General features: G+C 42.6%; 5 protein-coding genes across 8 annotated transcripts; 1 reads left to right on the forward strand and 4 right to left on the reverse strand.

Annotated features, from left to right (window-relative positions):
- On the reverse strand, positions 8691–12308 carry MAS1 (MAS1 proto-oncogene, G protein-coupled receptor). The gene is made up of 2 exons (XM_021393222.1): positions 11531–12308; positions 8691–9787 (listed from the first exon to the last, which is right to left on the reverse strand). The coding sequence occupies exon 2, from the start codon at positions 9748–9750 to the stop codon at positions 8761–8763; it is 990 nt and encodes a 329-aa protein (XP_021248897.1). The 5' UTR covers positions 9751–9787; positions 11531–12308; the 3' UTR covers positions 8691–8760.
- Positions 30538–41407, reverse strand: PNLDC1 (PARN like, ribonuclease domain containing 1). 4 transcript variants are annotated; one of them, XM_021390828.1, is made up of 19 exons: positions 41271–41407; positions 40629–40686; positions 40434–40507; positions 40046–40079; positions 39774–39897; positions 39029–39117; positions 38392–38492; positions 37534–37613; positions 36383–36520; positions 35579–35648; positions 35230–35315; positions 34971–35026; positions 33577–33644; positions 33082–33135; positions 32821–32863; positions 32170–32269; positions 31495–31670; positions 31229–31327; positions 30538–30737 (listed from the first exon to the last, which is right to left on the reverse strand). In XM_021390828.1, exons 1-19 carry the CDS (start codon positions 41344–41346, stop codon positions 30665–30667), a joined length of 1599 nt encoding a protein of 532 aa, XP_021246503.1. In that variant the 5' UTR covers positions 41347–41407; the 3' UTR covers positions 30538–30664. The 4 variants fall into 4 exon arrangements, with proteins under 4 accessions (XP_021246503.1, XP_021246500.1, XP_021246501.1 ...); XM_021390825.1 differs by having other exon boundaries at positions 33577–33641; positions 41271–41396; XM_021390826.1 differs by having other exon boundaries at positions 32153–32269; positions 41271–41396.
- MRPL18 (mitochondrial ribosomal protein L18) lies at positions 41728–44789 on the reverse strand. The gene is made up of 4 exons (XM_021390830.1): positions 44149–44789; positions 43352–43532; positions 42146–42380; positions 41728–41934 (listed from the first exon to the last, which is right to left on the reverse strand). The coding sequence occupies exons 1-4, from the start codon at positions 44210–44212 to the stop codon at positions 41863–41865; spliced, it is 552 nt and encodes a 183-aa protein (XP_021246505.1). The 5' UTR covers positions 44213–44789; the 3' UTR covers positions 41728–41862.
- TCP1 (t-complex 1) lies at positions 44936–52820 on the forward strand. Its single transcript, XM_021390824.1, has 12 exons — positions 44936–45123; positions 46128–46213; positions 46919–47047; positions 47542–47639; positions 47939–48049; positions 48667–48848; positions 49471–49597; positions 49927–50102; positions 50744–50867; positions 51652–51844; positions 52124–52287; positions 52523–52820. Exons 1-12 carry the CDS (start codon positions 45051–45053, stop codon positions 52734–52736), a joined length of 1677 nt encoding a protein of 558 aa, XP_021246499.1. The 5' UTR covers positions 44936–45050; the 3' UTR covers positions 52737–52820.
- ACAT2 (acetyl-CoA acetyltransferase 2) lies at positions 52913–60682 on the reverse strand. The gene is made up of 9 exons (XM_021390829.1): positions 60515–60682; positions 60262–60396; positions 59138–59319; positions 58096–58213; positions 57217–57360; positions 56102–56224; positions 55659–55813; positions 53702–53812; positions 52913–53164 (listed from the first exon to the last, which is right to left on the reverse strand). Exons 1-9 carry the CDS (start codon positions 60561–60563, stop codon positions 52997–52999), a joined length of 1185 nt encoding a protein of 394 aa, XP_021246504.1. The 5' UTR covers positions 60564–60682; the 3' UTR covers positions 52913–52996.

Below are 60948 nucleotides of genomic sequence, written 5' to 3' on the forward strand. Positions count from 1 at the left end.
TCACTCTCACAAATCTTTGTTATCAAAGGAGTTATGAGACGATTTCTTTGCTAATCCCCTTCCATCTGAAGCGCCTGCTAGATGTTTAAGGTAAATGATTTAACCTCAAAGCGCCTTACCAAGGCAATAAATATAGTGTGAAAGACTGTTCCATATTTTAAACATTATTGCCCAGTCTTGTGATGTAGTTTCAGGGCACTTTGACATTGGTGGGTTTCTTCACACTTTGGTCTGTTGTTCTCCCACAGGCTCTTGTCTCTGTAGTCTCCTGACAGATGTTTCTGAGCCAACCATCCTTTTGTTCTCTGAGCTATGCCGGTACTGAACAGGCTTGCAACACTAACCTGCTCTTGCTGAACTCGTTTCATTCTCAGAGCACATCATGTCAAATCTAAGTGTGGTGGGGTAGCAAACAGCCCCTATTTGCAAGGCATGCATGGGAATGAAAAATACCCCAAAATGCGTTTGTTATTTCTGAATTATTGTCCTCTATCCCCCTCCTGACTTAAATTTCTCAGCAATCCCTGAGGCTATTCTTCTTATCTGTTGTTATTAACCATGTACTCCAAATATATCACCAACTCTTTTCAAATATGATAATTTATCATGTTGTGCTCTCTAGTTACATGATTTTTCCCTTCACTTTTCAACTTCTGGAGATAAAGTGTTGCTCCTTCCTGCATGTGGGACCTGATCTATAATACAGTTATCTCAGTGTAAGTTGCAGCTCCGCACCCAAGGATCTAATGGGAAAAAGCAATCTCTTGCACCTTCTACTACAGTAGCTAAGAATTTCTTCTGAACTGCTGAAAACCTGTAGTGGTTCATCTGCTCTGAGTGATGGAAGCTAGTAGTAGACTTTGTCATGCCAAAATCTTACAGGTGTCTGTTGCGGAGCTGAAGTAAATAAATGAAACTTCTTACATCTGGAAGACATACTACCCCATGGTTTCGTACTTCTATCCTGAGGTAGCAGCAGAGATAATAAGTAACTTTTATTTTTCTAATTCAGTAGTTATGTTGCCTAATTCATTAGTACTACATTACAATAAGATGTCAGGTGTTCCATCTTGGTTGTCACAAAGTAGCTGATAAATTTCTGTTTTGCTTCATTTTTCCTGACTCCTTGTGTTGTGTCTTTTTCACCTGTAATAGAAGGAGACTAAAATGAAAATGCCATCTCCATCATAACACTGAAGAATGTACAGATTTTATACACAGCATAGAAATGACCAAATTGATTTTGTTTAAGCATCAAAAAGCAACCTACATTTTGTTTCTTCGTGTTTGTCCCAGGGGAAAGAAGCTATGCAAGGCATTTCTTGCATAACGTGCTATTTGTAGAGGACTAAAGTATGTTGTATAATTTGTTCAGTTGATTCTTCTATCACCCTGTCTTGCTAGGTTATATTTATATATTATGTCTATATACACATTTGTTTTCATAGCCACATTCATAAATATGCCCATGACTATGATAAATGACTTGTAGATGTGCACTTTATTTTCATTACATTTGTCAGTGTTGTAAAATGTCTGAAGGAGAAGAATAAGAAATAAGGCTACATCTAAACTCATTTAGAAGAAAAGTACTAATCCATTTTTTTAATCATCAGTACTACATTTCCCTGTATGTTTTATATTCACAAGTTGCTGAAGTAAAAGAGTAGAAAAAAGTAAATGTCAATAGCAATGTATATATGAAGACACAGTTAAGCCATTATATGATTAATGTCAAACAGCAATATTGTATAAACGATTCAATTAGAGACTCACTTTAGGTATAATAATAGATTACACATGTAGATCTCAAGACAAGAAAGACACATCCAAACTAAGTGCACTATTCTGAATCTGTAATATCTCCACCTAAGTCAGTGGAATTAATCTTTATTTTCCTTACCTTTTTTCTTCAGTCAGAACCTGATCCAAGAATAAAAGGAACAGAACATATGTCAATATTACAGTGAATATGCTAAGAAATATGCATCACCTCCATATGGAATGACAACAAGTGTTCAATGTTTTTTTTGGCCTTTTCTCAGTTACTGACATAAGTACTAAAGATATGACTATGGGGAAGGAAATCTTAATGTTCACTCCTACTGTACTGAATAAAAAACTGTAGGTGGAAAATTTACTAGTGCTAAATGCTGATGTTTCCAATTATTTCCTCAGCAGCTGAAATAAAGTAATATTAAGAAATACTGTGTATGTTCTCTGCCAAAATAGTATAGATGGTTTGTGCCACACAAAAGAGAAAATTGTTTTCTCTGTATATCTTCACATTGCTTTGATTTGCACTTGAGCTTTACAGCATGTACTATGAAACAAGCGTTGGAGGAGCTGCAGCTTTCTGACACTACTCTTTTGAAGCTTTCAGTAAAACTACTTGGAGGGATTCTCTGCATCTTTTCTTCTTAAGGCTCCACAAAAAGTAAAGAATGAGGAAACTGACTGTGTTTGGCAAAGAACAGCAGTATGGAAAGCTTGTTCAATCCTTCTGGAAGCGTTTTGTTATCCTAATGCTAAGGGAAATAATCTCATGAGTGTGGCCAAGATGAGGAAAGTAACAGCTGCAGTCTGTCTGAGTCAATGGGGTGAGGTGCATCCAACATCTGCAGAATTGTACAGTCTTACACTAAGCATTGAAGTGGGGGAAGTCTGAGTGGAGTACACAGTAGGAAACTGAGGATGGATAGAAAGCTGAGAGATGGACAGTACATGTTTTGATGTAACTACCCACAGACTTAAGAGCGCAGTGCTTTAGGTTTTCAGATTTCTGCTGTAGTGATTGAACTAAGGTAAACCTACAGGGTGGCATGCACAGCAGTTGAACGGTCCTTTGAGAAGTAGTGTCACATCCAGACTGGGAAAAGTGGAGATAAACATTTCTGAACACTACAGCATGCTAAGAAACACAGGCCAGTGTTGTGCTCAGAAAGATACGTGCTAATGGATAAATGAACCAAAAGAGAGCTCATAATAAAGAATACAGTTGGCAGGGCTGTGTTTACAGAGGACCTCATCCATGGCAAAGTTAGCAATAGAGACATTGTTCATTGCTCAGATGCTGGTCTGACTGGCTTAGCCTGTCTCCGGGCTACAGCACAGGTCCCTTCCCAACCAAGTGCAGGGAAAAAAAAATAATCAGACAAAACGAAAGTTGCTGGCTGTACATAGTTGCTTTCACGAAAATCATTTTCCTTTGCTGTAGTATGCAGTTGAGTGTCTTTAGTGAGCTTACAGTTTGTGTTCATTTGGAAATCTTCACTTGTAGTAGAGATCTTTTTTCCTAAAAACAATACAACAAGATGAGTTACATCTAACAAGCATATATTGTTGTTTCAGCCAAAAAAAAAAAAAAGAAAATCCAGATAGACTAAAGACTGCATGTGACAAAAAACATCCTCCTCTGATGGAAAAAAAAAGCACTTTTTTTCTTCTGAGATTAAAAAAATTACTTCAGTCCACCTTCTGCATTTTGTTTTTAGAATCTTTTCATCTCTTTATAGACACTTTATATATAAAAATTCTTGCTTCTATACATATTTTAATAAATTTATTATTTATTTCAACAATCTGTTACCATATATAATTAATATTTATTTGCTATAATATCCAATTATCAGGGTCCATATTTGGTGTAAAAACTTAATGGGGTAAAGAAAAACCTAATTTAAAATAATCTCTAGAGTAAATCACTTCTCTCTCTTCTCTCCCTGCTACCACTTTGTGGCAATACTGATAGTTCTCTAGTAGGTGAAATGGTCAAACTGAGTTCTGTGACTTCTCCAGGTGCTGTGATGACAGGAGTGACCTATTGATTCTGAGAAGAAAGAAGTTAATGAAAAAAAGTAACAGAAAAAGAGGGTGTGCAAAGCTTTTAACCAGTTTCAAAGCAGCTTTTATAAAAGAGTTCATGCAGGTTAGCAAGCTAAGGTGATGTGATTTATAAGTGACTTACTTAAGATCAGACAGTAAGCCAGTGACACAAGAGGAAAGTGAATAAAGTTTCCTTAGCTCTAGTGCAGTAACCCAACCTATTGAATTCAACTTCAAGCAGCTGGAGTTCACTTTATTACCATCATCTATATTTCGAAGTTCTGTTTGCTAGATTCTTTCAAGTTCCTTGAGGAAACAAAATTCCTTATGATAGACGTTAGAGCAGTGACAAGGCATTATGCCATCAGGTTATTTCATAGCACATCACTTCTGAAGTCAGTGAACCTCCTGGTTTGTTCTTTCTTTCCTCATTCCAGTGAATTCCAGACCATGCCTTCTGCTGACATGAGTGAAGGTAGTAGCCTCAGCGCTGTTTTCTCCCTGTTGGGAAGTAGTTTGTGTCAATTCACTATGGCAATATTCTTAAAGTTGCAAACTATCATATTGAAAAGTGAGACCATACTAGACTTTATGCATAATAATGTTTTTTTTTTAAGATAAAATCATCCTCACCCTGCCTTGCCTTGTTCTGCTTTGCTTTATTTTGCCTTCTGTGCCTGCTTCAGTGTATAAACATACAGTCACTTAAATCAGCACATTTACTTGTTTTCTACTGTTGCTCAAGGAGAGGTTCAACTCTTACTTATTGCATGCTATTCTTCATCATTTCTACATGGTCTCTTCATTGCAACTTATCGCTGACAACCAATCTGCCCAAGAAGACCTGCTCTGTCCTGCTTAGGAGGAGGGTGCTATTAGCACATTTTTATAGAGAGAAAGTTGCCTCAGATAAATTAAGCACATCAGTTGGGAATGCGTGGGATCTCCTCATCAAGATATTTATCGTTATGTAGCACTTCATCCATTCAGTGCACAGCTCTTGTTGATAGTAGTCAGAACTGTGCGCGCTCAAACTAAGGATTTCAGTCTGTGAACTGAGAACTCATTTTACCTTAATAAATAAAATGAAATAAAATGAAATTATGAAATAAAAGTTGCTGAGGATGATTTCTTGCTTGGTAGTGTTAGAACGATAGTGTCCAAGTAAAAATGTATTTCTCCTAGCCTTGAGGAAACTCCTGTAGTATGAATCATAGAGAAAAGGCAAGTACTCAGTGTTAGCAGTGGAACAGTTGTAACAAATTGAAGAAAGTTTAGGACAAAAACCTTTGTAACAAATTAACACGTTAGTTTATGTTCCAAGCCTGTAGACTAAAATTCCTGTTGAAATAAGAAAGGAACATTTTTCATATTTTCTCTATCGCCTGTTGCCCAGCCACAGCACTGAGGGAAATCAAAGAGGCTATGAAGGCAGAGCACCAGCTCACAGCACAAGGCTGGGTCTACACCTCTGCAGAAGGGTCTAACACTCATCTGAGAGTGGAGCCAAGCTGATTTTTTCAGACGGTTAGCAACTGTTCCATAAGCAATAGCTCAGGAACCCTGGAGGAGAAAAGCATCTTTAAATGTCATTGTTTTGATGACTGGACTAAATAGCATATAGGACCTCATTCAAAATGCCATTGTCAAAAGATTGCTGCACAGTAGCTACTGTAATACACTTGGATCCTTGCAGATGTAACAAAATGGGGGTATAACTGCATGCGGTGTCAAATATGGAGCATCATAAAAATGAGATTTTTTTTAAAAGGAAGGTGAACTAGCTGTTGGTAAGCACAGTAGAAATCTGCTAAATCACAAGTAACATGGGAAGGCTGCTTGGAGTAAATTGCTTATCAATTTTTCTGATGCAAGAACTACGGACATTAAAAGATCCAGGAAGTGGCAGCTCAAAACAACCAAAAGAAGGATATTTTTTCAGAAAGTGTTTAATTAAATTGCAAAACAGAATGTTGGAAATACTGAAAGCTTGTATGGACTCCACTGACTTCCAAGCAATACAGGAGTCCTCATGGTCCTGGGCATTACAAGAGAGAACCAAGTGATGGCGCCTGTCCTGAAATGTTTGCGGTGTAAATGTGAAAGCAGAAATAAAATTTTATAAACCTCATTTTACATGTACAAACATGAGGGACAGAAAGATTAGAAGCTGGGAATGCTTCTAATCAGAACCTACATATCTAGACTCCATGAGTAGGGCTACACTCCCTGGACAATCTTTCTTATTCTGCGTCAGTGCAAAGTGTTTATTAACACTGCCTGGCCAACAGGGTTTTTTTTTCACCCTGTCGCACAGATGCAAATCATTTTCAAAAAGTCAAGCTGATGGAGAATTACTTTCTTGTTGCGCAACAAATGAAATGTCACATTTTCCTTCTCGATTTTTTAATGGTGGAATAACATGCTTATCAGTTTTCCTTGTACTGCAGCCTGTCTGCACAGACAAGTCACCAGTCACAATGATAAAGAAGAAAGAACATCCCTAAGATATTTTTATCTGTGGGCTGGGAAACATTAATCATTTTTCAACTGCTAGCTGTTCAGTTTTATTCATACTTCTGGATGTTCCTCTCATGATGATCATTAATTTTGGCTGCTCTGTAAGATGATCTGTGGACAGTTGTCCAAATTCTGAAATGTTTGAGGGCATGGGCAGACACAGGCAAAACAAGGTAGTAGGTTAAACATCCGAGGGCACCACGTGCAACTCATGAGCACCCAAATTGCCCTTTTGTATATTGTCACCTTGTTATATATTATTGCCCTTTCAGATCTACTGAACTAGCTGCATGCATAGTGATCCTTCATCCAGACCTGCTGTAATTGAGTACGTGTAAGCACAGTGAATAATGTGTCTTATCTCACCTGAATCACTTTGAGAGAGCTGAGTTGCATGTGTGGCTACTGCAACTTTGCTCCTCTCTCTGGTTCTCCATTGTAAAGGTATTGAGGTAAGGATAGGAAACAGCTTTAGAGAAGAGTTGGGATTTTTTCTTAGCTAAGTCAACCCTAGTATTCTAGTTACAGCATTTATCCACATTGACAAATTCCCCAGGAGGCCTCAGCCCCCAGCTGGTACATGCACACACAAGCTACATGTATGTGGACATCACACACACTTATTCCCACTGCCCCTCAGTGTGTTCACAGGACTGTTTGCCGTATCTTGCTCTCACCACCAATAGGTGCTCTGCTGATTAGTTATTCCAGCAGTTCAGTAAATCAGTGCCCAGAGAGGGAAGCAGACTGTGCTCATCTGCTATCTGAATCAATAGAGATGGCAAGCATGGGACTAAAGTCTTAAGAAGTAAAATTTAGACAAGCAGAATGGCTTCCAGGGGGGGAGGGTTTTGATGAGACAGCTGGGAAGATGACAGAGGTAACCTTTTTCTTTTCCTGAGTCCTTTCTGCAGTGACACAGTGCAATGCTTTAACGTAAGGAAAAAGGGGAACATGCGTAGAAAAAAAAATACGTATCCTTCTGAGATCTCTTCTCTATGTTAATTCCCATCCAATCCTAGGCCTTAACCCACCATCTTCCTTATTCCAGGGCTGGCAATCTTTCAACAAAGTAAGGGTAGGTTGTATTTTTCTTTCCCCAGCCAGCTATTAAGTGAGCCAATGGAAACTTGGCGGGCAGCTGAAGATGTGCCTCTGTCTGTGGCAGGAGTTCTCAGTTCCTGCTGAATTTGGAGCCCCGTGGGGGCTAGAAGCAAGTGCATCTCTCAGACATCTCTTTGGAAGTGCCACAGTTCCCTGACTGCCTAGATCCCACTTCTTCTATGTCTGTGTGATAAACGTGACCTAGCCCCATTCTTTCCTGGCTGTTGTCTTCCTATGATCTCTGGAGGTTGGCTATAGTTGGGCAAACACCTCTCAGAATTAAATTCCACAGCATACCAGCCCTAGTACCTGCTGTACAGAGGGATGCAATCAGGTGGAACGGTGTTGCTGAGGTATAACCTCAGTCATGCATTGCTAGAGGCACTTTCCTGGTTGTTATAAAACAGAGACCACAGGGGGAATATATATTCTCTAGAGAACAGCTAAATACTGAAGACATGGATGGAACAGCAAGTGTTGGGATGACTTTCTCATAGACTCCTTGAATAACTAAACATACAGAAACACTGGCATCTGTGGGTTAAGCCAGCCCCACCCTTCACAATGAGGGCAAAAACCCTGTGTGAGTTGACAGCATCTGTAGGTTGCCACCTACTCCCATGTGTCAGGTACTAAACTGTCCAAGGAATGCTGATGTCTCTGGAAACCATGCAATACATGTTTTGAAAACAGATACTGAAGTAGCCCCTCAACCAAAGAGGAACTTGATAATTCAGTGTATACCTACACGTTCTGCTAGATCAAAGAAAGCTACACTGTATGTTTGTGGGTATATATGGGGACCATATATAGGTTTCTTCTTCTGCTCTCCCTGGGGAGCAGCTCTTTTGTGAACTTGTACAAGCTGGAAACAGCTGTAATAAATCCCAGTGTGTAATGTGAATCTCGTGCTTAGTGGGTTTGACTTTTAAAAATGTGAATACACACAGGCCCTGATGACTTCAATAGCATTTATGGGTGCTCAGTGCTTGTATAAATGTCACACTATTTATAACATATTTCTGTGTCCTTTTTTTATATTCTCTGTTGGCCTGTCTCTTTTCCACTGTGGTATCCTTGACTGACATAATCACATCAGGATGTAGCATGTGTTTGAATAATTAAGAAAATACAAATAAAAGTTATCTTTATTCTATTCCTTGTTTTTCCATTACTCAACCACCAAAGATAACAGTACCATTTTTCTACTGTTTTTTTACATTCTATGGAAGACAGATACCTTTAGTTTTGCAATAGTTTATTAAATCTTACAAGTCCAATCATTTGCCCCTGAATTTTCCCCTCTAAGCCTTAGAAAATTGTTTCTGCTATATCCAAACTCATGCCAACTTCTTGACTTCTTGGCCGCAATCCATCAGCAAGTGCTCTGCTAAGAACCACTTTGAGACTCTCCTTGAACCTCTTCTTCTTGCTGCTTCCTACAAAGAAGTAAACAAGAGGGTTGATGCTGCTGTTGACAGTGGAGAGAACAATGGTGACATGGTTCTGCTGGCTGAGCAAAGACGACCAATGGTGATAGTTCAGAAGATACAACAGCCTCATGGGCATGGCAAAGATGAGGAAGACGACGACGGTGGCCACAATGATGATGTAGAGCTTTGATGAATGAGGTCTCAGGGAGTTACGATGAATTCTGATGACCAAGATCAGGCTGGACAGAATCATTAGAGGAATGAAGATCAGGAAAGTCAGGATCCATATGAAGATGAGCATTGCTTGGCAATGGTTGGCATCATCAAATTGTTCCTTTGTTGAATCATCTTTGCATGTTAAGTATTCGGCTATTGTCATCAGAAAAGACAGAGTCCACAGAATTGCGCACACAATTGCTGATTGGTGCTGTGACCGGTGGCAGCGGTACCAGATGGGGTAAACAATAGACAGACACCTCTCAATACTGATGGCTGTCAGGAGATAGAGACCAGTATTATATCCGAGAAGAAAGACAATAGACAGTGTGGTGGTTATATAGTAGTAAAAGCCATACGCGAATCCAAAGCCAGCAATGTACTCAATTGACAGAATAAATATACAAAACAGTAAGGAGATGTCAGCAATGGACAGGTGTGTGATATACGCAGTGAATGGATTTCTTTTGATCTGGAAGCAGAGGCACCAGAGGACAATTCCATTTTCACAAAAACCCAGGAAGGAGATGATCATAATTACCCAAAGTGGGGTCAATATCTCCCAGACTCTTTCCTGTGTAGAAATGTTTCTGTGCATTGAGATGTTCTCTGTGCCTTCACTGGGATGAAACGTTATGTTTGACTCATCCATGGGGAAAGCTCAAGTTTGGATAGCACAGCTCTTCCTTCTGTAAATATGTATAAAAATATACTGTGAATATTGTGTGTTCCTCCCCTCTCCTTGTTCTTTCTACTTTGTGGACCCTGGTTTTCTGGTCAGATCTGAAAGCCTTAGCAAAGGAAAACCATCTCTGATATACTAATGGTAGCTGAAACCCAGCTGGAACTATTCTAAGCAAGTATTAAAGACTGCGAAGCTCATCATGCTAGCAAAAATACTGAGCTTTCCTCTCTGTGGGGTTCAGCGTATGGATGCTAAACCACAGCTACAGAGACGCACTCAAAGAGCTCCTGAATATGCAACCACTCCATCACATTGCAAAGTTCCATGATGCAGTGGTCACAGGTAGTATTGGTGGTTCTTACTAGAGCACTAGATTGTTCCCAGACAGGTCTGTTCAGCTCCCTTTGAAGCTAATGATGTTAATTTGAAGCCATACGTATGTCTTTCAAGTGAATCTGGCACAACACAAAATGTTGCATGTCAAAAACTTGATACCAAATACCTTTTCCAGGAAGGTTTTAATTTATTAAGTAAAATTAATATGTAATTGCTCAGCTCAGTATTTCTTCCAAGTGCAAAGTCGCTGGAATGGAAAATGACTTCGTTTTGAGACAGTCATATTTGACCAGCTTTAAATGTCATTTATCAATGTATACAATCATAGAATCATAGAATATTCTGAGTTGGAATGAACCCACAAGGATCATCGAGTCCAACTCCAGTAGAACATATTTTAACCATGTTTAAAGACAGTGAACCACTTAACAGAACTGTGAATACCCTGCAAACATTACAAACCCAACCCACCACAAGAAGCAGTTGTTCATGTTCCCTGCTATTGTTCTAATGGTTAGAACTGTTGCTTTGGAACAAGTTCTCCCTTTGAAAGTCTCCTTTAATCCCACAAGAGAGAATAAGTAGCACTGGCTTCCGCTGATTTTCATTGGTATGTAGGAATGTGTCATGCCCCCTTCCCTGCTAGCTTCCTACCTGCCTCAGTGATAATGTAAACTCAGAGCCCTTGCTGATTCACTGATGTTCCAAGGAATAACTACTGGCAATAAGCTTGCCCAGCTGCCTCAGTTCATCTATATAGGCTGCCCTGGCTGTTAACATGCCATAATGGGAATTTACCTACATCCTCAAGCAGTCAAGAACATCAAATGCAAGGGAAAGAAGTTTTACTGGGGATAAGTCTTGCAATGATTATTTAAACAGAACCGCTAACTCCAATCATAAAGTTTCCCTCATGAGCCCTGGGTTTCCCATGTTCACAATAGCTTCTTAAGACAGGACATTGCAGTCTAAAAAAGAGCAATAGTAAACAGCCTGGGAAGCCTCAGGGCTTGCTAACCTGCACAAAAATGGTAATGATGATCTCACCTGTATGTTGACTTTGCTACCGTCTGAGACTTAGTCGGAAGGAACAAACAACATAGCTGGAAATGTGGAAGACAAGTGAGCGTGAATGAAGCAGGTAAGTGCAGTGACTGGAACGAGTGGCAGAAGTCCCAAAAGCAGTGTTCTGGAAAAGCTATAGAGGGAAGGTGCTCAAACAGTGTGCTACTGGAAGTGTGGTAAAACTTCACAGGAGAAAAGGAGAGGAGAATCTATCTTCTTCAAGAGTTAAAAGAAATAGAAAAGAACAATATGGAAAGACTTGATAATGTATTTGATTCATATATCTGTATCAATACGCTATTTCTCTCTGGAGAGTAAAGTGAAGAACAAAAAGTTCTGGACTTACTACAGTCATTCCCACATGAAAGCATTCAGAGATGAGAATGGAAAGAATCTTCTCCTTCCAGATAGATCCATGGTCTGTTCAGATTTCCCTGACGCTGCTGAAGAACTTCCTTGAAGAAGCTGAAGGTCACCTTTTCCAACCATTTGTCTTTGGTAAGAGGGAGAGCAAATAATCACTCTGACCATGACTCCCTCAAAAATAAGCATGCAGTTGTCCCATTGCTCAAAATGACTGCCACACCAAGGAAAGAGCCTCGCATCTGAAACTGTGCTTCAGATGGCATCACTCAGAAGTTGGCAAGTCATCTGTCTGACAGCCTGGGAGTTAACTATTGTGGGAACTGAATGGCAGTATATGGAAAGTTGTCCTGAGCTGTCACAATACCAAGAGACATAGTTCAAACAAACAAACACAAAGTGAGCAGGAAATCTATTTGGGGAAGATAAAATCTGAAGGAAAAATCTGTTTAGAACTGTGCCACCAAATGCCATCTAAAACAATACAAGTTGATTTGTAAATGTGTCTGAAATTACTTTTTAATGTAAGAAAGCAAGAATAGAAAGAAAGTAAAAAAAGAGCGGGAGAGAGAGAGATAAAGGGGGAAGAATGAAATGAAGAGGGAAGGAAGAGAACAAGGAAGGAAGGAAGGAAGAAAAGAAAGAAAGAAGGAAGGGAAAACTAAACCACAGAACAAAGAAAATAGACAAGTCTTTTGAGTTAGTCTCATATATACATTTCTATTGGTAAAAATTATATCCCAAGATTAGTCTAAAAAAACCAAACAAGTAAACAAACAACAACAACAACAACAAAAACCCAACAACACAGAAATACAAAGCAAAAGTAATTTCTTGAGATTTAAACACTCTCCCCTGAAAAGTTCAAACAAATTTAGGAGCAGATGAATGTCCCCTGAGGGTGTCCCCTGCTTTTGCCCCAAGTATTAGGTTGTTTTTCTATTCAGATATTAGCAGAACAAACATTCTTATCCAAAAAAGGAGAGAATTTGCTTGGTCTTCTCCTTTAGATGTTTCACTAAAACTACCAAATCCCCAAACGGGAACAGCTACTAACTAACATGAGAAATAAATGACCCCAAAGGGAGGGTCAGAATAAAGTTAGGAAAGTAACAGAGAGAAGTGAAAACAACTTCTAATTGCCTTTTTGTTCATTTAAATTGTAATCTACCTTACATAGAACAACTATGGGACCAAAACTTTCAAGCTGCTCTGGAAAAGGAAAAAACCTGTTCCTTACCCATAAAATGAGACATGCATATGAGTAATGAGGATGATCATTGTAGGAATCCATTAGTATTTCAAGATTGACCAGCTACTCGTTTTTATAGCGCACTTTTGCTGCACAAAAGCGTTCTAAAATCAGGGATGCCCTTGCCTCTGTGCCTCTGGGTGGATAGGGGTTTCTGATAACTTATACACACACAGCATTTCCTTCATGACTGATCCCTAGGGCATCGTCAGTCATCATCAACATGGCCAAGGCAGCAGTGTGAAGCCTGGTCTATGGGGGAACAGATCACAAACCCAGCTTGTACCTGGTAACTTAAGGGGTGAAAGGAGGATTGAAAATGGCAGAGTGACCCAGTGCCTGCTGACTGTTGGAGTATTCATATCAGATGCTGCCAAGAGATGGAGTGGTTATTTCTGAATCAGTTTAACTATTCAGATGTTGAAATAGGGGACTACAATAGGAAAGCATGGAACCTCATCTCAGAATTAGAAATGAGTATCAACAATGAGCTCATGAATGCCAATATAGACGTTCTATTCTTTTCAACCTAAATTGATTGTGCAGCAAAATATGGTATGAATGATAATTTATCCTAAAACTTTTCTATGAGACATCAACTTGGTGGGAAAGCCTAGCAATAAACGTAGATTGAATGTAAAAAGCTGGCAGTGTTGCCTTTTTATCATTTTGCTTTGAGTCTTTGAATCATTTCACGTTCTTCTGTCTTCAGTTACTGGAAGCAGAAGACAAGCTAAAAAGAACTCACAGTTCATTCATTCATTAAATATATATATATATATGAATTATAAACCAAATTAGAGGGTTTAATGTGTTGGTATAAGTGCCAACATATAAAGGATTCTCTGGAAGTTGCGTCTCCTACTTATATATCTACACAAACCTTTTAAAAAAAAACCCTAGAGATTTGCTTTGGCAGCACCTGCAGGTGTCATTCAGTCAGTGGACATTGTCAGACAGCCTGGTCCAGCCTTCAGAGTGTGACACTGCTTGTGCAACCCCACAGAGCTGAAATCAGCCAGTTTGGATAGAGAAGCTGTATGGCTGCATTTCATGTGATATCAGGTGGAGGGTTTTATCAGCTTGGGTGCATCACATGTAGTGTTCCCGATTGGTATTTGTGCCTCTGCATCCTGACACAGCATTGGTGAGGAAGCAGACAGGAGGCAATTGCAGGGAGTTTCCCAAATCAAAGAAGGGTGGGAAATGCAGGAGAGTAGGGGGAAGTGAGGGGTTCTTAGTGGTGCTGTGAGATTGAAAGAAAATGAAGTAAATGAACATGGTTTCCTATTGCCCATCTTTCTGTGTTTTTTGGAGGGGAGGAAGGAAAAATATAACCTATAATTTTAAAAGTTATAAGAAATAAATGGAAAAGGTATTCTTGGTCAAATAATTGCTACCTCTACTAAAATGCTCAAGCATCAACCTGCCAGAGAGCTATTTCTGAGCTATTGGTTTAGAAGAGTTCTTTGTGAGTGGAAATGTGTTCCTGCTCTCCACCTGTACCCCATCAAGCCATAGAGAGAGGGAACCTGGGCATCCCTTCTGTTTTTCTCTCCAACCTTATTACAGTACAAAACAGCTGTCTCCTTTCTTCTCAAACCAGGTTTACTTCATTCTGCATTCTGATCTGCTGTTAGTTGCTCTTTGTCCATCTTTGGTCAACAATGTTTTGTCCCCATTTCCCTCTTCATGAGTAATCACCACGAACCTTTCACAAAACCTTGCTCATTTAGATGGCTTTGTCTTCAGCCATACTGAACGTGAGGGGTCATCTCTATCCTTGAAGGAGGCTTTCGTTTCCGAGGCTGCACAGGCCTGTCCATAGCCTACCTGTTAGTGTTAACACACGTAGAAGGGTAGCTATTGTCTGGGGACAGTGGAATTTGTCCACACCAGAAATCATACCGTTACTAAAGTCACAGAAAATCTTATTTCCTTCTTGGGACAGTCACTGGTGGCCCAAATGGTAGCACCAAACCCAGCATCGTGACACAGCAGAAAAGAAAATATGCTGCACCTGCCTGCTGACAGACCCAGCAGCTACCAAGTATTAGGGCAATCTGCTACACTGTGTTGGATATTACAGGAAACACGTTATGATAACCACTGGAGAGAGAATGCTATCAGAATGTAAGTAATAGCACGGCATATAAGAGTGACTAGTATAAGCAGTTTAGACCATTTCAGCTTTAGTCATGCAAAGCAGGAGTTACAGGGTTAGAAAATGTTTGAGATAAATGAGATACAAGTCAGAGCTTTCCATGATAAAAGGTTGGAATAAATAGTTTGAGTGCCAAGTAGCCAATAAACGTAGTTTTCATATTGCTTAGGTTGAGATAAGATGGTGTGGTCACACCCCGTTACCTTACATAGACTGGACGCTTTGTACTACTGGTCAAGACAATGAAAGAAGGGCCTGGTATGCTGGTGTTCTGTCCTTCAACCTGCCTTGTTTCTGGAGCTTCCCATCTACAGATGTCAAAGCATTCTTGAAACAGAGTTTCTGGTCAGACTTGTCAGACTGCCTGCACTAGTGAAAAAGAGTGCCCTGAAATAATTTTTACTCCTGATTGTACTAACCTGCTTCCTTTTTATTTATAAATGGCCTCACATAGTCACCACTTACATGCATTTCCAGCATATCACAGAAATTAGCCATTGCTCTTAATTTATTCTCTGCCTTGCAGGAATTGGTGGTGAAGTAAAACCCTTGTTACTTGTTACTGTGAAACCTTAGTCCCAGTGTTCACTGATTACTCATTATTTTTCAGCTGAAGTCTGGTGGTCCACTTACCTCCTTGCACTCTGCTCCTACACACATGAGAAATAGCTCTTATGCTGAAAAATGATAAAAAGGGATGGTAACTGCTGTATGGAAGCACCAGTACTTCAAAAAATCAAGGAAGATGAAATAGGAATTGTTGATAGACTTTCATGAATACTCTTGGGACTCAGACAAAGGTCTGTGATTCCTCAGGGCAACGCCTTCACAAGTCATCTAATGGCATGCTTGCAAAAGTTACTGCTGTGTATGGACATAATTACATGATAAGCAGTAAACAATGAGAGCTATGTAGTGATATAACTGGAAGAGCTATACGCTATACGATGCTGGGGTTTAATAAGGCAGTTTCTTTCTCACCTGTGAAAGTGGCCTAAAAGTCAATGGATTAATTCAAATCACAGTATTTTAAAATAAAAATTGCATTGTGAATATCGCATTGTGGGTTTGCAGGGAAACTATAGCCCAGTTTTCTTATGCCTCATTTCTTCTTTATTGAACTGAATCCCCTACAATGCACTGTGGAATTGGACTTTGTAATACAACCTACTGACAGAATTGAACTGGAGCATAATGCATCAAAACATCATTTCAGAAGTAAAATATTCCTACCTCGTTCAGAATTTTTCACCAAATGTCAAACTTTTAAAATGGAGCCAAACATTTTCACTTCAGTAAAATGTTTCTATTATTTTTAAATTGCTACTAATAATGATCTCTTTTCAAAGACAAATTATAGACTTGATTAGCATTTTCAAGGTGATCCAGTAAACTATGCTGATGTAGTAGGTTTATTGTATAAGGCTAGAAGGTTACTGAACAAAAACACTGAACTGTCTCACCCTTCTACCAAGGGTACGTACTTGGAGTGGATTTAGAATCTTAAAATATTAGGAAAAAAAAAAACAAATTTTCTGCAAAATTGTATTTTTAAAGCATAGTAAGAGTACAAAACAATGGTTAGAAGGGTAGACATTACGGGACCTGAATTTACACTGTATCAGAATTCCTCATCAAAATTTCTCCTCTACAAACTGGAAGTAACATGGGAGCACTGGGAAGATAACTTCAAATTTGTGAGATGTCTCACTAGCACAGAAACAGATATTAAAAAAACCAAGGAATTCACTTACTACTTCAGCCTCACTAATGCAATAAGAACAAAGTTTGATTCCATTATAATAATATCAATTGGTCTTGGCTTTTTTTCCCCCCACTTTTTCCAACTTTTTCCTGCAACAGAGATGGAACAAAACTCTCAGCTCTGATAACTCATCACAAATCCATGGAAATCAATGTCAGTAGCCAAGCCCATATACATGAACCAAGACTTCCCACAATGACACGGTGGCACATCTTGTCAAAGCTTCAGCAGGAGCTGCAATTGGCTGTGTCATCAGCTTGCTTCCAGAAACAGTATTGACTTGTCCTCTTCTACTCATAGATTGGTTTGGTAAGAGAATTTGCTCTGTAGAGTTGAGATAATACAAAATATGTTAGGTAAGGAACAACAACAAACTGAAGTTGGGTTTGTTTTGCCTGCGTTTTTTAGGAGCTTCTCTCCTTCCTGCATTAAAACCTCAGGTTTTGTGGTGGAGAGGCTAAAGAGGCCACAACAGTCTCGCCCCCTGTAACAGTGATTCCCAGCAACTAGAAAGTTTGGACTCACTTGAACTATTTTAAATTGGAGTCTTTGGTTAATAAAAATTATTTTATTTTCCTTGGAAGTATATTCTCTAAGTAGTGTTGTTGCCTCTATTTCCTGTTGCACACATTTCCTAGGAGTACGTCTTTATTCTCTGGCCTACTTTCCCTTTATCTTTCTGTGCCAAGGACATACAATTTTCTTGCCCTGTGGGCGACACCAGAGCCATGAAAAACATGCCACTGGCTGTGGTGGGGCTAACCACAGAAAGGGCTTCAGGGCATTTCCCAGGTGGGCAGCAATGTCTCCTTGTGCAGCCCATGGTGGCACAGAGCTGGACATGCAATTAGGAGCCAGAGTAGTACAGAAATACTCAGTTTGTCACCAGCCCCATCACCAACACTGCCCCAGTGAAAATTACAGGGTATAGCTCCAGAAAGGAAGCTGCATGTAGGTTAAAAAGCGAGAAGGTTGGCAGCTCTCTGTCACCTGTCCTGTTTATCTGCCTCACTGACCTATATTTTCTTCTTCCAATTCCTGGCCTAATCTCTTAATACTTGCTGTGTTTTATGTGCACCCACATTCCCACTGATAGGAATATACATTCTCGTTTAGGAGCAGAGTTCACAAGCATGACTCAGGGCACACTTAACACCCATAACAGGTTGGGTTTTCGCCACCTATGTTGTCATGCAGACTGTCTGCTGTGGTACACAGAAATCAGACTCTGATCTAAGATGCTTCCTTGGTCCACCTCCAAATATTGATTGATTGTAGGAGATAATGAGACATCAGTCACACAGGTAGGCAGGGCCTCCTCATCAGGGTGCGCGTACCTGTACTCCAGAATTCTATGTGGTATACTTTAAAATTCATATATCTTGCAAAAAAAAGCCTTGCTGCTCTCCTGACCAAAGAAAGGCCTAGTTTCTCATGGTGTTTTGGGGGGGACAGGTAAGGGGGAAAGAAGACACAATGGGAGACTAAAGCATAGTTGATGGCATAGACGCCATACTAGTGAGAGCCCCAAGAGCCACACAAAGCACAGTGCCAAGCAGTGGGATTCATCTCCTGTTGTGGGCAAGTCACTGCAACCTGCGTCCGCTGGATCACAACCACCAGTTTGATGGCTTCGTTGTGACAGATATGGGAGAACACAGGCCAGGGCGTGTAAACATGCATGGTTTTTTTCCTGACTCCTGTGATAGTCATGTGTGGTTCTGATGAAGTTAATAAACTGGAGTGCAGAATTTGCTAGCCCAACAACAGCTAGCAGCCCCAGGCAACTCAGTGCTTCCCCACCAGCTTGGCGATCCCAGCTAACTACTTTTACAGGGGGTTCTTGCATCTTCCCAGCTACTTAAGAAGCTGGTAAGCGTCCCTGAGTGTGCAATCTTGACAGAGCCTCTGGTATGGGGTACAAACTCTTCTGAAAGGCAAGCTCAGTGCAGCATGGCTTAAATCACATCATCTATGTTCGTACATGTGTTCAGGCCCTTTGTTCGATCAAGGCTTTAATGTTTCAGTCTTCACATGTTCATCTGCTGGAAAGAAACAGTTGAAAGAATGGCCCTGTCTGTCACATGCCTGCAAATGCAAATCTTCCTTGATGTTAAATTTCAGGTGCATGTTTCCTGAGGGTGTGTTGCGCCAGGCAAAATGAAGCCAGGCTTTTCAAGCATTCAGCCCATTGTGTCAGTGGTGAAACAGACTTCCCCAGTGGAAACACGTGATTAAGTGTAATTATACCTTCTGGCTTCAAAGAACAGGCCTTTATTTTAATGCATCAGGAGACACATGCTCTGCTCTAATTCACAGCCAAGAGCACTCTCAGCTACAGAAACCCACTCAATCTTTGAGTGACAGTACTCATATTTTTGCTTGTTCCTCACGTATCTCAAACACATTCCTGAGTGACAAGTAGATCAGCCATTTGTAACTCTCAGACATTCTTGTTGTAGTACCACCAGGCAAGTTATGTGTTTGTGCTTTGAAAAGCCTTTCTTTCCACAGAGAATGTTGCATAAATGTGCTCCTGGAATAGGCACAGGTGGCCCCGCCCTTCTAGGGTCATTTCTTTCTCATATGCCAAAGCCAAGCTGTTTGTCTCAGATGAGGAATTGGAAACACTTCTGGGGAAAAGGAGGGAAACCATTTCCTTTTTGAGCCTCTGCCCTGGACTATTCTACTCTTGGGTAATTTCCCAAATTGATGGATGTAGAAGCCAGAGATGCCCTCCTGGGGCTATGCAAAGGCCTGGGTTGCCAAGTCTTCTCTTTGACAGCTGATCTGAAAACAAACAGACTTTAAAATAGTATTTCTACCATTGCATTGGCTTCAAGTTTCCAGCCCTGAGTTGAACTGGACCAGGAAAAAGGGGCAGAATAAGCAGTATTAAAATGAGAGTTGTGCCTTCTTTGTCCTCCATTTTACCCTTTTGTGCACAGTTTCTATTTGTTTATTATTTCCTCTCTTCTTCCTTTTGCCTGTTTCTTGACTTTTTTGCTCTGCCCTTGCTCTCATCACATGCTTGGGCTGGAGCTCTCTCATGATGATGTTAACTTCCTTCTTGTGACCACTTGAATTGCCAGACAAGACTTGAGAGACTGGGAAAATAAAATGGGAAGAATGATGGAAAGTACAAAAATGATGTACAAAATTAATAGAGCATGCATTTTCAGTATCTCTCTGTGATCTCTCATCACTGCACTTCTACCCAGCAGGTTTCTGTACTCACAATCACACCCTTCTCCACCAGCAATAAAAGCTCTTCTCTTCCCACACATTCATTCCAAATATCACCCACCAACTCCAAGGGCTGTCCTCATGCTCTCTTCCACAGTGCTCCTTCTGTCTCAGCCAGATGACTTATTCTGTCTGATTATTTACGTAAAGTCTTTATTTGGTACAGGTCTTCCAGGACACCGGCATACATGCAAGCTCTCACTATGAGCATGGTAGCTGCTATTAAATGTGTAGTTCTTTAGATGTGCAATTAGTGTTTTCTTAAAAACAACAACAACAACAAAAAAAACATGCTGGCATTATTCAAGATAAAAGAAATTATTTTCAAGTGAGTCTGATAAAAGAGGAATCAGGCCCAGCTTGTTTTCCAAGTGTAGCAGGCAGGCTTCATGAATGTTTTCTGTCAGGTGCATTGGGTAGACTCTAGCGAGGAATAGCTTCTGAGGTGATTATGAGAGGATTTTCCTCAGTACCTGCCAAAATCAAGTGCTCACCTAGCAGTGGTCAAGGGGACCTCTTGGGATCCATGTCCTCACATATGTATGGACGGTTGTCTTTCTCTCTTCCCAAACAACTCTCTTCCCAGGCAACCTCAAGCAAAACTGTGAGAAGATGGCTTCTCTGATCCTACTCGCATTGAAGCCTCTAACAAAGCATCTCTCAGCTTGACTGGGAGTGGGACCAGCCTGAAACCTGCTTGGATCTTGACTTAAATTTTTGTTCTAGAAAATGGAGAAAAACTGCCTATGAAATACACTTTTTTGTTCCAGTTAGGAAATGACATGTCACTTACATCAGACAGAATCTAAAGTGTCAGAGCACCTTGCCCTGGCTGACAAGATGGTATCATCTCTCACACGATACTGTGCCTAGGCCGCTGTCAATGGTTTAAGGGCGTTTGGCCCGGTTCCGTGACAAAGGGGACGGGGGATCCACGGGTCCACGCCCCGGGAAAAGGGAAAAGGGGAAAAGGGTAAGGAGATGGCCCTGAGAGCAAAGAACAGCGGCAACAATCTGAGGAGAAACAAACTAATTTACTAAATAAGATATCAGAATGCAAAACAACACACTATAATACAATATAATTACAATTTAAGCTGATAAATCCAATACAGAGAGAGAGAAGGTCCCAAAATCAAGGTAGGCCTTACTCTACTACCGACGATAAGACGGCTGGAGAGCGAGGTGCTGCCAAGATGAGAGACGGGCGGAAAAAGGACGAGGTCTCGTGATCTGCAAGTTTTTATACTGCGAGCTTTTATCTTTTCCCTCCGGCTGGAAAATGGTAACAGAGGAGCAAAGTACCGTGGGGAATGTAGTAGTCCTTCTCTTCTGAGAACTAGGTACATCCACTACATGATGTTATGATGTGGAATACCAATAACCGAAAATCACAAAACCATGACAGCCGCAAACTGGGCTGACTGTCAGAGGAGCACTGTTTGGGGCAAGCTGGGAAAAGAATGGGAAGAAAATCCTGACCACCTTTAGTATGATGGGCTTGGACATAGGATTTTTTGATGTTATCTTAAGTTGGACTTTGGAAAGCAAGAGCTCCCTCCTGGCCCCATGTTCCCAGTTAGTGATCTCACTCCAGTTTAGTGAGGAAAAAAAAAAAAGAAAGAAAGAAATCAGTATATTTTCATTTTTGTCTGTTTCAGAGAGAACAGTTTCTGCTCTTGGGAATTCCAGATTTGAGTGCTGTGTCTGTGGCGCTGTTATTAATAAAGTCTGCTTATTTAATCTGTTCACGGGTATGTCTGGGACTTTCCATTCCTGTAAGACCGGTGAAGCCTTCAGTTTCCTATTTGTTTGATTTAGCACATCTTGTATGAGTTGTCTGAGGAAGAAAAGGGCCATCTCCTGCAACTCCCTGAGGACTGGAGCTGCCTTAAATATTTACAAAAGCAAATGTATGCCTTTGTGCCTGCAGCTACTTTTCATGGGAGCTGAAAGAGCACATGAGGCTTCCCAGGGCCCAACATCCCGCCCCTGCAGGGACAGCAGATACTCAGACTTTGCAGAGCCTCTCTTCCTGGGGGCCAGGGAGGACCGTGCCTTCCACTTGAGTGAATGAATTCATTTTTTCCCTCCACAGCCACAGCATGTGATGCTGGCACTGTACTTCAAGTGCATTATGCTTCCTATTTCTGCTGACTTGGTCTTGTCTGGTGTGGGACAGTTCCCCCAGTCCAAAACAACCACCAGCAAAGCACTCAGCACGGTGACACAGCCCTCAGGACCATGGCTTCCTACCACCTAACCCCCATGCTCCTGGACATGCACCACCAACACCACTTCTCAGAAGCTGATGCAAGGCCATGGCAGCACCTCTTGGACAGGCACCGGCAGCAGGCCAAGGCAGGTACGAAGCACAAACTTCATTTCCCTCACAGCTTTTGTCCTGTGAAGCTACCATTGTTTCCTGTTGCTGTAGCTATGTCTGACTGAAGTGTGTGCTCTCCAGGTCAAGTAAGCTAATCCTTCAGGAGAAAACAATGGGAGCGAGGGGCAGAGCCCAGGCTGATCTCATGCAGGCACTCTGCTGATGGAGGAAACCTGAGTTTCCCCTGCACTTCTTTCTCTCTGTCATCTGCAGAGAGGCCTGGATGAACGAGCCTCTTGACTTTGGAGCACCGAAGTAGCAAGTGTAAGTGAGATGTGCTGAAGTCTGTCTGACTTATTGAAGAGCAAATGATGGAAAGGTTTCCTTCTGAAAGGGAAGATGTGGGAGGATCACACAGCGTGCAGCCCTGTGTGTGTAAAGCAAAGTCCCACAAGGTAACAGAAGAGAAGTGGCCAGAGGGAGGATATTGCCTTTCTTGCTTCTCCAGTGCCTCGTGATGCTGTGTTTAGGTACACAAGATAGGCTTTTCAACAGGATGGCTCTGGCATTGAAAGGCATTTGCAAAGCAGAGCAGCATCATCAACAGAAATTTTCTTCATTCCCCACCAAGACTCAGTTCTGCTGACTTTTGTGAATCTTTTCAGTTGCTACAATTAGCACAAAAGTGGACCAATTCTTACAGAAATTTCCTTCTTTCAAGTAAATCTTTTCCTCTTTTCCTAAGGAAAAGAATTTTAGAGAGCACAAGCCAATAACACAGATGAACTCGCACAGATCTGCAAGCTTCCCTCTCCCATTTTCTGTTGGAAAATTGAGAATAACTGAAATCAGCTCACCAGAACTGAGGGAATCCATGCTGCACCCCCAGCTAGATTCTTGGAGACAAATTACAGCAATGAACCTCATAACTTTCATGAAAAATGTAGGTCCTAATCCTGCAAAGCACTGAATGGTATTGGCTGTTATTACCATAAAAGCAATAAGAGATGCTTGGTGCTTTGTAGAATGTTGGTTGTTTTTTTTTTGTTTGTTTGTTTTTGTTTTTTCAAAACCTGTATAAATATGAGCAAACTACACTAGATAGGAAAGAATGCAAGATCAAATGAGACTGTTACGTATTTATCCCCAAGTATATTTATATATTAAAACGATGCATTAACTGTCATTTTAACACTGGTGACAAATCATTTTGATTTATGACTTTGTGTGCTCTAGAAAAACAACAAACTTTTAGATTACATAAACATGGCTATAGAAAGCTGTTGTGAGTTTTCCTTTGATGGCAGTTATGATGTTATCAGACTGGTTTCCATGAAGAGAGTACTTAGTAGCTGACCAAACGTGTGGCAATACAGATAATTTGCTAACATTTTCACATTTGCTGGGTTCTTGTCACAGGAGAAGAAGTATTCTTTGTTGTTTCAGGGCTTTGGGTTATTAATATCTATCCACAGAATTAAGGTCAGTAGGTCCACATCATATGGTTGTTTTTCTTTCTAGTTATTTATTTGCAAGCACTGGTATTTAAATGAGAATATCTGCTGTGCCATCAGTTCAATACTGTCAGCCTGGACATTTACACAATTTGCAGAATTTTATTTCTAACCTTTGCAGCAGCCCTCTCTAATGAGTAGATTTCTCTCTGCAAGGAACTAATTTTACTTTCCCCCTTTCACGTTTGAGGTGAGATCTTTGTAACCCAGCTGCAGTGAGGAACTGGGAATCACTCAGTACAATATTTGTAACAGAATATGCAGAAGAAAATGCATATCAGCTTTAGTTCTGGGGTGCTCAATAAACCTGTCTCTCCTTTGGTGAAGTGATTTAATTAACATAATATTCATGGACTGTATCTATTCTCTTCCTAAGATGTGGGACTCAAGAAATTAATTTATTTACAGTCACTCTAAATTGTAATACCTAGGAACCTAAAAATTACTTGATAAGATGCTGATATGTTTCCACCAGCTACAGTAATGCAAACTGATGGCAGAACATTCATTCCCCTTCTGCTCACAGAAAAGACCTCACACTTCAAGGAATACCGCCACAGAGTCGTGCACCACATTGTCCCTCATTAGCAGATGATCAGCAAAGCCTAACAAGGTCAAATCCAATGGCTTAGAAGACAGCGCATTATTTCTGAAGGCATCTTTGCCATTTAGTGCTTCCCATGCCATGTTGGGATTAGGTGAGAATGGTATCATTCTCTGATTTCTTTGTTTCAAGATGAAGAGGAGGAGATCTACTGCTTATGTCTAAAACTCGTCCATCACTGAGTTTGTCATTCTCTCTAGCTGCGTTGTGCCACACAGGCTGACACTAGTCGACCTGCAGTCACCTGTTCAGAAGAATTCCTCAGCTATCACTGCTTCATCACTGGGCATAGTTTTGTCTGCTGGGAACTACACCATTCTCTTTCTTCTGATAGCCATCAGCACAGAGCAGTGTCCACACACCCCGCTCCCACGTGGAGCATCTCAGCCTGTGGGTGTGCAGCTTTCCTGATCACCAGTGGGATAGAGCACTTCACCAAGTGAAAGTCTCACAAGCTCTGCTCTCTGAGGGGTCTGGGATAAGCAGCGCAATAATTACCTCCTAATTACACCCCTTCCTCATGGTTCTCTCCAGTCTGATCTTGTTCACCGCTGCCCAAAAAGAACCTGTCGCAACAGAGGCCTCAGACGAGGCTTTACATCACAAATCGTCACGATGATGGCATTCCTCATCTTTGCCATGCCCGTCAGACTCAGGAGCATTTTGAAATGTGGGACTTCTAAATCAGTGCCACCCAGACTAGTTCACAGTTCTGCCTTGTCCAACCCCATTAGCAGCAGTGCAAATGCTTTGGTCTGCCTCTGTGTGAGGGATGGAGTAGGATGAGGTCTGGGAGCTGGTTCAGACAGCAGTGCAGAGAGCCCTGAAGGATGAGGCAGTGACTGTGATTTGAGAAGAGGAGCAGAGTCAGGACTGAGTGGGAAACCCAGGGGTTCAGGCACAAGGTGGGTGTGCATTTCTCACTTCTCAGGACTATAAAGATAGTGAGTCACTACGCAAGATTGCCTGGGAAGATTTCTGAGCCTTGAGAAGCGAAGTGAAGGCCTCACTCCAGGGGCTGGGCAGTGCGGTGTGAGGACTGCACCAGCTGCACCTCCCAGGAAGGAGGTGGGGGGCAGCAGGAGGAGGACAGATCCCCAGCTGAGCCTGTGGGCTTGGGGAGGCCGAAGTGCTGGAGCAAAGCCCATCTTGGGCTGCAGGGTCTCGGGGGGTAACCATGGAGAAAGCCACCCACATGCACTATCCAGAAAGATCTGTTCAAAAGCTGGACCACAGAAACTGAGCATGGTGCTGAAGGGTGGGAAGGACAGAGAGAGCATGAAAGAAGCACTGCTCCTGGCTGCAGGCTGCCCACCCCTCCTGGGGGCTGTGCCAGCCCTTGGGCCTGTCTGGTCAAAGGGGCTGCATGGCCTTGTGCTGGAGTGGCACCTTTTGTCTGGCACAGATCAGAGGGTGAGCAAGTAAAAGTTTTCTATAGTATTAGGGAAGAGCTCCAGCTACCTTTCTGTTCCCCATAAACATGCTTTTCAGCTGCACTAATCATAGAATCATAGTATCACAGAATGGCTTGGGTTGGAAGGGTCCCCAAGGGTCATCCAGTTCCAACCTCCACAGGCAGGGTTGCCAGCCGCTAGATCAAGCACTTGCTCATATTGCCCAGGGCCCCATCCAGCCTGGCCTTAAACACCTCCAGGGATGGGCATCCACAACCTCTCCAGGCACCTCACCACTCTCTCAGTAAAGCACTTCTCCCTGACGTCTAGTCTAAATCTCTCTTCCTTAGTTTAAAACCATTCTCCCTTGTCCTATCACTGACTACTCCTGTAAAAAGTAAAAAGCTGATTTCTCTCATGTTTATAAATGCCCTTTAAATAGTGGAAGCCTTCTCTTTTCTAGGCTGAACAAGCCCAGTTCCTTCAGCTTTTCTTCACAGGAGAGGTGCTCCAGCCCATGAATAATCTTTGTGGCCCTCCTCAGAACCCTCTCAAGAAGTTCCACATCTTTCCTGTGTTGGGGAAATACAGGGCGCCTTGGACACAGTACTCCAGATGGGGCTTCATGAGGGCAGAATAGAGGGGGACAATCACCTCCCTCACCCTGTTGGCCATCCCTCTTCTGATGGAACCCAGGATACCATTGGCCTTCCGGCCATGGTACACCCAGGATATTTATCTAATTATGAAGCATAAGCATCCCCCCTCCACCATGATGCCCCAAGCTGCAGACACCCCCCAGCACCCCTCACTGAGCCCACACATGTCCGGTGGCATCAGTTCCCATGACCCAGCAGCCCTATTGGAGCAATGACATCAAGCAGCTCCAGTCCTGCATCCCAGGGGAGGGGCAAGTCTCAAGCGCTGTGGTAGCTTGTGGGTTTGCAAATCCTCTTCTTTATGTAGGAACAATGTCTGCTGAAGGTGTTTCAGGCACTGAACGAATCAGTTCTGTGGGGTGAATGAATGTTGCATGTCGAGTTATGCTGGCTGTATTTTTTTAAACAATGGGAAATTATAGCCAGCATGACCTTTGGTAATCAAGAGCTGGAGGCAAAGCAGAAATTTCTAGCAGCATCTCTTAGAGCAAACTCAGAACATGCCACAGCTGCACCCGATCACTAGTGCCAAGTCTTATGAAACAAATAAAATATTCTGCATTAGTTCAAAGTACAGAATGAGGGGTTACTGATGATTCTTCCACGGATTTCAACACTTAGAAATTCAGATTAACCTCAGGGGTGTCAGTGGTATTACAATTTGGAATGGCCATAGAAGCCATGAGCAGTAAGAATGTTTTAAGAAGAAATTTGGGATAGTTTTGCTTCTTCAGTTTATGACAGAATTTTTTTTTTTTGCATAATTGAAGAATATTCGGGTGTTGGACTCTTTTTTTTCATAACCCGCACTATCAGTACACGCTTGGGGATGTAAGGACGGAGCACAGCCCCGCTGAAAAGGAACTGGAGATACTGGTGGATGGCCATGAGCCAGCAATGTGCTCTCACAGCACAGAAGGCCAGCTGTACCCTGGGCTGCATCAAAAGAAGCATGGCCAGCAGGGCAACAGAGGTGACCCAGCCCCTCAGCTCCACGCTGGAGAGGCCTCACCTGGAGTACCGCGTCCAGATTTGCAGCCCTCAGGACAGGAGAGACGTGGACCTGCTGGAGCACGTCCAGAGGAGGGCCACAAAAGTGATCCAAGGTTTGGAACACCACCCCTACAAGGACAGGCTGAGGGAGCTGGGGCTGCTCAGCCTGGAGAAGAGAAGGCTCTGGGGAGACCTGATAGCGGCCTGTCAGTATCTAAAGGGGAGCTATAAGAAAGAAGGGGACAGACCCTTTAACAGGGCCTGCTGTGATAGGAGATTTAGGTTAGATGTAAGGAAGAAGTTTTTTACAGTAAAAGTGGTGAGGCACTGGAACAGGTTGCCCAGAGAAGTGGTAGATGCCTGGAGACATCCAAGGTCAGGCTGGACAGGGCTCTGAGCAACCTGTTCAAGCTGTAGGTGTCCCCGTTCATTGCAGGGGAGTTGGACTAGATGGCCTTTAAATTCAATGACCTTCCAACTCAAATGACTGTTTGAATAAAATTTCTCAACAACAATCTTCTATTTTGTGGCACTTCTTTTAAGGTGAGAACACTGAGCTCCTCTGCTGCCAGACTTCCACTCTGGGAGTTCAGCAGGAGGAGATGCCCTGAGAGGATACCCAGTGGAATAGAGACATTAACTTAGGCAAAAAAAAATATGTATCTAATCATGAACATTTGACAAAAAAAAAAAAAAAAAAAAGCATATCAAAAATCAAATTGTTCTTAGATAAATTCTGACCCGCAATGCTCCATTTGCAGGGTTAGATATTTATGAGAGGTCTTTACAATTGTTTCACTGACTGTTGGAATTATTCTTTCCAGGCTTACAAGCTAAAACAAAACCTCCTAACGGTGCTGAGGTTCACAGTGACTGCTGTTAGAGACTTTGCTGTGATTCCAGCCCTGACTTCAGGAGGCAGCAGGTTTAATTTCTGAGCTGCCAGCCCTCAGAGCCACTCAGCGACTCTGAGGTGCACCTCTTCAGAGCTGGAGTGACAAAGCCGGTTGCACCACCTCAAGCTGGTTTCACAAGAACAAGAAATGCCCCCACTCCATGTAGAAGGCGTGTAGAAATGTGCACCACAAGAACTACTTCCGATACTTCCAACTTCAGTTAGTAACAAATCCCCAGTATGGAGAAAAAGCGACAGCTGAGGTCAGAACGGCCGTGTTAGCACGTCCAGGGAGATTCTGTCTTGATCTAAAGCTGCTCAGAAAAAACTTGAAAATCTGTTCCCACAGCTAAAATTTGCTGCTTTGATTTGTCAGACTGGCCCCCAGCTAAACCGCTTCATGGGAATTGTCTGCTAGTACATCTGACTGATGTCTTCAAAAGGCTCTGAGTGAGTGACCCTGGGTTATTACACCCTGGCAATTTATTTCTGAAAATCCTCCCCCGGGAGAGATCAGAATATACTCAACCTGCTCACATTTCTTCTTCATGTATATAAACTGATACATAGTAGGAGTATCTAGTGGATTTACAGTGTTTTAAGTTCTCCCAACTCTAATGCAGGAAAGGCAAGCCTTGATTCACTACAATATTTTACTTCACGAGGTATGTCTGTGCCTTGGAGGAGGGGAAAGCGTTGTCAGACCTAAGGGCTCTTTCTCAAAAAGAGCTGAGAGGATCTCTGCTTTACTCCAAAGTGAAGCTTGTTTCTGTAGAGGATGAACTGAGAGAGAAATCAGTATTGCTAGGAGCTAATTCACTACTTGTCTATGTGTCATTTGGAAAAGAAAACGGGAGAAAGGAACCCAAATTTAAAGGCAGCACAATCAATTTCTTTGTTCTTTAAATCAAAGTGCATGCTCTCTTAAAAACTGTGAAGCTTCTCAGAGGTAACAGCTTCTATAACCTCACAATCCCTAGACTGTAAAGATTAAATGCAGCAGGCTTTATCTCCACGTTTAAGTAGCTAGCTGAAAGTGAAAACTTTCCCAAACCACACAGTCCAGGGCCTGTGCTCTCCTTGATACAAGGGGGATCTATAGTGATGCTAAAAGACAAGAAGAATGACAGAACAAACAGGAGGATACTTGCACTGGTGTTTAAAGGAGCGCTGTCACAGAAAACCCCATTACTGAAGGGGTTAAAAAAAAAAGTCAGGTCCGTTACTTGCCTGGCTGGGAGCTATCTTATGAAACAAGAGCTGCAAACCACACACTGTGCTGAGGTCAGGAACCACATCTGAAGATACAGTGCCCTTTTCTCCAGCACATCAGCAGAGCAGCCAACCATTAGCAGCAAAGTGCACGTGACCTCCAAGCACACTGCAGTAGTGTCATTGCTCTAAGGTCCTCCACAGCAATAACCATTTTAGAGCAAACTGAAGGCAGATTCTATATATTATTCGACTAGGGGCACCATTAAATTAGGTGCTGACCAATGAAATCTAGAGACCGTTACTTGGACATCATGGATCAGCAGGTTGTTTTTAAGAAGGAAATTTGTTAAAAAAAGATTTCCTAAGCTTGCCGTCCCTGGGCTGACAAACACAGCAGCTGTATCAGAGAAACTGATCAACAACGCATACCTCGTGGTGTCTTTGGATAAAGGAGCGCTCACATGCTGCGCACTAGAAGCAAACAGAAATCAATGCCAACTCACCTGACCTGTGTATATTCTACAAATTGGAAGCCAATTAATTCCTTTTATCTGTGATTATCTTCAGCTCTATCACCAAAATGCACAACTCTCACAGTGCTGCAAATCATTTTATATTCCCCATAATCCTTCATGAGCCTCCAGAGTGGGATCTGCATCAACTCTGCCCATTTCCAATTGGTAAACAGTGACATTTCCCCCGCTTTACAACTGCCGTTAAAAATAGTCTCGTTCGTTTCATAACTTCCAGAACTTCAGCACAAATGTGTTCTAGGGAGCAGAGCAAGCACTGAGAGCAAACTGGCTTATGAATAGCTGCAAAGAACCAACAGAAGATCAAAGTAAATCAGTCATAAAAGAACAATCTGCACCTCCACGGGAGGGGGTGGTGCTTTGAACAGACTGCAAAGGAACACAAACTGGACTCAATACATCCTGTTCAAAAACACTTTTCCAAGAAAGCAATTAAAAACACTGTTCTTTTTGCTCATGCTTTATTGAATGAAATGAAAATGAAACACAACAAAACAAACAAACATTCAAAAAAAAAAAAAAAGAACTGTTCCTCAGGGCTCATCTGAGAGAGTCCTTTACGGTGAACAGGAAGGAGCTCCTCCGAGCACAAAGGCCAACAGAGACCACAGTGCCACAATACCGGAGACTCTAAAGGGCAAGAATGATAAAACACTGTTAATCTTGTTCAAAATGATTCTCTTCCAGACTCTGTCAGGCCATAAATGCACCCCTGTCACTGCCTCTCCAGAGAGACATACTTTGTATCTAGAATTTTCTCCTACTACTGAGTTTTCAGCTCTTCTGTAGAAAGACACACAGCCATCCCACACCTGGGGACTCTCCCTCTTCCCCCCAGGCTCAGAACTGGCACTTGCAGCTCATCAGGGTCTGTTACCATAGCACATGGTTTTGTGCTATCCATGGGGAAACCTTCCCAAGTTAATAAAGATCAATGTCCACCTGCGCAGGGGTAAAAGCTCACAAGCAGCAACCCACAGTCAGCACAGGAGCCTGCTTCTGAACCCCTTGTTCTCTGGGACACGGCCAGAGAGCAGCAGGCTGCCCCTATGACAGGACCCAGGCACTGACAGAAATGCCCTTCCCCCCTCCTCTCCATTCATGTGATTTCCGTAACTCACTGTAACAAGCAGTTCACATGCGGAGAGTGCCTCCAGTGGCGATAGACAGAGATCTGCAGCTTAGGGTGATGTTTGTAATCATGCAGAACACGAATGACACTGTAACAAGAACAGATGTCATTAACCATGACTCACAGGCTGCTTATGGCATCTCACATGTCAGGGCAGGAATCCCTCTGTCTAAATACAGTGATACAGGAGAGAGTGGGAGAGAACTTGGATGAGAGGATTTCAGTGCAGGAAGTTAGGATTTTCCGGTTACTTACTGCTTAAATCTATTGGAGAGCAAAATGAATTGGTTGTCTGAAAGTCGCCTAATATCAAAGCTACAAAGAGGCTGTAACTCCTGGTAGATCTGCCTTTCATCCAGCCGTGGCCAACCTCGGACATAGACAACCAAGGGAGCGGGGTATCGGCGGGAAATATCTTCCCCAGAAAAATTCTGGAAAATGTGCAATATTGAGACATATCTGAATCCCGAAATACTGCAGAAGCACTACGAACAGAATCAGAAAATGTGCAAAATGCAACACAAAAATAAGACAGTCCTCTCTACAATACAGCTGATGGTGTGAGGTTATGTTTCTTCTGCTCTAGGATTTTTTCTACATGTGAGTCATAAAAACAAACTCACAATTATCATGTAGGAAAAAAAAAAAAAAAAAAAAGAGAAACAGCAAGCTCTCTGCCAGAGCACAGCAAGTCAGGGCAACATAAAGGGACTAATGCCATCTTACAGGATAACAAGATTAACAAATTCCATAAGGCAGAAATTCAACTCATTGACGTTTTGAAAGACCATTTGTGTCACTTGCACAAAGACAACTTCTGCCAAGGTGGGCCCAGGCACAGGTGGATTGTTCTCCTCTATCGAACCCATTGGCTGGGCTACGGACCTATGTACCCCACCACCTGGTTACAGACCTGCAATTCATACGCACAATGCTTGAGACGCCACCTCGGATGAAATTCACCTTGTTCAAATACTCAGCTAACATGGTGAGATACTGAGAGAAAGAAGAATTGGCCTTCGCTGCGTCGCTACATCAGAAAACAAAATGAAACAATGGAACAAGGTTTTGTTTCTCCAGCAATTCATTGCCACACAAGGTCTCTGAAGCACAGAGCCCTAAATGAGTGAGAAAATGGGTACTTTGAACCTTAGCATCATCTACAGATGCCAAAAAGCTGCAAACAGAGGGAAGGGAATTGAACAGGAGCTTAACTGAAGTCACTGAATCACACAGATTTCAGAAGTGGAAACTAATGGAAAATGATTTGACCCTTAACCAAGTGAACTAACCCCGAGAGAGCTCATCCGAGGATAAAGGATTCACTGCGCCATTTCCCAACCTCTGAGCAATCTCATGTCCCCCAATTTCATTTTTTAAATGTCAGCTTTGACATAAAGCTACTACTTTCAGATTTATAAAATAACAATCTAATTAGAACAGTGACATTTTCGATAATGCTCTCTTTTATGCAAAAGGAAGGGCCTGACTACAAAACATCAGCCAGAGCCAACTCACTACTTGTTGTCTGTAAGACCCATCCATGTAACAATTCTTAATAAACCTTTAAGCTCCACTTACTCTGTCAATCTACACAGCAGCAAATGAGCTGATTTCAGAAGAACTAGAAGGAGGAACAATGAGGTGGCATTAGAACAAAACCGTAGAAACACAACTCATGAAAAGTTCTTTAGAAAGTACAAAACTCACTGAAGTGCTAAATTACTAAGAACATTATATAAGCAAATGCTACTTACCATTAAATAAACAGAGCTACGGAGCAGGAAAGGAATCGCTGTGTTCGAACAAAAATTTTTGAGAAGTGTTGAAGAAGCATTTTACCTGAACCACAGAGAAATGCATCATATGCTGCCTCATGAGGAGACTTCTTCTCAGCTGTAAGTGTCCAACAAAATAAAAAAGAAACAAACACCTCTGGCACTCTGTGGAAATTGCTTGGCCACAGAACCTTAATGTCTGTAAGATCCATTCTGCTGTTTATTCCCCCATGGCTCAGCTGTTCCCTCCCTCCCCTTAAAGCCCTTACACCCTACGGCACATCTGTGATTCTACTGGGCATTTTAAATTGACCCCAACAAAAAGGCAGCACTTATGGCAATGTCTGAAGAGCTTAGCGAGATGCACACAAAGAACAAAATTAACTTTCACGAAGACCTACACCAAATTGCATTCTATGCTACTGATGGCATGGGAACTGCACACCAGAAGCTCGATGTAAATTCATCAGTCCTACTCAAACTCATTGATGCTGTGCCTGTGGACATCCACAGATGAAAACAAAACCCCCAACGTAGAAGGTGTGCTTAGAAACCATACCGTATCGTGCAGAGTCACTTGCAAGAGCAATCACTGGACATGTTGGATCCATGGGATTTAGGTCGCTGCTGAACACAAATGGATGGGTAAGATTTTTGATAAGATTTTCGTCCTTCCTCACTATGTTAGAGACAAAGTTACATGCCTGTTCTGTAACCTGTGGCTTCATTTTAGAAAAAGCTACTGAACATTTTAGAAGGAACTTTTAAACCATCCCATGAGAGGAGTGAGATACTTTGCTGAATGCAATCTTCCAGTTTCCCTGAAAACTAACTCCTCAATACTACTTCAGCCTCTTCTCCCATTCAAACCTTCTAAGGAGCGTATTTGTTCTAACTACACACAAAAATGTGAATAAAACTAAAAGTCAATGGGACAGATTAAATTGATACCCATGAAATGGGTGAAATAAAAGAACAAAAAACACAAGACCTCTGAGAATCTGCAGTCTGAAAGCTGAAAACCGTAACACCACCACCTACCACAGAATAATACTTTTCTTATAAGCTCTAATTTTGTATCTGAATTTTGGGAGTGGGGGGATGAGGGTTAAGAGGGGAAATTTTCCTTTTCCTACCAAGTATTTACAAAACACACAAGCAATTTATCTACAGAACAAGTGTAAAAAAAGTAAGTCTTCTAACACGCTGTCAACAGTCACGGCTAAGCTGATGGAATACGGTATCTACTGATGTTCCACTATAGTACTTAGTCACTGCTTTCAGCTCAGTGCTAAGAGAAGCTCTTTCCTGAGAGCTGGTATTTGAAATCAGTGTTTTCACTGAGAACTTAAACTCACTCATTTCATAACACGTCATATGCAAGATCCAGCTGTACAGCTGTGTTATAAGGCCATATGCAAGCAAACCTTGAGACCAATTAAATAAAGGTGGAAAGCTATTACAAAGCTATGAAGTCCTGCTTGGTATTTTGGAACGTAGGCGTTTCTACAACCACAGAACTAGCACCATAGAGTATCCCAAGTTAGAAAGTGCCGACAAGGATCACCGAGTCCAAACCCTGGCTCCACACAGAACCACACAAAATTCAAACCCTCTGTCCGAGAGCGGTGTCCTTGAACTCCAGCTGTGACCACTGCCCTGGGCAGCTTGTTCCACGCCCACTGCCCTGATACTCTGCAGTTACACAATAGAAACTACAATATATCTTACAGACTCTAGTCCCATAATGCTATATGAGAACTGACTTTTAAAACAACAAAAAAATTATTCCATGATTACTTTATAACAAATAGGAGCAAATATTTTCCTCTTAAATTTAGGAAGGCAAGAAAGAAGCTTGAAAACTTCTGGGAGGAAGAAAATCATGAACATACAAAATATTTTTCCCATGAAAACAAAGGGACCACAGAAGCTTTATAGCCCACCACTGACCTGCACAAAACCTCATAGACCTCCAGAAGATTAGATACTCGAGGAAACTGGTAGTTCTGTAAAACAAAACTATGTTAGAAAACCAGCTGAGTTCATTCACTGGTCCTGCTGCCTCATTAAATGGGATCTGAAATCAGAGTGTTTCAAGGCAACATGTAGAACTGGTCATAGCTCTGTGACCATAGCATGCTCAGGAAAGGCATCTTCTTTTCTAGATGAAAGAGATTTAAGTCCACATAGAACAACTTTTGCATCTCACCTTCCAGATGGATTTTGTTACAGTCTTGGTGTCTATGAGGACAGGAAACAGGTGGTGAATATTCCTTTTAAATTCTTCATAGCTTTCTGAAAGCAAAGCAAACGGATACAGACATTTCGAAAATGAGGAGAAGCCAGCAGTATTTCAAACAATTAAGAAAAGGATGTGTACTCAGAGGAACGATGTCCTGTTCCAGCAGGGCACAGAAGAGATGACCAGCACTGCTGCTTGCTAAGCTCTGCGGGTGGTTGGGTGGCGAAGGGCCACTGCCTCCCACCCTCCCATCCCTGCTGCAAGGGCAGCTGCTGGGGGCACAGTCCCTGGGGACAGCAGATACACACAGCATTACCTGGCAGGGGGTTGTAGAACTTGTCGTGGAGATGGCAGAGGTCCATCAGCATGTTGTGTCCCACCAGGGGCTATTGGAAGAACAAACGTAACAGCCTGCTGAAACACAGTTTTGCAGAAGGACTCAGACATGACCAACCTCAGGCCTGCTCAACAGCTGTAATCCTTTCCTCCCACGGACAGCATCCACACACACTCACCCAAAAGTCATTCAGGTTGCATCAGTTATATCAAGACTAGCGCTTTCAGGAAATCAGACTTGTGGGCTCTCTGAAGAGGGTATTTTTCAGTAGTACTCTATTTTGAGTGGATTTGAGGAACTATGGGATAGATTCTCAGTTCAGCTGAGCAGCAATAGTGTCTTCCAGTGATCACATATATAGTCCTACCTAGAAGGGGAAGGACATGCTCTGCTTATCACCCATAAAGCCCTCTGAAGCTGAAATTCATTCAATAATCTGGACACAGAACACAAGAATTGCCACCTATAATCACACCAATTGTCTACATGGTCCAAGAAACAGGCCTGACACATGCTGAAAACCATAACTTGTCCAAAAGGCAAAAATCTGCTCAGCTTTCCTAGATGGTGACTCATGCTGTGTACCAAGGATTCAGTGTTGCAGACTCTTGCGTTTTCTCAAGTAGACAACTGACGACTAAACCGGATGATCACACTGAATGAGCTGAGCAATTTAATACAAACTACTATGCTTTATCTTTTATCATGCCTTTACATTCAGTGTAGCAAGTTAAAAAGAAGATTTAAAAAAAAAAAAAAAAGAGTAGTGGTGGGTCATTTTACCTTTTTAGCTTTAACAATTATCTGGAAAAGGTTGGTAAAGCCCCGGGCAGATGTGAGAATGAGCTCTTTCCGGCAGGAGTCATGAGAAGAGCTTTCCAGAAGGCGACGACGCTGCGGACTCACTTTTTTAACCATTACCTGAAAAGAACAGTTACTGGCTATCAGCCTCCCATGCTAGTTGCATGTACTGAATGCTGAGGACTCAAGATCCACTTCTAGGCTATGAAAAATGGAGGAAAAAAAGAGAAAACATGCATCCCTGAGACCTCAGAACAATCTCATTTCTCTTCCCTACGGAGATCAGTGCTCCAGTAATAAGATACCTCTTCTAATGGTACCTTACTAACGCTTCTTTTTTTAAGAGGATGGCTCCTACCACAGGTATTTTGGACCACAAATAAACATAATTCACTTTAACTTTATGCTAATATTTTAAGTTCATGGCACTGAAAAACAGTGCCATGTCATCACACAAACTGAATCCCCAAAGGCTGTGCTTCAGGTGAGCAGGCTGGGTAAGTCTGTCACTCTACAGGCAATGGTTATCAAGCCAGCATTAAAGCAAGGAAAAAAAAAAAAAAAGAACAACAACAAAAAAAAATGCTCTATAATCCATTTCTAAGCAACTGACCGTTACCATTCTTGTGCCATGTTCTGAGAAGTCTGTAGCCATTGGTTTAATTCAGAAAATACTGCATCAAATGCAAAATACCGATGTAAAGATGAAAAAGGCACATCCCACTAAAGCAAGACATATAAAAGGGAAAGTCTTCAAAGCAACTATACGGCAAAAGACGGCAAAGAAAAAACACTAAAGGCTGGAAACAGCTATTTCTTGTGAAGGTATTAAAGGAGAGATTTTTCAAAGGCAGCGAGAGTCTCTGCAGAACTGCCCCAAGGACAAGTATTTCTAGCTCAAGGTATTTTGTGGTTACAGGGGAAACAGAAACCAAAGTTATTCAATTTTGTGAGATCTCAAGAAAAGAGATTCAGAATTGACACTTCCCAGAACATTTCTACGTCACTGCCCTCTGCTCTTGGACCCTTATCATTAAAAGCACAAGCAACACTTCAGAGTTTCCTGTGAGAATGTCAGTCCTACCTATCTAGGCAGAAAATCTCTTTTCAAAAGGTCCAAGGTTACAGCTCACCTCATTGTCTCCAAGAGGCTGTGTCCAAACGTTCTGGAGAGCTTGTCTCAGAACCAGCTGAACATCAAGCATCTGAGAATCTAAGACAGAAAAAAAGTAGTAAAAACTTCAGAGGCGCAAGTAAGTCTATTTAAGAAAACACATTTTTCTAGACAGAAGGACTGGCCAAATAGGTCTGCTCCAGTGTACAAAAAGTAGTCCTGAATGATATGATCTTAATACATTCCTGTACATGTGATGACAGCAAAAAAAAAAAAAAAAGTCACATGGAGAATTTCAGTCAAGTAAGTTTTTGGGAGGTCAAGTAAGTTTTTGGGAGGACAAAGAGGAAATGAAAACACCAACTGAAAACGAGAGAAGGGAGGAAGACAATCATGAAAGCTCTGGAAAAAAAAAAAAAAAAAAAAAAAGGCTGTGTTTGCAAAAGGTATCAGAACAACATGGGCTGCAAGTGGGCTCCTATCCCAACTAGCACTATTTTCCCTGTGGCTCCATGGGCCTTTCTTGTTGCTGCACAAGGACAGTGATATACATTGGAAGAAGACCCATCTTCTTCCAAATCACCTTGTATTGAAAACAAGTCCTCTGCAGACAAATCCAAAGCTCTCCTGTTTCAGAGCAACTATGAATTCTCCAGCTGCTACTCTGAAGCACACAATGGAAGCCAATGACCGCAAAGCAAGCTCTTCTGGTCCAAGCACCCAGACCTGTGCCACAACGGCACAGAAAAGCAGAGCTCAGAAACAAATTCCTGATGAGAATGCAGGCATAGACAGAGGCAAGAAAAGACAGGCAGCCCCAAATGTTCAGAAGTGACAAAGCCACTCAGAGCCCACAGGAAGGCACCCTGCTTCATACCGCTCAGATCCTGCAGAATCACTGTGTCCCCTTCCTTGGCTGCTGCTATCCAACAGGTCACTTCATCAATAGCCTTCTTCACCACATCCATGTTCAGAGCACTAAAGCAGGATCAGGGATGAAGAAGAAGAGTGGGGAAAATTGTTTTGTTTGTTTCCATAGATGGAGACTCACGCCCTGCTGTGGGAATGCAGAACAATTTCCCAACTATTCAGCCAAATATCCAGACTGTATCCTGTGATCTCTTCCACCTAAGTACCAGGGAAGCACTTCTTTACTGTGCAAGTGAATAAGCACTGGAATAAGTTGCTCAGAGAGATTGTGTAAGATTTTTGAAGACCTCCCTCCCTCTTTGGAGATCTTCAAAAGCTGCCTGGATGTGGTCTTGGGCAAGCAGCTCTTGGTGTCCCTGCCTGAGCAGAGGTTGGAGCAGATGGCCTCCAGAGGTCCCTGCCAGCCTCAGCCGTCCTGTGATTCGGTGACCCCAGTCCTTCTCAGGACAGATCACAGCACGTGGGAAAAGTTAGCAGCAGGGCATTCAGATCAACAGGTTTTACTCATTTTATAAAACATGATCTGAGAAAAGATAGCTGTAAGCAGTGTCATTATGGGAGCCATCTCTATGAACAATGCTCACCTGCAGACTTTCCAGCTACCCTCTAAGAGACGCTGGCTAAGGATCTTCTCCTGTAACTCATTCATGTATGGGATTCCATCTTTCAGGAACTGAAGGGAAAAAACTGCCAGGTTGGTTATTCTCCCCCGGACATTCTTGCAGCAGATTAGGGAACAGCAGATTAGCCAGGTTCAAACACAGCATGTATTTGGGAGATGAGGTTTGTCTCACTTTAAAAATACCCCCTTTGAAAATATCAACTGTTGGTAATTTAAGATATGTTCTTACATAAAGGAAGACATGGGTTTTTGCTTTCATCTTTCCTTTAAGGAAATTAAAGCATCAAGATAAAAATCACACAATGCTACCTGCTTAGAATTCCTAAACAGTGTTCTTATGTAACAACATAGCCCCATTTTATGGGAAAAGTGGCAACAGAAGAGATGTAGGTAAACTGAGAGCTTCCCACCTTCATGACTACCAAAGACACCCTCTGGGGCCTGTCTACTGACTTGTAAGCTCACTAGAGGTGCCTCTTGTTCTTCAGAGGTGGGGAAACCTGCCTTAGGCTGACAAAGATGTGTTTATTGCCTCTAAGGCACTTCAGAAAACCACTGCTCCCTCTCCCCGTTGATAATATACCACACTATGTATTCATACACTAGTGAGAAGCTTTTCACACCGAGTGTGTGGACATTAATCCTAATTTCTCCAATAGTTGCACAGACTTCCTCTGTTCTAGATTCCTAGCACAGAAACTACCTACCTTATTAAAGTCAAAGCCATAGTGAGACAGGAATTGGATGCTAGATGCAGAGAGGGTGAGTTCAGCATCCGTAACTCCCAGTGTCGAGGGAAACAGAAAGAAGTTGTACGAATGCACCAGATACCTACAACGAAAAAAAAAACTCCACTAGAAGATAATGAGAAGAAATTATATAAGCTTTCCCAAGAGACTTCTGTATAACAGTACAACCACACTGCCTTCATTTTAAAAGGAAACTGTGAGGCAATGTGGAAAAGATGCTTTTTACTTACTTGTTTGAATTTTCTTCTGAGAATATTGCTAGCCCTGCAAGAGAGAGACACTTTAATTGCAATGGTGATGTTGGGCTGATGTCTACAAATGCTGTGACAATTAGAAACGTGACGTGATGTGACGACCCTGAGGGAGTGCACCTTCCTCATTTATTGACAACTTCAGAACAGTGAGCAGTATACAGCCCACAAGACTTCAAGTAATTTCCAGTATTAAAAAGCCGATTCTATTAAACCTCAGAAAAGATCAACCAACCAACCACAGCAAACCAGCAGCCCTGTGCGCAGAATATGAACACAGCTATCTGCAGAGCTCAGCAGCCAGAAGGCCAGAGACAAGGGGGACAGCGGGAGGCTGCTTCCTGCTCCCTGCCAGCACGGCACTCACCCAGCTGCGTGATGGTGAAGCGCTGCACGCTCTGCCTGACCTTCTGGTACCGCTCAGCCGGGGAGTCGAACAGGCTGATAAATAATAAGTGGGGTGGGGAAAGGGATGAGAGTAAGAAGAGTTGCAGCGCATGGGTTCGCTTCCACAACACCTGAGCAGCAGCTCTTCCCTGCATGTGAAGTCTAACACCCTTACCTGGGCTGGTTATTTTGTGAGAAAGCTGAATGTAGGCCAGTAAACTCCATGTCCAGGCCTGTTAGGAGAGAAGGAATTCCAAAACAACAAACAAAAACACTGAAAAAAGGAAGCACGCATTTCACCAGCATCTGGCCAAGGACCTTTCCTCAAACCCATGAAGAGCAAGCTCCAAAGAAAAGGAATCAGCTGCCACAAAACCGGAGTTACACGAGGGCAACTGCTTGGGGAGATGGCAGCAGAGCATAGAGGGCCTCAGAGCACAGCGCTGCCGCAAGCCAGGATTGAAACGGTTCATAATAAATGAGAGCAGCATCGTCTGCCCTCCTGTCTGTCACGGGGTTTTTATGGTGACAAAACTGCTGGAGCACCTCTCAGTGTATTGCCATTTTCCCTCCAGCGGTCTCCTAAGGCTTTCACTCTGAAAGAGCAATCCTACATCCCTGCCCTACCCCTTTTTAGCAAGTACAAACGCACTTACTAACCCTACCGCACTCCCACACCGCTTTCAAAAAGCAGTTTTAACGCCTCATTTTCACACGGCAAGAAAGCAAAGTTTCAGAGGCGCAGCACCCCGACCGGGAGCAGGCTCGAAGGCGGCGGGGCCGGCAGCAGCCACGCAGCAGAGCCCGCAGCGCTCACCCAGGAAGGCGGCGCGGCCGACGCGGTCCCGCAGGCAGGGCAGGCAGCGCGCGAAGTCCGCCGCCCCAACGTCCATGGCCGCCGCCGAGCAGCACGTTCCGCGCAGGCGAGGCGGCGCCGCGCCGCGCCCCGCCCCGCTCGCTCTGCCTCCGGCGCTGCCGGGCTGGGCAGGCGCACACAGGCCGGTACGCCGCGCAGCTGTGCTCCTCGGCCGGCACAGAGCTGCGATGGGGTACGAGGGGGCTGCGAGGCGCAGTTAGGGGAACGTAAACTTTTTGGTTTTCTTTTTAAGGAAGTATTGCACAAAACTTCATTACTGTTCTAAACTTTCACGTGGTGATTGCATTTTGCTAAGTCAGACATACAGGGACCGAAGTGATAAAGCTGAACTATGACAATGCTTCATTGCGGTTTTAGAAGAAAGGTGTTGGTAATTTCAGAATCAGGAATATGACACTTCTGTTTATTTACAAATATTTTATTATTAGATGCCATGTTCCAGCTCCTTCCATTTCCACTCCCTCGCTGTGCCTGGACACACACTTCACCAAACGAGTGCTGTTCCTTGGAAGTTGTCCTGATGGTCTCCATTTTACTGGTAGATTCTCCGTGGCTCCCTCAGAACAACACCACCCTCCGTCATCGCTTTTTCAAATTCCTGGATCTTGTTGGAAAGACAGAGATATGAATAAGCAGAGAGAAAGCAGTCAGCACCCAAACATCAGCATGGACACAGAGCGTGTAGCTTGTCAAAGTTGCCCTTTGGACTGTTGCAAGAAGGGACAGTCAAGCCACATAAGAAAACTAATGGTGCAAAGACATTAATTAGTGTTTAGAAAGGGAAAAAAAGGCTAATCAAGAAGACAGGTACTTGCCGAGTCACAACGATATTCCCAAGGAATAACAGCTTTAAAGTTCACAAAGTTGATTCCTGCTTCCAAACAGCGCTGTGCCATAACGCGGCCAAGGTTTCTGCAGGCTGTAACGCCCTTAGGACTGTAGAGGTGCCTCTTTATAGCCCACTCTCGAGTAGACGCAGATAACACAACATCGCCATTACTGCGCTCCACAAAGGCTTCTACATAATGCTGTGTGCGCTCCAGCCGTAACCTGGGTGAGGGAAAAATGCAACATGCAGTATGATGCCTTTCCCAGATCTAAAGAGAGAACACACTGAAATACAGCGACTAACTGTAGTTATTTGCTTTATGAGATAACATTGAATGCCCTGGAACTATTAATATAATGATTTCTCAATATTGCTTTTATTAACTTGGCAGGCTTTTCTTCTTACTTTATTTGGACATAAAATAGGACTCCTTTTACCAGTTAAAGACAGTGAAGTTCCAAGAGTGACTTTTCAGCAATCACGTGCCTGGCCCTATAGTGCTTCACATGCACTCACCCTAACAACAAGCACTGTGCATCTGTACAATGCTGTACTGCTGTCTGCGCGGGGGAACTGCCCTGGCTGAAAAGCAACTCCAGGTTTGTCATACAGCCTCTTAAATTCTAATGCTATACAGCTGAGAGCAACTTGTCAGGATTGGCAAGTGGCCAAGCAGTACTGCTAAGCTGTAACAACTACAGTCTATTAACAGCACAATATTTTCTATTGCACTATTTGGAAAAAATCAGATTTCCAGATATGAATGAACTGTACATAGTTCTTCTCTCAAGAAGAAAACAATGATTTTGACTCCCCAGCTTAAGATGTATTTGTCTTCCAGAAGGCAAGGAATCAACATTTTCTTAAGAAATAAAAACAACAGTCAAGTGCCTCAAATAAGACAGTGATGCATGGTCAGCACAAGACTATCCGAATCCTAAGTTAAACTGCAGTTGCTTAATCAGTATTACTATCTTAACGATAGAAAGACCTTAAACATACACTAACTTTCATGTAATGACAATCTACTACTCTCTGAACTTAAAAAGTATCTGTCAATTCAGAACAGCTAAAGGGTCAACTCATTCAATAACCCAAAAAGTACATTTTATGGAAATTCCACATAGTATATATATTTTTAATTCTTGTTTATTTTTGAGTTTTCACCTCCTCTAGTGGTCTTCTGACTCACCTATGCCAGAATTCACGCTTTGGCCATGTTGTCTCCCAGCCACGCTCCTTCCTAGCAAGTGCCAACTGCTCTAGGTTCCGAGGGTTCCTGTTAGTGAACTCTGGGGAAACAACCTCATTCTCCCTTGTGTCTATTTCACTCTCAGATTTGAGGCCAGCTGTAGTTGATGCACAACAGAAACCTTAAAGGAAAGCAGGAAAAAAAAGAAGGGAAAAACAAACAAACAAAATCACAAAAAGTTAGGAATTATATAGAACACAAGCAGTAGATCAAATACAAAATAATGGGTTATCAGACTTCAGTCTCTTTCTTCAACTTGTGAGATGGTCTGTAAGCTAAAAATTGAAGGTATGTGTAACTTCAACTACATTTTAAGATGCGTGTATATAATACAAATTGGAGAATAATTACAAGATTCCTATGATTAAGACTCTAGGAAATACTGAAAGTGAACTCCACAAGGGACCAAAAACTGCGTTACCAAATAAGTTAAAACCCATCAACCTTGCTTAGCTGATCGTCACCAATTATGCTATTACCTTAGGCTTGTGAACTTGCTCTGCTACGCACCTTTTACGTCCAGAATGACAGCGGGAACCCCTCCACCACGCTAAGGCTCAGGGCCCCGCTTGCCGGCCCCCGCCCCATCCCACAGCAGACGTTACAGGCGGCATCACGCGCCTGCACAGGACGGAGCAGCTGCACCGAGACACACGACCTGGCAGTACAGGGGGCGCGACGCCTCCTGCCGGAGAAGACTGGCTTGGCTTAGAGAATGGCAGAGCAGTCAAACTTACCCACTCCACGCGCCTGAAGACGGCCAGCCGCCAGCAACACGCAGCCGCGGCCGCCCAACGCCATGGAGAGCCGGCGCCCGCCACGGCCTCCAGTTGACAAACACAGTCCGGACGCTCAGAGACACCTGGGCGCCGCCATCTTGGGCGAGGCCGGCACCTCCCGCCGGAAGCCAGGGAGCACTTCCGCCCTCAGCGGGTTCTGTCACGTGGGAGCAGTGGGCGGGCTGCTGTGCGCGTCCAGCACTCACTTTATGGGTGGGACGCCTGGAGGCTGCGCTAAGGGAGTGAGCGTTAGCAGGTGCGGCGGCTACGGCTTTGAGTAGCGGCCTCTTGTGACTTTTCTCCGTGGTTAGAGAAGAAAGCCGGGCTTGAAACGATACAAATTTTGATTTTGCGACTAGGAGAATAATGAATTCCGTTAAAAAGCGAAGTAACACGTTATAAATATCATTGATAAAAGTGCGGAAATGCCACACCGCAAGACTTGGTATTAGATTTGGGCCCTTTTCCAGCCACAGTCCAGAGATGAGCACCGTGGTACGACCCCAGACAACCACCCCCAGCTCTGCCAGGCGCCGCCCGGACCAGCGACCATAGCACCCCGCCGCGAGTCAGTGCGCACGCGCAAAGCAACCGCGCACCGCCCCAGCTTCTAGAAGCTCCTAGAAGCACTGCCGTCTCCCCTTCGGTCCAGTAGCTTTGTTCAACGGCAAGGGCCAATCACGGCTTGAGGCCGGCCGCACCGCGCCCCCGGATTGGGCGGGCGGACGTGACCCCGCCCCTCGAACGCACGGCCTGCCCGCGCCTGCCTCGGGCGGAGTTCCCAGCATTCCACAGCGGCCTGTTGGCCATTCTGCGGCTCGGCGCTTTGTCTGTCTCTCGCGCCGCGGCCCGGCGGGAAGATGGCGGCGATGGAGGGGCCCCTGGCTGTGTTTGGCGAGCGGACCAGCGGCGACACCATCCGCACGCAGAACGGTAACGGCCGCGCGCTGCCGGCGGGGCCCGCTGAGCGGGAAGGGAACGTGGAGGAGGTAACATGGCGCGGCCATGTGCTTCCCCGCCCTGGGCCTGCTGCCGGCACGGCTCGGTCAGGGCGCTGCCTCCGTGAGGGTGGGCAGCTGCCGGCCGGGGTGGGTGGGGACCGCCCCCAGCTCGCAGGGCCTGCAGGGTGCCGTGTGGGGAGAGGGCTGCGGGGGAAAGGAGCGCCGTCCGAATTATGCTTCTCACAAACATCACACGGTTTAGGGGTTTTGTTGTACGTTCTTAGGGGAAGGCTGCACATCTCTGGGTTGCCCGTATTTCTGAGAAGATTAAAGATTAAAGAAGGAGCTGAGGAGTTACCCTCTAGTGATTGTGAGGGTTGTACGGTTCTGATGCACACTTATGATCAGGATTGCCTTCATCTGGCTGAGATGCTCGATAATGGCAGCTTCTTTCGAAAACTGCTGTAAAGAGCAGTAGCTACACCTTTTGAAGCTCAGAGTGAGGGCCTGCATTCCAGCTGTTCCCATTATACTACCACTTTTTCAATCTCCAGAGGAAGTGGCTATGCTTGTGGGATAGAGGAAAAACTTGCCACGGTCTGAAGGAAAAGGTTGATTGTATCTTTTTCCTACATGAAGTTGGCAGAACATCACATAAATGAGCTGCTCTGTTAGATGCTCTGTTATCATTTAAGTGCCTGAAGGCCCCTCACTTTTGACTTTTATGGCTTAAAAGATTTTAAGCATTTTATGTTAGTTACAAACCTAATTAAGATGAAAGGATATCTTATTAGTTGTTATATGTTCTATGTTATCTGGTTGTACCATGGGTCTATATCTACCTTAGTACATGCTTCTTGTATTTCATGCTGCTTAGTACCAGCGAGCCATTACATAGCTTAGGTAGGCTGAAACGTGATCCTGAGTTAGTTTACTCTATCTGAAGTTTCTGAAGCAAAGGTTTTTCATGTTGTTTTTTTTTTTTTAATTATGCAGTTACTGCTGCATCTGCTATTGCCAACATTGTGAAAAGTTCCCTGGGGCCAGTTGGTCTGGACAAGATGTTGGTGGATGACATTGGGGTAAGTAAGCTTTGTCTAAGTGGAAGTGCCAGGAAGTTCTTTATTCCTGTGGAAGTGCTTCCACCTAGTGTGTTTCTTAGGTCTCATGTTCTTGTGCCTGTTTGTTTTTTGTGTGGCACAGAGAAGGAGTGGGCGGAGGAGTGCTTCAGTAAAAAAGAGTGTTCAGGTGGTTCATTCTGTATCACTTGCATCAGTAGCTTTTGTGTTACAGTTGGCCCTTATCTACATGTGAAAATCACTACTTGAAAAAATTAATTTAACTTGACTGAATATTAAATGCCGAAGTCAGACCTCGTGATGGTGTTGACTTCTGTGCCCTTCTCTCTTCACTGTGAGATACAACGTAAAAGTGTTTTCAAATAATGATTTTAAAATCCGTATTTTGCATTTTAAATTATTTAAAGTTTTCATTACAGAGTACCACAATAAAATACTATATTGGAAGTGATTTACTACTGTGCTGTTAGCATGATATGTGCAAGACATTCGATATCTAACAGATATTTCTGATGAAAATGAAGTGCCAGTTCTGCCCTGGTAACAATGGGTCACTTGGTTACAAAGAAGCAATAAACATTTGGTATAAGTAGTCATTTCATGAGTATTTGCAAAGAAAAATTAATGCTCTGTTTCATGAACATTGTGGAATATGGCAGGAAAAAAAATAGATGTCTTTTGTACTAATATTCAATTTCTTAAAACTAGGATGTGACCATTACTAATGATGGTGCAACCATTCTGAAACTGCTGGAAGTTGAACATCCTGCTGCAAAAGTCCTTTGTGAGCTGGCAGACCTACAAGACAAAGAAGTTGGTGACGGGACAACCTCAGTGGTATGCAAGAAGTTTTATAGGCAGATGCAACAAATGGCAGTGTTTCATGATCTCAGTTTTCTTAAAGCTGGTTACAGAAACAGGAATCGGAGTTGTGTGTTTATATTTTATAGATGCCTGTTTCTCTATGCAGTGGGTATGCTGGAATGGAATTCACTCACTGCAGTTTATTCATTTATTATTTTTTTTTCCCTTTCTTGAAATCAAGGATAGTTTCTGAATTGACATTCTTAGTTTCCAACAGCTGAGAAAGTAAAGTACTAAGGCTAATGGATAAGAATGGTGAGTGTTGTAAAAAGTTCTAGGAAACTGAAAACTTTTAAGCTGTTCAAAATTGAGTGGCTTTTTCCCAAGGTCAGAAAATACAGTTTTAGGAGGTTTATTTCTGCTGAGTAGACACTGAACCACTGGGGATTCTACTTTTTACTGTATGGTGGCAATTAGTTATTTTGGTTGAATGAAGTACATGTACTTGGTGTTTGTCTTTCAAACAGGTAATCATTGCTGCGGAACTTCTAAAAAATGCAGATGAGCTAGTCAAGCAGAAAATCCATCCTACCTCCATTATTGGTGGATACCGACTTGCTTGCAAGTAAGAAACTGATACAATTGAAGTATATTGCATTTTCCAGGTACAATAACTGCATGCTTTTTGTTTATTTCTGTTTTTATAACTGCATTAGTGAAGATTTGTTTGTGCAAAGTGGATACACTGGTTTCATTGTAGTATTAATTCTGTGTTTGTGTACTGTCACGTAATAATGTTGTTTTACTGTCCAAGGAAAAGAATAGAATTAATTCTTGTGTAACGTTTAGCAGGGCTGAGAGTATAAGATTTTTGTCTTTTGTAATGATGCTATTCTTTATCAGTATTTTGTCTTTATCCTACAGGGAAGCAGTGCGCTACATCAATGAAAATCTTATTATTAACACAGACGAGTTAGGCAGGGAATGCCTAATTAATGCTGCTAAAACATCAATGTCCTCGAAAATTATAGGAATGTATCCTTTAACTTGGTTCAGTTATGTCCGTGTTTGGAGAGCTTTATCACTTAGGCTAGTTTCCTTTACAGCAGCAGAAAAATGATAGATTAAGTATTCTCCCATTTATAACAAGGGTGCAAAAAAATATTTCACTGGTATTGTTACCTGGCATGGGAAAGCATGTTCAGACCTTCCCAAATTATTTGAACCGGGATAAGGATGCCATAATAGATATATCAAATTTTTCCTTTCTACAGCGCATGTTAGGGGTCTATGCAAAAGAGTTGCATGAATAGAAAAATTCAGAAGTAGGTATCTAGGGGAGTGAAACTGCAGGAGAGGTTGTGTTTTGCTTGATAGTCACAGGAAAGACCTGTACTCTTGGCCTTTGTGCTAATAGGGGGATGCATGCTGCGATCATAGGGTAGATGTTTTTGTTGAAGGACAAAAAGGAGGGTCAAACTCTAGCATTATATTAGCCTGTCCTAATTTTCTTCTCACTATTTCAACTTTGAGTTATTCATTCCTTTAAAAAAATGCTAAAATATTTTATACAAGAAAGTTAGCTTTTTTTTCCCTTCTCCATTCCTTAAGCGTAATAGTAGTTTTCAGTTTTGACCTTAACAGCATTTTAGTGATGGTGATTTCTTTGCAAATATGGTGGTGGATGCTGCAATGGCAGTTAAATACACAGACCAGAAGGGGCAGGCCCGGTATCCAATCAACTCGGTTAATGTTTTGAAGGCACATGGCCGCAGCCAAAAAGAGAGCATTCTTGTGAATGGTTATGCTCTGAACTGCGTAGTGGGCTCGCAGGGTAAGAACACACTGTGTTTCATAAAACTTTTGTGTGAATTTAGTACCTAGTCTTTCTGCGTGGATCTTCCTGTTGACTGCATTAGTTGTGAAGCTTCTGGTTTTTCAATTCCAGAATGATTAAACAAGAAAAACAGCAAAAACCCTTACTGCTTCATAGCGGTTCCTAGACTAGGGTTTGAGGGCTAGTAGAATACTCAGAAGTATTTGTAGCTGGGTATTGGCATGGTAACACTGCAGTCTTTGAGAATAGAAGCACCTCCCTTTTTGAGAGCCAGTGTCAGTTTTTACAGAAATGTTAAGTTTAATAGAATCATCTTGAGATTAAGTAACTTGAAAGTATGTGAAACTGATGGGTTAGTTCTTTTGGACGTTCACATTTTCAGAATAGGGATCCACTGAAAGGAAACTGAGGTTATAGTAGAGACTTGAAAATTTATTTATCTTATTGAAGTCTCTGTTAGCATTTTCTTATACTCGGGCAGAACTGGAGATTGGAAAATCAAATTGAATAGATACCTGAAATGTAAAAGCAGCATTATTTTCTACTGTAAACTTGAGGGTGTGTCAACTCAGTTTGACAACACCCTTTTTCCTTCTTCCCTTTTCTTCTCTGTCCTCAGGTATGACGAAGAGAATAGTCAATGCAAAGATTGCGTGCCTTGACTTCAGCTTGCAGAAAGCAAAAATGAAGCTTGGTGTTCAGGTTGTTATCACGGACCCTGAGAAGCTGGACCAGATAAGGCAAAGGTGTGTGGAAGGCTGACTAACAGCTAGGGGGGCTTCAGAGGATTATTTGATCTCTTCAGTTCTGGTGGCTTGATGTAATTTTGACTGAATACAAGAGAGAACAGTGTTTAAAATGCTATTGTCTTCCAACAAATGACAAATATTAATTGAAAAAAAAATCTTCATTTCTGAAGGCAGAGCTTAGTACTAAGTCTATTTCAAAGAAATCCACGTACACTTGTGTAGCATTTCCTTGCAGAACTCTGCATGAAGATTTCAAGACAATGGTTAATGGAACTTAATTGAAAACTTGTAAACCTGTGTTTATAATTTTTACATTGTCCTTGCAGAGAATCAGATATTACAAAAGAAAGGATCCAGAAGATTTTGGCCACTGGTGCCAACGTTATTCTAACCACTGGAGGTATTGATGATATGTGTCTGAAATACTTTGTTGATGCTGGTGCCATGGCAGTACGAAGAGTTGTAAAGAAGGATCTTAAGAGGATTGCTAAGGCATCGGGAGGTACGTGTATATGAAAACGCTTTTTCAAATAAAAGCTGCTGTAACTAATATTCGAAGTATGGCTTCTTAGCATGTAGGCCATGCAAGGAGAGGACAAGGAGATCTGGACCACTCTTAAGTTTTAACTTTACTGTTCCTTTTAAGTGAGCATTCCATCAGAGTAGATGGTTGAAGGGATTGCCTGTGGTAGGTTTATGGTGGGGAAAAACAAATGCTGCTTTATGCTGGGGAAGAGTACCTTGCATAGATAGTTCAAGACAAATGCAGAGTTGCTGCAGTATTTAATGCATAATTTAAAAAGAAAAAATCCTGTCCTGTACATATTTTCTGTCAGTTCTTAAATGTTCAAGAAAGTATTTTCATTATGGTAAAGCACAGGAGTTTCTGGTTCTAGAAAAGTAAATGCTGTAAAAATTGAGCAAAACCAGTAACACTGATAACAAACTGCAGGATATCGCATTGCTATATGAGAACTAATTCACCTTTGCTTCCCGAAGTGCTGTTAGCTTAAGAAAAAATTGCTCATTCTGCTTGTATTGGTTTTATGTTTCTGATGTTCTTTCCATATGTTTCTTCTGGGAAGCTGGCAAAGGATGTGTTGGAACTGAATGCTAATTTCACATCTTGTTTGTTTGTTAAAGCAACCATATGTTCGACCCTTGCAAACCTTGAAGGTGAGGAAAGTTTTGAGGCATTAATGCTGGGACAGGCAGAAGAGGTGATTCAAGAGAGAATCTGTGATGATGAACTGATCTTAATCAAGAAGTAAGGACCCCTTTTAGAATACTCATTTTGTGTATGTTTTTCTCTTGGGTTTGAGATAAAATCCCATTTATTTACTTCCATGCTATCTCAGTGGCATGAGTAGTTATACGCGTGGGAAAGAGTATGCAAGTCCATTGCAAATGAGAGGTGGAAGTAGCAGTATTTCATCTTGTCTGCTGGGGCTGGACAACTGTTAAATCAAACATGATCTATCAGTCACATTGCTAGATAGGCTGTACTTAACATCTTGTTTGTCATAGTTTCTTTAACAAGAACATACTTGCGTATTGACTTCACTTCTGATCTCAATATTCACCTTTCTGTAGTCTCTTTTTGTAGCTGTTCCTGAGGGAATAAAATACTCTGACTGTGGCACTCAGTTGTATGGCTGCACATCCTGTACTGCTGGCAGTCACGATCTCACTTAATGGCAATACAGAAGAAAACTCTGCTGTCTCCTGTACTCTTCCTCCCATTCCACAGCTGTCCTGACACCAAAAATACCACACTGAAGTGTCTGTTTTTTGTGTGTCTTTCTCTAAAAGACTGCAACTCAAACTAGGTTCTTACCTATTAGAACTTAAACTAAATACTGACTTAGTGTGTCACAATACGTATACCCTGCACGGAAGCGTAACAATACTAAGGTAGAACTTAGAAATGCTGAAAAAAATCTGCCTCCACTGTGCTTGTTTTTAAAAGAAAAATGTTTTTTTTGGCAAGAGGAGTCATAATTTGTATTTCTTTTTCAACAAAGCTGTCTTCTGCTTCCTTTATTCCACAGCACAAAGGCTCGTACTTCAGCATCAATCATTTTACGAGGAGCTAATGACTTCATGTGTGATGAAATGGAACGATCTATACACGATGCTCTCTGTGTTGTTAAAAGAGTATTGGAATCCAAGTCTGTTGTTCCAGGTGGTGGTGCTGTAGAGGCAGCACTTTCAATATATCTTGAAAATTATGCAACGAGTATGGTAAGTCTTACACAGATAAGTGAAAGTGCAGGTGTGTTTTGTTAGGACAGTATGAATTTTATTTATTCTAACAGAAGTCAGTTCCATGATTCTTGAAAGCATAATTATTTTACAGAATTAGAAGATGCTTCTTTCAAGCAGAAAATACTACTACTTCTCTGATAAATGGACTAAATGTGAAAGATGTTTTGCACATTTTGATCTACTGTCTTAAATGTGGCTGTGCTTTTTTTTATTCCATCAGCAACAGTTAGTTTTAAAACTTCGTTCTCTTTTCAGGGATCACGTGAACAACTTGCAATAGCAGAATTTGCAAGATCCCTCTTAATAATTCCAAATACATTGGCAGTAAATGCTGCTCAAGATGCTACAGATCTTGTTGCGAAGTTACGAGCATTCCATAATGAGGCTCAAGTTAATCCTGATCGCAAAAATCTGAAATGGCAAGTATCAACAGGAAAGTAATTCCAAGTGGGTGGGTGAATTGGATTGAAAATTGTTCTGTCAGTTTAGGGAGTCATAATTTGCCTGCAAAAAGGTGTAGGTTATCACTGAGTTCTTCTCCCTCTGACATTCAGTTCTATGTATGTATCACCAGGACCTAGTATTAATGAAATGGCATGCTCCAGATTTAGTTGTTTTTCTACCTTTCCATCTGACGGTAGTTGTTCTTTCCAGGATTGGTCTTGACTTGGTCAATGGGAAGCCTCGTGATAATAAACAAGCCGGTGTCTTTGAACCAACCATGGTCAAAACTAAGAGCCTTAAGTTTGCAACAGAAGCTGCAATTACTATTCTTCGAATTGATGATCTTATCAAACTGCACCCTGAACCTAAAGAGGACAGAGGGTGCTATGAAGATGCGGTTCACTCTGGAGCACTTGAAGAATAGTTAGGCTTTATTTATGTTTATCTAACTTACACTTCCCACTCTTGTAACTGAAATGTTAATAAAACAAGTGGTTGAATGCTGCTATTTTTTTGTGGAAAAATGTTCAGAAGCAAAAATTACAGGGTAGTAACCATTATATTAGTTGACAAGGCAAGGATGAATGAACATAAAAAGCATTGTAGTAAGCCTCTTTAATTGTAGTGAAAACAACACGCAAGTTACATGATTAGAAGTTTGCTAGTAAATGCTAAGGCAGTTATTCATCTTTCAATGCACATGGCTATTCCCATTCCTCCTCCTATGCAGAGAGCTGCAACACCACGTTTTCCACCTGTTCGTTCCAGTGCATGGAGCAGAGTCACAAGGATGCGGCAACCAGAGGCTCCCAGAGGGTGGCCAAGAGCAATTGCTCCACCTTGGATATTGATCTGAGGGGGAGGAGAGAACAGCAGGTCAGGTTCAGAAGTCACTTAACTCGCTTGAGTTTTGACATCAATGACATCACTGGGTATAGTCTCTGAAAGTGATTAAGTCAATCCGCTACACATAATTCAAGGAAAACTAGATCCTGGGTGTAAAAGCTGTTACAAATTCATAGCATTTCATCCCAAGGGGGTCCGACTAGTCATCCATTTTTATTCTCTGCAGATGTTAATGATGGTGGGTAAGGTGAATTTAGGGAGGAGTAATAACTAGTTCTTGCCCTTTCTTGGAAGGAAACTGGTAAATATGCTTCCAGAAGCAAGTTCAGGCTTAGTTACCTAGAATTGTGTACGCATGTACTAGAAGAAAGCTGTAGCCTGGTCAAGTAGGAAACAATTTGCCCGCTAGCAAAACAGGCCTACAGCTGAGTAGCTGAAGGAAATGCCTAATGTGGTACTGCCTATACCAATAGGACTGCTCCACTTCAACTTCGAATGCAATCTAAATAGAATCAAGAGAACAAGACCTCACACATTCATTACCTTTTCTGGATTTACTTTCAGTTCTTTTGCTATTGCAATTGATAGCGATGCAAAGGCTTCATTAATTTCAAACAGGTCAACTTGGTCCAGAGTCCAGCCAGCTTTGTCAGTCTGAGAGAACAAAACAGAAACTTTATCAGAAGCTTTTTTATGTTTTCCTCAGCACCTGAGGAAGCTGTTAATGCAACTTGTATCAGTGATACAAATTCACCGCTATTAAAAAGCTGAAGGAAAAAAAAAAGGTTTTTTCATAGCAACGGTTCTTAACTCTCGAGGATAACTGACATCATTTCATGGTGTCAGCAAAAAAAAGTTCAACATGCTCACTGCTCGTAAAACATTCAGGTTAATGTTTCACAGCTAGTGGTGCTGTTAACGGTTGTGGGGAGTCAAACTACACATGGTGTCCTTAGCAGAACAACTAATGTTTTCTAACGTAGGTCTTAGCTGATTAAAAGCAAGGTTTACAAACACAGGTCTGATTTTGTTAGAGATTCTGAATGCTTAATACATTTTTTTAATAAATGAAGCAGTGAAATGACCATTAGTGATGGGTCTCAGGGGTAACAGCTCCACTCTCCTGCCTTTATTGAGAAGTCGCCACTCAAAAGCTTTCATGGTGCCATTTTAGAAGACAGTTTGATTAATACTTTCACACAAGAAACTTGTGGTGTAATTACCTGCTTAGGTACAGGCTCAGGCATGTTCTATGTATTTAAATGCTTACTTCCACTGGCTGTTTCTAACAGCAATGCTTTATCAGCAGAATCATTTGCAGCAATGATGTTTTGCAACCAGCTAGGCAGTCTGACGCATCTCTCCTGAGTCAAGGATGAGGGCCCCTTTGTAATAGATACACACTTGGTAACCAAGAGCCACCCTCCTTTTGAGAAAGCAGTACCTTTAAGATTTACTACGTTGCAGTATTAAAAAGCATGGCTTAGTCACTCTCTAGAGAAACCGGTACTAAGAAATTCTGAAGCAAACTCTTGTGGAGGGTGTGAAGTATTTGGTAACACACATTATTACAAAGTTCATATGAAGTGCCCTTTTTCTGAGTACCTATAGAATCTCAGGTAGTGCTAAATACTTGTCTGTGCTTGTCTATCCTACAGTTTAAACTAAAAATATTTATCGGCTGTACAATAAAAGTAACATTTATGACACTGATTTAGAAGACCAGGTCAGATAAAAAAAATACTTCAGCTTTATGATCATCACCTTCCCATTAAAAGCCACAAAGACATTGCTAGGACATTTCAAAGACTAACAAAAATAAGGTCTGCACAGCGTAAAACTAGGCAGCAGATACATCCTTATCAGCTGTAGGAGAGCTCTCCTCATGCTTGACTTCAGCAGCAGATTGAGCAAATAATCAGCTATGGTTGCCGTGGGCTACATCTGCATTAGCAAGCAGCATGGTGCCACAACAGCTTCTCATAATACAAGCACTCAATGGACTGGACACAGAGTGCACCAGTGGATGCAATACTGGCTTGAGCACATTAGATGTGGTTCTGGAATGCACCTTCTTGATTAGTTTCATCTGAAAGGAAATGGAGCTTTTGTAGGGCAGCACTTCTGCAGGGCAAACGAAAACACAAAGGGCATAATCACACTCGTTAAAGCAGATGCACTCTGCTCATCCTCTCAGCATGTACTATCACAAACACAATTAGGCAACGGTATGAAAATTAACCTGGCCAGACAAAGAATCAGAACCATGTTGTGGCAGGACCAAATAATCTCCAAATTAGGTTAGTATACACTTCCATTAAATTTGATCTTAAGGCTCCTAAGCGATCTAGGAAGCCTATAAACTTGATTACATTATGTTCTAAACTCTATAGTTACATCTATAAATTATTTATTCAATGAGTAGCCATTGCCAGAAAATGAAAAGAGATTACAAACAAGTTTTTTTTAGTAATGGATAGACAGATAAACAATTACTTACAGCTTTCTTTATTGCTGAAATGGGCCCTACTCCCATTATAGATGGATCTATACCTGTCTGAGCCCAAGATACGATCCGGGCCATAGGCATAAGACCTCTCCTAGCAGCTTCAGATTTCTTCATTAGAATCACAGCTGCAGCTCCATCATTTAAACCTGTGGAATGACAAACAGCTGCTGTATGTCTGGTGGGTAACTGCAATCAAGCATTGCTATTATTGTCCAAATGTTTGTGTTACTTCACACAAAGCAAGCAAACAAACGACATACCAGGAAAGAAGTCATTCTCCACAGTTACATTCAAGTTCTACATACATTGTCAAACACTGCCACTTCCTTTAAAGCATATTTAGCAGTGACCACACAGCAGCCACACCTCTTCCATGCCCTTCCTTGAACTACACACAGCTATTGTAGTTTTCAGTTTTAGCCTGACTGACCAACCTGAAGCATTAGCTGCTGTTACTGTCCCGGTTCCATCAGTCAGAAAACAAGGCTTTAACTTTGCCATTGCTTCCAAGTTGCTCCCATGTCGAGGGAATTCATCAGTTTTAACCTCTATAGGACCTGCAAAGCAGAGTGTTAGACTCACGAGAGACTCTGATCACACATACACACACCTTAAACACAGGGCTGACAGAAGCAACAGGGTGATAGGGGATTTATGCCATATTCCTTTTTACCAGCAAATCAGTGCACATTTGAGCTCCCTCCAGCTGCTTCTGGCAGGACAGGCAGCTGGACTTTGGGAAATGAATACTAACAAGCAAAACACTGTCTAGCTGTACAAAAGCATACATTGTTCTCACACTTCCTAATAGAACCATTTCTCTTCCAAGCAGAAGGCTACTGTAGGAATATCATTGGAAAGAACAGTCAAGTAACACAAAATAGTATCTAAACTGATTTCAGGAAAGTCCTGAAGGCCTAATGCCAGAACTTTTCCCTCAGGAGCCACTCAACACAAACACTGAACCACTGATTCATCATTTCTCCTTGAAAAATTCAGGTTTTGCATCCACCTCACAAGAGGGATGGGGGAATCGCCCTATTAGAAACAGACCTTCGGCTCATATGCCATAAGAGGCCTGCTTAAACCCTAAACAAACCTAAAGAGAAACACACCTAATGTATGTAACTGGACCTAGTTAATTAACTAGTGATTCTAAGTATTGTTACTGTGTATTTTACTAGGTGTTCAAGACTTGCCAGATCAACATGACTGTTTTAAATTTTGTCTAACAAAACTAAAATACTGATTTTGATGCAGCATCCAAAGATGTTAAGCATGAGGTTGGCCTGGATTGTAATTACTTCCCCAATAAAATTGACAGTAGTAGTATTTGCATAGAGCGACATTTAGGTATTCCATATTCACACTGCTTCTCTCATTTCAAAAAAATAAGAGCTGGAAATTGGAAAAGAGAGCAATGAGTTACAGACTTATGGAACAGCTTACAAACAGGCTGCATAACTGGGAAACCACTGATTAGAAGAGACATAGTAGAAAACATTTTTTTTTCTTTAAAATTAGCTGTAATTATCCATTTAACACCTACCTTTTTTGGAAGGTACAAGAACAGGAACAATTTCTTTTACAAAATAGCCAGCTTTCTGTGCTGCCTCTGTCCTGTTTTGTGACTGTACAGCAAGTTGGTCTTGTTCCCCTCTGCTAATTTGCCACTGATTGGCCACATTTTCAGCTGAAATTAGAACAAAATGCAAACTACTGACAGTACTTCCTACAGCTGTAAGCTTTAAAGCTGAAAGCACACACAGTCATTAATGTTTGCTGTAGCAAGCAGCTAAACTCACTGAAATTCTTGTTTTGGTCGCTCATGATTCTCTGCTATATTTCATTTTGCAGCTGTACTTTTCTGTGCAGGATCTCCTCCCAGGTGGTAAATCGTATTAAATACGAATGCCAACACACTTTTCTAATTGCTTATCTGGATCAGATCAGATCTCTCAACAAGCAGTTGGCTGACTATGCCATCCAGGATGCAATAACCTAAGGTTGCAAAACTACATGCATCCATGGTACATTTCACCTAATTCCTCCCCACGTAAGTATGCGCTGCTGAACGCTTCAGTTACATATAGGAATTAATTTGGTTACTTTTCCTGAAATTAATTTAAATTGCTCAGAAGCAAAACAGATGCAGTGAGACGAGGTGCCAAAAGGCATAAGCCAGGGAGTCTGAATATGTACTCTTCCAGGTTAACATTTTATTAGCTCAGATAGAAAAAAAAAGGTAGTTTTACACGCAAGGCAAAAAAATGTCTTTGACACTTTTCAATATTAGGGTTTGTTCCCTTTTTCATGACCAGCTTGAAATTTCTTGATTAAAACTTCAGATTTTTGAAATTTACTAAGAGTGAATTCTTCTCCCACCTTCCCAGTTAACTATTTGATTTTCAGGACTGTCACCACTTACCTGTTATACCCATATGATACTGATAAAAAGCATCCGTAAGGCCATCACGGATTATAGTATCCTGCAAGGAAGCCTCTCCCATTTTCACCCCAGCTCGCATGTGAATTACATGAGGAGCCTGCAAGAAGGTATTTCAGAAGGAGTTAGATTGTTTCTATCAGTAACATGCAACACAGCAGGACAGACAGAGACAGAACCCCACTTCGGGGCTGCAGGTAGCAATCCCAGCTCACCCTTCCTTTCTCACAGTCTCCCTCACGCACATACCCACCCGCCACCAAAACCATCCACCTTAATTCCTTTTCTTACACTGTGGGACAGAATGAGAAGTAAGGGGAAAATTAGGGTCCTTGACCAGTCAAAACACCGAGTTCCCCAGCTGGCTGCTCTGCCTCTCCATCCAGGGTCTGAAAGCTGGCATGCCACTTGGCCTGTGCATTTCCCACACAGCAGATCACCAAGCAGCAAATGTTTTCTCAGCACAGATGGAATCACACAGTACTGTGGGGCAATACAGCCTGTGCATTCCTCTAAATGTTTCACATTGCACTCCACTACCAGGGAGCACCAACCTCACCCTCAGCACTAGACAGCCAGTGAGCCTTTGCATTACGTCACTTCCCAAGCACCAATCCACGACACTGCCTTAGGCTGAAAACCTTAAAATGAAAGCACTTTGCTTTCTTTCCAAGTTCAAATTACTTATTGACTAGTTAGTCCACAAGAGAATAACATTTCTAGTTATTCATTCTTTGAGCCGCTTGCACCACAGAAACCCTCTCTCCATTGCCAGGTGTTGCAAGCAAGTAATTCATCACCACAGGGCTAGATGGCAATTAAAATAGAATTTTAAATACAGTGTGTGTTTGCATGGCATCTTTTCAGTACATACACAATCATTAAAAAAAAACTACCACATGTGTAAATTCACTTTCAAGTGTAGAAACTGCCTTCAAAGCACTAGCCTTGAAATATCTGGTTTCAACACCACTTACTGCTGTCCCGGTAAGCCACAAAATGAGAGTGCAATCTCTTGCTTTACCTTGCTCATGCTTTCCATGCCCCCTGCAACCACAATACTGGAGTCTCCCGTCATTATGGACTGTGCTCCCAGACAGACCGCCTTCAGGCCAGACCCACAGATCATTTGACAGCTCCATGCCGGCACTGAGTATGGGATTCCTGCTCCAACACTCGCCTGCCGAGCGGGGTTCTGGCCAGCACCTGTGAGAACAGACAGAGGTTGTCCTTGTGCACTCTTCAGCTGAAACACGGATCTCCCCACTTTCTATGACTGTACCCCAATTCCCCCAAAATGTAGAGCTTGCTCCTGTTATTAGTTGGTAGATAAAATTTCTGGCAGCCATCTGTGAACTGCAGCTGAGTTACCTCTCTCATTTACATTGTTAATCTATAACACATCCGTAAAATCGGGGACTTTGGCCATTTGCTACTGACATTTTATATCTGCAACCCTGCTTCCGACTGCGGGTGAGATGAAGCACCAACTATTCAACGTCAAATCAGCACCAACCAGTTGCACATGTATAAGACGTGCATTCACTTAAACTGCTGCTAGCTGAAGGGTTTCTTTCTGATGTCTTCTGCCCATTATGAATAGACAGCTTTCCCTATAAACTCCCCTGAAAACCAAAAGCACATTTATGCAAGGTCAGCCACAAAAGCTTCTGTTCTTGCTTGCAACCTTGATGTAGAGAATGGGAGCACTATACTCAGCTACAATGTTCTTCATCTACATCTCCTCCAGGCCAAAGCAATGCCAGTTCTTTTGTATGCAAAGGAATGGATAAAGAGAGCACAACACACAGTGAGCTAAAAACATTCAGAAAACCAAATCAGCTTTAAATGTGATGTTAAACTACCTATTTCCTTTAGTTTCTTCTTCTCTCTTTAAAGCACAACCTGCCTGGTGATCCTACTGATTAAACATCACCCCACAAAGAGCAGGCAACCGCACCTAAACGAACAATCCCCTGCCTGCTGCCGTTCCATGAAATCAAGAGACTAGCTCCCAAGCAAGCAGAGGATGCTGCAGGTGGGTCCTGGGCGGCCTTTGTCCCGCAGCGGCGGAGCCCGCTGCCACCCACACCGTTACATCCACGAGAAGTGACGCCCGAGGTGAGAGCGCGAGCAGCCGTGCCCTACCTGCTGCCAGCACCTGGCCCAGCACCACCTCCGACACCTCCTCGGGGCCCAGCCCGGCCCGCCGCAGCGCCTCGCGGATGACGGCGGCGCCCAGCTCGTGTGCGGGCAGCGCGGACAGCGCGCCATTGAAGGAGCCTGGCGGGGAGAGAGGGGAGAGCCGTCACCGCCCGCAGCACCAGCCACACCGCGCCCACCGGGCACCCGGCCCCGCGGACACCCGGCCCCGGGGGGGACCCGTGGCCCGGCCCCTCACCGATGGCGGTCCGCACGGCCGCGACGAACACAATGGGGTCGGCGCTCATGGCGATGGCGGTGGCGGCGGCAGAGCAGAGGCTGCGAGCGTCAGCGGGAGCCTGCACGGAACCGGGGCCGGGGTTGAGGCCGCCCCTCGCGTGTTGCCGGCGCCGCCCCTCGCCTGCTGCCGGGCGGAGCGAGCCGCGGGCGGGAGGTGGCGGTGGGGGCCAGGGCCCGCTAGAGAGAGCAGGGTAGAATGAAGGGAGGAGCCAACAGCATCACTCGGAGAAGGCAGCAGAGGGTTTGTTTTTTTTTTTTTTTAAAAAAAAAGAAAGAAAAGAAAGAAAGAAAACAACAGCCAGTTTCACAGCTGAGTTTTGCTGTCCTTATTCCTTCCCGTGCTGAGTCACAGCTGTCCATTTGCAGAACAGTTTCTCAGCCTAAAGACACCCT

The sequence above is a fragment of the Numida meleagris genome, chromosome 3 (genome assembly GCF_002078875.1).
Source record: "Numida meleagris isolate 19003 breed g44 Domestic line chromosome 3, NumMel1.0, whole genome shotgun sequence".
In the NCBI taxonomy this organism is placed as follows: domain Eukaryota; kingdom Metazoa; phylum Chordata; class Aves; order Galliformes; family Numididae; genus Numida; species Numida meleagris.

Coding starts and splice junctions, on each gene's coding strand:
- MAS1 (XM_021393222.1), bottom strand. CDS start 9,750: ATGGATGAGTCAAACATAACGTTTCATCCCAGTGAAGGCACAGAGAAC.
- PNLDC1 (XM_021390828.1), bottom strand. CDS start 41,346: ATGGACGTTGGGGCGGCGGACTTCGCGCGCTGCCTGCCCTGCCTGCGG. Junction 35,316..35,578: donor GTTCTACAACCCCCTGCCAG/GTAATGCTGTGT, acceptor CTTTGCTTTCAG/AAAGCTATGAAGAATTTAAA. Junction 33,645..34,970: donor GTCTATGAGGTTTTGTGCAG/GTCAGTGGTGGG, acceptor ATTTGTGTTCAG/CAGCGACCTAAATCCCATGG.
- MRPL18 (XM_021390830.1), bottom strand. CDS start 44,212: ATGGCGTTGGGCGGCCGCGGCTGCGTGTTGCTGGCGGCTGGCCGTCTT. Junction 43,533..44,148: donor TCTTCAGGCGCGTGGAGTGG/GTAAGTTTGACT, acceptor CTTTCCTTTAAG/GTTTCTGTTGTGCATCAACT. Junction 41,935..42,145: donor GGGAATATCGTTGTGACTCG/GCAAGTACCTGT, acceptor CTTTCCAACAAG/ATCCAGGAATTTGAAAAAGC.
- TCP1 (XM_021390824.1), top strand. CDS start 45,051: ATGGCGGCGATGGAGGGGCCCCTGGCTGTGTTTGGCGAGCGGACCAGC. Junction 47,640..47,938: donor GGATACCGACTTGCTTGCAA/GTAAGAAACTGA, acceptor TTTATCCTACAG/GGAAGCAGTGCGCTACATCA. Junction 52,288..52,522: donor GATCGCAAAAATCTGAAATG/GCAAGTATCAAC, acceptor TGTTCTTTCCAG/GATTGGTCTTGACTTGGTCA.
- ACAT2 (XM_021390829.1), bottom strand. CDS start 60,563: ATGAGCGCCGACCCCATTGTGTTCGTCGCGGCCGTGCGGACCGCCATC. Junction 60,397..60,514: donor GGCCGTGCGGACCGCCATCG/GTGAGGGGCCGG, acceptor TCTCCCCGCCAG/GCTCCTTCAATGGCGCGCTG. Junction 57,361..58,095: donor GTATCATATGGGTATAACAG/GTAAGTGGTGAC, acceptor TTCTAATTTCAG/CTGAAAATGTGGCCAATCAG.